This window comes from Manis pentadactyla, chromosome 4 (assembly GCF_030020395.1).
Source record: "Manis pentadactyla isolate mManPen7 chromosome 4, mManPen7.hap1, whole genome shotgun sequence".
NCBI classification, from domain to species: Eukaryota; Metazoa; Chordata; class Mammalia; order Pholidota; family Manidae; genus Manis; species Manis pentadactyla.
In genome coordinates this window covers 166,208,699-166,280,787 of record NC_080022.1, presented here as the reverse complement: position 1 = coordinate 166,280,787, position 72,089 = coordinate 166,208,699, and the positions used below count along the sequence as shown (strand labels likewise).

The window sequence follows — 72,089 nt, the reverse complement described above, 5'->3', positions numbered from 1 at the left end:
ACTCCTATTATCACTATTTTACAGATGAAGCAACTGAGGCACAGAGAAGTTAAGGGATTTGCCCAAGGTCACACAAAGTACTACAGGAATTTGACTAGCTCCAGAGTCTATGCTTTTAGTCTACATTGTATACAGGGAGCTCAATACCTTAATTTACTTTTTAAGAAAATGGAAGAAATGCAAAATACATCCATGTAGTGAAGAAATTCGATGTGATCTTGGTGAGGGTGAAGACTTTAGTATACTCAAATTTAATGAAGGAATTAGATAATAGTGTAGTGTGGACTCAAAGGAGTAAGTTTTGCTAACAACTATATAACTTCTGTATTTGCCTTAAAAATCTCACCACTTTAGCTAAGTAATGATAAAACCCAAGATTCAACCAAGTAGATTTGAAAATTGAATTGGCTTTTTCAAGCAATTAATGAATGGGGCAGCATCACCTCTAGCAAGTAGAGAAATGCTCTGAAGAGTTGTGCAAAATGAAAGAGTTCTATAGACAGGAAGAAGGGCAAAATGTTATTAGCAAAAGAAAGGTTTAGGGATTGTTTCAGGTAAAGTCACCCTCCCTTAGAAGGAAGAGCAGAGGGTCTTACACAGATGACCTCACTAGTGATCAAGAAATTCCAGATTGATTGGCTTAAAATCCTACTCCTGGGAGAGACTGAAAATGAAATTACGTTAGACATTAAGCCCCCCTTTGGTGACTTGGACTAGCGGGAGTGACCCCATGTTGGGCCTGTGTAAGAATTAATAACTGATCATTAAGTTTCGTGATGATCTGTGATCTTATTTAGGCAAGTGTTTCAAAACCTATTTTTGATGTTTTTGACAGATTCCCAGGATGGGATTCTAAATGAAGCTCTATTGATTTGAAACATTCCAAATACTTTGTTGAACTGATTAGGCTTCTTTGATATGTTAAATTACATGGGAAGCGTTGTGACATAAAAAATAATACTAAGCCATTGTATTTTATTTGTACAGGTATATGGGTGTTCTAGAAATTATGTAGAATTCCTAGAAATATATGTCCCGGTATAATGTTACATATAATTATTCTCTTACTTTCTGAGATTGCTGTCACTGAAACCCGATTATCAGAGAAATGCCCTAACTCACCTTTCATGCCAAGGAGGCAACAATAGAAGCTATAAAGATTATACCACATGAAAATGAAGTTCATTCTGCTTCTGCAAAAATGACCCCACATTGCTAGATCTTTAGCCATCCTGATGTCCTTATAACATGACAACAGTCTGGTCCTGAATCAGAGAAATTAAAATGGGTAAACAACGCTTATAAATTCAGTGAATAGTTAGGGCTATGGACAACACAAGCTGACTGCTTGGTTCTTCCCTCCTCCCTGACAAACTCCATTTTTGGTTTTTGCGCTCCTTCACCTACCTTACTTTATTTAAGAAAAACTATTTTGATTCCTAGAAGCCTCAGACTCTTCCCTTTGAACTTTTTGAACACCTGCAGCTGGAATTCATTTGACTGCCACTTAGTATGGGCTATCCATATGCTCTTGTTATTGCATGTATGTTTTCTGGATGGGTTGAATCCTTCCCCTGCCACAAGCTTGGTGCCCTCACAGTAGCAAAGAAACTGTTAGAAAATGTGTTTCCCATTTGAAATGTACCTTCTGTAATCTCCAGTGATCAAGGTACCCACTTTACTGGACAACTTGTCAAATTAACTGCAAAATTTGGCCAATCTTTCAACATTTTCACTGTGCCTACCATCCTCAATCCTCAGGTCTTGTAGAAAGGACTAATGGCATAATCAAAAATCAATTGGCAAAAATCTGTGCAGCATCTAACCTGTTATGGATAAAGGCTGTGCCCTTGGTGCTTCTTACTCTACATTCTTCCCCCAAAGGAAAACATAAATTGTTCACCCTTGGAATCATTACGGGTGCCCCATGCACCTCAACGAAGGACTTTATAAGATACTCTGATCCCTGGTTAGATGTCATTCCCTCCCTCCTTCCACAGAATGAAAGCTGATATCATCAAACATTGTTTGATATATTATGTGCGCCTGCAGGGTACAATTTTTCTTGGGCGTACACTGCACACCTTGGACTTTTGAATATTGAGGCAGCTGGACAATTACTAGCTAATGTCTTTTGGGTCACCTTATCTTTCCCCTCACCATCCTTGAAACCCATCTAACTCGTCACCTAAGGAAAAGAGCTATATGCATAATACAGAATCATCCAGACGAAAGCCCCTCTAATTATGAAGCCATTAACTGTGGGAATGCCCATGGATGCAACCTCCCTTTGGACCCTTCTGGCAATCTTGGCAATTATCTCCTTCAGAGGCTATTTTTCTGGTTAGGAGTTAGTACTTAACAACATGATACCATGCTACAAAATCTAACTAAAATGGTTAACAGAATCACAGGATCTACTGTCTGGGCCATGTGGACCCAGTGAAAGCCCTTGAACTCCTTGGTCTGGGTAGTCCTTGATAACAGGTTTGCATTAGACCACCTGATCCAAGCTCCAGGAGGCATATGTGCCATTGCTAATACCTCATGTTGCACCTTGATAAACATGTCACATCAGGTAGAACTGGAAACCACCAAACTCCTTAAACTAGTTGAGCCTCTAAAGGGCCACTTGAGTTTCACCCCAGGTGGTTTAACCTTGACCTCTCTGACCTCTTTAGCTGGATACCATCAGGAATTGTAGCCCTTCTATGATTGGGTTTACAGGTAATAATGGTGCTCCTTACATTGGGACTAAGCTTCTGGCTCCTTTTTAAAATCATTCTAGCCTGTTTTAACAGATGTCTGTGAGAGATCACCACCTCTATCCTGATCACACTGACCCAACACCAGAGGACTTTAAACTCACTCCAATAGGAAACCGGAACTAGCTTGACCCAAGAGGTTATGATCAGGATGTAACAGGTACCTGGGTGATCCTGCTATCATGCATGACCCAAGTTACTCAATTAACCCAAAGTCTCTAGCCTTGAAACCCTCCAGGAGACAGATGGGCCTGGAGCAGATGGCCAGGTCACTCCGGCCTCAATATGAGACATAACGTAATTGATCATTAACTTTCATCAGGGGGATCAGCAGGGGGAAGTGTAAAAACAAGACAAAACCACGTGGGTTCTGGGCCCTGCCTCCTATCTTCAATCCAGCTTGCCGGAAAACAGAATGAATTCCATCAGGTTATCTGAGGCCCAAACAAAAAAGAGTCAGTCATCTAGGCATTTTTGACAGGAGACCACACACATATTCTGTGCCTTCTGAGAAACCAGTTTATGTTGTGTTTCTGTAAATCAGTTCCTGCTGTTTCCACTGCTGCGGCAAAAAAAGACCAGAAAGATCACGGCTAGGAAGTTAACCAATCAGCTGCCACTTGTATCAACCCACAGAACTGACAAACTTGCATCCTTCATTTGCATAAACGGACCTGAGTGGGAACTTAGGCTGGAATTTTAGCTATGAAAATGACCCCACCTCCTTTTGTTTCCTTAGAGCAGACGTTATTTTCACTTTATAGCTAGGTTTGCAAATTGGTGTGTGTGTGTGTGTGTGTGTGTGCAAATTGGTGTGTGCAAATTGGTTGCTTGCGTTTCTTTTTTCCTCTCTTCTGCAGTAAAATTCTTCCCCATCAAATTTCCTGTTCTACAGAGAAATTTTTTGACAGTATGCTGACTGATCCAGTTGTGAAGGAGACTGCGTTAGTTATTCTTGTTCTTCCAGATGTCCTCTACCCTCTGCCTTGTTCTTTGCTCTAGGAAGTCATCTATAGTCTGTATGACTCTGCTCCCTTGTCCTTCTGCTTCCAATTGCATTCAGTCAGTAAGAGGAACAAGCAAGAGAATAGGGAATGGAGGAAGAAAGAGATCAGTATTCATGCCCCCAGCTCCTTCCCTGTGGTTTGGCAGTGGCTGTGGCTACTGAACCTAGGGCCATGACTCTTGGTGGACTGAGATACCTCTCTTCCCACCCTTTGCTTCTCTGTCTTCCTGCTGTTGATAATAACCCAGGGCTTCACCCTCCCCTGTTGCTTTCCTTAACCCTGCCCACATCTCTATATATTTCCTTATTTGAATTCCCATCAGCCAAGCCCTTGAGTCATCTGTTTTCACCTATGAAGTTGACATTGGCTGGTATTTATGATTGTTTAAGGAAGTTAAAAAACCAAAGTTTCTTTGAAATTTAGGGTAAAAATTTACAGGATTCATTGATAGAACTACATCTTAGTTGACTTTTTCCACAATAGCACTGTATAACAAACTTTTACGGGGTGAGTTTATTCTTGGTTCTTGTCCCCACTTGCAACAAAGAACTGAAAGGCAGAGACACAGTAGGAAGCAGAAAGAAAGTTTTATCTGAATACACTCCAAGGGAGGAGTGGGCCAGAGTCAAGGTAGACAAAGGCAGGCTGCTTACTGTGAGGCTTCTATTATGGGGTTTCTGGCAAAGAACTCCTTGACTGACATTCTTTGGCTCTCCTAGCGTGATCTGATAGGAGGATTGAAGACATGGCTGCACTCTGATGTTTTTATCTGGGGAATTTTGTCATCTGGGGAGTGCTTGTACTCTGAGGTTTCTTATCTGTGGAGTGTCTATGCCCTTCAAGTCACTGTCAGTCCCTGTGGCTTCATTTAATTAATCCTCTGAGTTATCTCTGGCTCTTTGGAATCCTCTGATTAACTCCCTGAGTTTCTGATGGGCTCCTCTCTATTTTTATCCTGCTGTATCTGTCTTTCTGCCTAATAAAACCACCCCAACAATGCTTGCAACAAAGATTTACTCCAAAGCTCTTGGGTTCAAAGATCCAACTGTGGTTCTGTTGGGGAAGAAATTCAGTTCAGAGATGCAGGGAAATCAGAGTGAAAATAACTCATTAAAGCAGGAATAGCAGGAAATGGCAACAGCCATGCAGGCAGCTGAGAGCATGGAAGAACAGAGGCAGGAAAGGGAAGCTCATTGAACTCCTGCTTGGCATTGGGCAACTCCCTTGCGAACTTTTAAAGCCAGGGTCACCTGGTGTCCAGTGTCCACTTGAATCTGTGTGGCATGATAACTAGGCCCCCACCACTCCAGGATTTGGGGGAACTGCAGAGCACTGGATGGCGTGAGATGTTCTGAGAACTTCCGAAAGGCAAAAAGAGGAGATTTTCAGGCAGGCAACTAAAGAACATGATAGTACAGCTGCAGTCCTGTCAGGGTCACCCAGGTGACAGGAACTTGCAAGCCCAAATCAGAGATCTTAGTATCCCCTCCCTACCTGTCTGGAACAGAACAGTGAGAGTGACACACTTGAAGAAAGAGGAGTATGGGCAACCTCAGAGAGGAGATGCGCTTAAAGGTTTAGGGTCTGGGGTTTTATAGGGTCTTTTGGGTAGGAGTCAGCACAAGCCATGATATATACAGGTGATTCTTAATTTCTTTGAAGTTTTGTCTTAAGAATAGGGTTATTTAGTTGACTGTGTTGGTCCAGATCTTGGCATTCTTTATCCACATAGGTTTATTTATGCTTTGGTGGTCTATCTCCTGTCCTGGTTATAAAGTTACTTAATTAAGGGGCTAGAAGAAGAGGAAGAGCAGCATATATATTAAGTTAGAGAATAAGCTGGGCCTTTTTTGGAGGCTAAGTAGATTTTACAATGGCATGACCCTTGTCCTATTTCCCTGCTCTACCTCATGGGGTCAGGTAGAGAAGTCCTTGACTGACTTTTCTTTATCTGGGGAATATCTGGACATTCTAAGTCACTCCTGGCCTTCCAAGCTTCAAGTAATTAATTAATTCTGTGAGCCCCTTCTGGCTCTCTGGTTTTATCTGGTTAGCTCACTGAGTCCCTTTTGATGGGCTCCATGAGCCTTATTCTCCTTCCACCCATCTCATGTCTGTTTTTCTGCCTAACAGTTCAGCAGATCTAGGCTGGGCTCAGCTGGGTGACTCTGCTTAGAGACTGCTGGTCAGCTGGGCTTGGCTTCCGGCCATTGGTTCAGTTTGGATCAGCTTCCAGGGTTTTCCTCTGGAGCCAAAGCTGACGTAGCAACAGCGTAGCGTACCTTGGGCATGTTCTTCTAATAGCAGATCATTGGGAGTCAGGGGAAAAAGACTATCTGCACAAACATATTTCAGCCTTTGTTAACAACCCTTCGGCTAAAGCACATGTTATGGCTAAGCCCAGGGTTGTAGGGTATGGCCCATTCTGAGGCCATGACAAGCATGTGATGTGTAGCCTTATTACAGGGGAAGGAAGCACTGGAAATGAATTCATTCCACCACAAATACTAAGATCTATTCATTGAATATAGAGCTTGCACTTATGATGTTGCTAAATTTAATATTAATTTAAACCCTAGTAATCACAAAGAGACTTCAGTGCACAAAAGTTGCCCTTCAAATAATAATTGTTAACATAATATTGGAAGTATTACTTCCTAGGCTCTTTTTGGAGCACTTTACAAGTATTAACTCACTTAATTCTTAACCTCGTAAGATAAGAGGTAGGTGCTATCATCGTCTTACCTTTTTACCAATGAAGATATTGAGACACTAAATAATTTGTCCAAGATCACACAGCAGGTAGAGGGCTGGAGTGAAGCCAGGCTCTGGGTTCACCTTTTAACCAGTACACTATGCTGCCCATACTGCCTCTTGAAGGCATCCAGGCAATTCAGAAGACAGCTGAGCAGCCTTTCAAGTCTGTGTTCCTTTTGCCTTGTCCACATCAATGCCACACTTCTTGACTGCCCAGGTCACACTGATGTCAGCAGGGCAGCATCCTCGACTTCTGTCTTTGTGTCACCATTCCAGACTCAGCCCTGGTCTTTCCTGACTTTTCCTGTCTCTGCTGCATCCTGCCCATGCTCACTGACCAGGGCCCTCCCCTACGCCCAGGCAGCAGGGCAGTTGAAGGGCTGTCCGGCTGGCACACCTAGCTCCACTTACTCAGTGTCCTCTCACAAGACTCTGGGTTCCACTTTTCTCAGGCGAGAATGAGATAAGTGCAACACTGAAAGCCTGACATTGTTCTGAGCATAAAATAGTATAATCCATCCATTCCTTTCTCCATCAGATAGGTTTTGAATATCAACTAAGAGCCAGCCCCTATGCTAGGGGTGTGATGGGGAGCAAAACAGAAGTGGTGCTGCTTTTCAGGGAATGTGGAAAAGGGCAGCACGCGCACACACACACACACACACACACACACACACACACACACGGATGTACAACTACAAACTCCCACCAGGTCTGTGACCAGAAAGTACTGGGTGCTATAAGAACACCAAAAGAGGAACCTGACCAGGTCTGGAAAAAGCCCCTTTGAGGAATTGACAACTAACCAGAGCTGAAAATAAAAGCCAAACAAAAGCAGCATGGGGTGTGGAAGGGTCTTTGGGAAGAGAGAGTAGCAGGGAGAGCTTGAACACCTTCATAGCTCATTGAGATCATAGCATGATCTGTTTAGGACCTTCCCCCCTTAAGCCCTATCCAAAACACCATAGCTTAATTCTTTTTCTCAAGCAAATGACACAAGTTCCTTTTCCCTTGATATAACGGCAAGCCAGGTGTTGCAGGAAGTCCTCAAGAGAACGTGACTGCTGGTTGATCCTGGAGCTGAACCTGGGCCTCCAGGGGCTCCTCACTCCTCCCCTGCCTTTGGAATGTGTGCTCTGCCCACCCTTCCCACAGTGAGACCTGTTCCAAGGTGTAGCACTGAGAGAGTAGAGTGGTGTGGAAACCATCTGGACCATGTATGTGACTGGACCTAGTTAAGGCCACTACATAAAATTCTGAGTCTGGCAGGTGGATGTGAAGATCTACTCATCTTGCGGCTGCTTGGGACAAACCTCCTAAGTAAGTTTCGTGCTTAAACCTGCCACCTACCATTCTGGAGTGGCCTGCCTCTTCTTCCATCTCTCCCTGCCCTCTGTGTATAGGGGCCAGTTTGCAAAGCAACACCAGGGTGTTTTGTCCCTGTTCTTCAGTCCTTTGAACAGCTGACTCCTATTTTTTCTCTTTCAATATATATTTACTGAACATCAGCAAGGAATGGATTTGAGGAGGAGGAAGGACTAGTGACTCAGGTTGAGAAAACCATCCCACCACTCGAGGCAGTCATCCACTCGTCCAGTCAATGAGCAGCACCTCTCTGAGTAGGCCTGTGCGAGCTCTGGGAGTAGGAAACTGAATGAGCACTTGGTCAAATTCCTCTGGAGCTAAGACATGGCTATCAGACACTTGCACTTAGATGGGATGTCACGAATCATTTGACTTCCTTCTTCCCTGAGCACCCTTCCTCTTTTTTTTAAAAATCTTTTATTAAGGTATGATTGATATACACTCTTATGAAGGTTTCACATGAAAAAACAATGTGGTTACTACATTTACCGATATCATCAAGTCCCCACTCATACCCCAATGCAGTCACTGTCCATCAGTGTAGTAAGATGCCAGAGATCCACTATGTCCCTTCTCGGTGATACACTGTTCTCCCTGTGATCCCCCACGCCATGTGTACTAAACATAATACCCCTCAGTCTCCTTCTCCCTCCCTCCCCACCCGCCCTCCCACACCCCTCCCCTTTGGTAACCACTAGTTCATTCTTGGAGTCTCTCAGTCTGCTGCCATTTTGTTCCTTCAGTTTTGCTTCGTTGTTAGACTCCACAAATGAGGGAAATCATTTGGCATTTGTCTTTCTCCACCTGGCTTATTTCACTGAGCATAATGTCCTCCAGCTCCGTCCATGTTGTTGCAAATGGTAGGATTTGTTTCTTTCTTATGGCTGAATAGTATTCCATTATAAATATGTACCATATCTTCTTTATCCATTCATCTGCAGATGGACACTTAGGTTGCTTCCATATCTTGGCTATTGTAAAAAGTGCTGCAATAAACATAGGGGTGCATATGTCTTTTTGAATCTGAGAAGTTGTATTCTTTGGGTAAATTCCTAGGAGTGGGATTCCGGGGTCAAATGGTATTTCTATTTTGAGTTTTTTGAGGAACCTCTATATTGCTTTCCACAATGGTTGAACTAGCTTACATTCCCACCAGCAGTGTAGGAGGGTTCCCCTTTCTCCACATCCTCGCCAGCATTTGTTGTTATTAGTCTTTTCGATGCTGGCCATCCTTACTGGTGTGAGGTGATATCTCATTGTGGTTTTAATTTGCATTTCCCTGATGATTAGTGATGTGGAGCATCTTTTCATGTGCCTGATGGCCATCTGAATTTCTTCTTTGGAGAACGGTCTCTTCATATCTTCTGCCCATTTGTTAATCGGGTTATTTGCTTTTTGGGTGTTGAGGTGAGCACCCTTCCTCTTGACTGAGAGCACTGTTTTAATTGTACCCAGATTTAAAGCTCTCTTAAATAGTTTCAAGAACACCTTCTAGAAGGTGCAGATAGGGCACCAGGACCTGCAGGAGGCAGTTGAGTTCCTTGCGGGTCACTCGAAGCTTCTCCCACAAGGAACAAGTAGACAAGAGCCCCGATGTCAAAGATAAAGAGTTTGGCCCTTGGCTTGGTGACACCAGTGCCAGAGGTGAGGGTACAAAGCACCAGGATTAGCTGGAATGACCAAGTACAGAGGACAATCAAATTACTTAAGAATTTACCCATCTGTCAAAGTGATAGCCAAAATTGGGCTCAGAGCCAGGGAGAAGTTGGGGTCTTGTGGTGGTAGTAGTAACCAGCCACAGTGAAAAAGCCTAAGGCCACCCACTAGGAGAGGCCCACCCACGGGTCCATACCATGCCTGGAATGAGATGTGCACAGGCTTGTCCACTATTAGGGCTTCTGGTAGTCTTAAGGGGCCATTTTCCCCCCACCCTTCAGGGCAGCCCTGAACTCTGCTTGGCTCTGGGTCCAGACACCCAGTGACCACAGCTTGGCTCTGCCATGGGCAACTGGTATTTGAGCTCCTGGCTGATCAAGCTGAAAAAGCATAAACACATCCTCACTTAGCTGACTTTCCCTTCCTGCCAATCATCCTCAGAGCAGGCAGAGACTCCCAATCCCACAGAATTTACCCTGGAACTGAAATCACCAGTCATAACATATCTGTGAGGCAGAAGCTATGGTTGCATTAATCCCATCCCCACTTCCAAGTCACAAGAAGAATTTTCCTGTTCAGAGCTGGTGAGGCTGGGATGTACAGCAAAGCTAGGCCTGACTGGCTGTAGTGATCAACTCCTGGGGGGCATGTCCTTGCTCTGTCGCTCACCACACAAGTTTGAACAAGTCATGAAATCTCTCCTAGGCTAGGTCCTCACATCGGTGAAGTGGCTCACAGCCTTATTACAAGGGCTGAATTAAGGAGAGTAATGTATGTGAAAGCCCTTTGTAAACAATGAGGTCTTTTTACTACATGCACATGGTAAGTGCACGTTTTCCTGATCAGTCTTGTCTAGCAAAGCATAACATTCCTTTTAGAGCTGTCCTAGAAAAGAGTTATCTGCAATTGCTACTTCAGGGCTTCCCTCCAGCAAGGTTTTCCTTTTCTGCTGGCTGCTCAGAAGCTGGGAAGCTGAGTATGGGACTCACCCTCACCAAGGCTGTAGATCCCTTCGGCATTTCCTTCTACTCCTTCCAGACTTATTTGATTTGATTGACTAGCTGTCTTTTTTCTCTTATTTATGAGATCTTGGATTGTATGTATCTGTCTTAAATCCTTTTGGGGACACTGCAGAGTATAATTACATACATGCTGTGCACACACAAAAATCCTGGTCATTTTGCATGCTATTGTTTTATTTACTTTAAGAAAAATCCCAGCTTTCCTTTTCCTGTCTTTCTCCAGAACGGTTTCGTTGGAGTGCGGGGTGAAGTGGAGGGTGGAGGCCGGGCAAAGTCCAAACTAGCGAACCCAAGAGTGCTCTGCGGGCGTGGCTGTGGGGCTCGTGGACGCGTGGACCCCTCTTCCCCGGGAAGGAAAGGTGGTAGGGAGACTAGAGGTGGGCGCGTTCTTTAAGGTAGAGAGAGACGTCCGATTACCCACCGAGAAGAAAAGGTCCCGGGTAGAAGCTGGGAATGCAGGGGGAAGCGCGGGAGCCGCACTGCAGCCCTGGGGCAGGACGCGCTCCAGTGCGAGCACTAGCTCCGGCAGCCCGGGGAGCGTGACCCCAGCGAGAGAAGGCAAGCGCGGGTGACGCTGGTCGGGGACAGGCACCTGCTCCTGTCCATTCTCTCCCAGCCCCTGGCTGTTCAGAGGTTTGGGCAAAACGCGGAATCCGCGCGGTCCACTGCAGAGAGGTCCCCTTCTGTCAATTCGGACCACCGACGCGGTGGAGTGTGGCTGGCCTGGGGACTACGCGTCCGAGCAAAGGAAAATGCTTGATTCGCCGGGGGCTTCCGAGTCACCCAGAAGCGATTCTAATCCCAGCTCCTCCACTTGCTTAGCAGATCGTCCCACTTTGCTTCAGTTTCGCTGTCTTAAAAGTGGGGCTAATAATTATACTCACCTCTCAAGGGCTGTTGTGAATAAATGACACAACGTAAATAAAGCGTTTAGCGCCGAGCCGGTACCCAGTATCGTAAACAGGGCTGTGGTCGATATTGTCACCTTTTTGAGTTCTCCAGGACGTGAGCCAGTTGTGGCTCTGTTGGCAGTGGAAACTGGTCGTCCCCGAAAAACCACAAAGATGCTTGGATGGACTGGCGCCAAGCTGGGCGCACTGACAGGCCCAGAAGGTGGGCGGGCGTGGTGGTGACGTGGGCAGGGACCCACCCAAGCTCCTACACCCGTCCTGGTCGCACAGAGCTTGCCGCGGCTGGGGCCAGGGCTGGGCAGTCTGCCAGACGGCCGCGGCGCTCCAGCAGCTCGCTGCGTGCCAGGCGACGGTATTTGGGATGACTTTAGCCAGGTGAGTGCCCCTGGAGCCCAGAGGAGAGGGAGGTCAGACTTGGCCCACCGGCGCGCGGTGGGCGAGCGGCCGGGTGCGGGGGCCGCTGGCTCCTGCGCGGAGGGACAGTGCAGTTAGTCTCTCAAGTCCCACCCGCCCCCACCGTAGGCGGTAGCAGCGGGGAAGGGGACGGCGCTAGGGGACGCGGTGGGGGGCCTGAATGCTGCGCCCCAGGGAACCCTGGCTTGCGGGTTGCAAACGTGGAAGAGGTCTCTGGTTCCCGGAAATGTGTGGGGTGGACGTCCCGAGGTTGCGAACCCACCTTCGCATCGCGGGTTTGGATCTCGAGAACTTGGAACCCGAGGCTCTGAGCAGCTCTGGGGCCGCGGGCTCAGGGCAGTCGGGGAGCCCTGGCGGCGTCCCCTCCGCAGCTTCGCAAACAGCCCGGAGAGTGTCAGGGATTTTGGAAAGCCAGTTTTCAGGTCTAGACGCACAGCCTTAAGGCAGAGTGCGCACCTGTTAGGTGGCTCCGGACACCCAAGAGCCTTTGAAGAGTAGCATAATAATCAAAGGAGAAAAAATAGACTTGGAGATCTACTTTGATTTTTACCTAAACCACAAAGAAGGATCATAAATACACTTTGTGCCTTTTTAACCCGAGTTTATTTTCTTCCTAATTTTCAAAACTGGAACAATTGTTTAACACCGCCAAGGAAGTCATCTCGTGAAAATGCAAAAATGTGTTCATGAGATGTTTCAAACGCATTAAAATGAAACACACATTATATAGGAGATGCGGTGGAACAAGGGGAAGCGAGGCAGCCTTTGCATCCATCGAATATTCCTGGCAAAATTTCAGCGTTCTTCTTGCCTAATCTTCCCCCACCCCACATTCCTTAATAAGTGACCCAGGAGTCTTGGCACCAGGCTTGAAACTGGTGCCAACGAATTTAAAGCCGGGAAGTCCTCGGTAAACTTGACTTTTCCTTCACAAAACCACAGCTGGAATCATGCAGAAAATGCCTGGGTTTTAACTGATGTATAAAGAGTATCTTTGCATCTCTAGGAGCCTAAGACTGCTGACCTGTGTGACTGAGGAGGAACTAATGTTTCTTCTTCAGAAGAAACTTCTTTTAAATTTTTCTTTGTCTTTTTAGTTTTTTTTAATTAAAAAATGCCCGATTTTGAAGTGGGTATTTCTGATTGTCCCTTTAAGATAGGTTAGTTCACCCCAACACATTCTATGAGCCCCCGAAATGATCATTAGAGTGTCAAGCACTAAACTCAGTAAATTGGGGTGTTCATTGCATTTCATATGCTGGGGAGAGCATTCATACATTTTATTATGTATAGACCCTGTTCTAGATTGTCTGGGCAGGGTCCCAGCATCCTTTGAAGAACATTCTTATTGTGTCCACTCTACACTCTTCAAAGAAATCGAGGAAGTAAGTTGCCCAATGAATACTCTGGAAGGAGCAGACTGGTATTCAGCTCCACTTGAGGCCAAAGCAGACATTTTATCCATAATATTTCAGTCAATAGATGATGTTTGGCAATTCTACTATGTGGTAAGCATCGTACTGGATGCGGGGAATGCAACTGTCCTGATCTCCTGGAGGAGTGGTGACAGTATCAGATCTGACATCAGCTGCTCATTTTTAACACTTCCTTCCTCTGTAAGACATAATTATTTTCAGTAATAATCATGTAATAATCACTAGTAATTATTACTTTCTTGATTTTCTTTCATTTGAACGCAATTAAAAATAAACTACGATTTTGAAAGATATTCAAACTGAATAAAATATTTTATGTGTGAATTAAAATTCACACTTACCCAAACAAAATATCACACTTGGCAGTTCACACTGTTTGCTGTTTTAAAATTTAAACACCGATGAAAAACTCTAAGTGGTCACTCATTATGACAGAACTGAAGTGACTGAAGTTTGGTTTCTTCACCTTTAAAATCACTGTGCTGTTAGTATTTATTTCATGCTACTGCTTAAATGGAGCAACAGGTAATAATACCACAAAGGTTAGAGACAAACTGTCCCCTATGCCTCCTTGAGCAATTCTGAGCATTATAAACTTACTCTGGTTGCAACTCCGGTTGCAAGTTTACTTTGGAACTTGCAGTTCTGTGTAACTGTGAGTTCTTCAGATTCATTTACATGCAGAATGTCACTTTCATAAAGGGTCAGTAATAAAATGTGCTAACATGAAGTTATCATGTATTCTTAACATGTAACAGTAACTGCAGCAAATGCTTAGACCTTAGACCAGCAGTTCTTTTTATTTTATTAAAGAATCATTAATATACAATCTTGTGTTGGTTTTAAATGTACCTCACAGTGGTTCAACAGTCCCTGAGACCTACCTATATTGTGATTGTGAATTATAGTGCCCCTTTCTCTCCCTCTCCCTCACCTCTCCTACACGCCCCAACCCCTCTACCTTGGTAACCACTAGTCTCTTCTCAGTGTCTTTGAGTCTGCTGATGTTTTGTTCCTTCTGTTTTGCTTGGTTTTTATATTCCACAAGTAAGTGAATTCATATGGTATTTGTCTTTTTCTACCTGGCTTTCGCTGAGCATAATACCCTCTAGACCCAACCATGTTGCTGCAAACGGGAGAATTTCTTTCTTTTTATGGATGAATAATATTCCATTGCCTATATGTACCACATCTTCTTTATCCACTCATCTATTGATGGACACTATTGATGGACATCTTGGCTATTGTAAATAATGTGGCGATAAACATGGGGGTATCTTTTCAAATTAGAGATTTTGTTTTCTTTGGGTAAATTCCTAGGAGTGGAATTACTGGGTCAAATGGTATTTCTATTTTTAGTTTTTTGAAGAAACTCCATACTGCTTTCCAGAGCTGTTGCACCAATTTACATTCCCACCAACAGGGTGGGAGGGTTCCCATTTCTCCACATCCTTGCCAACATTTGTTGTTAGACCAGCAGTTCTTGATCTCTTTGGTCTTGGGATCCTTTTCATACTCTTAGAAATTACTGAAGACTGCAAAGAACTTTTGTTTACATGAGCTGTACCTATTCCTATTACCATATTATAGATTAAAGCTGCAAAAACTGAAAAAGATATGAATTAAGTCATTAAAAAGTAACAATCACAAAGAATGTTAATATAACATGTTTTAATGAGAAATAACCAATCATTTGAAGGCTTCCTTGGAGCTGACCTATCTACTGTTTCTCCCACTCACGTGCTTATTGCCTAGAGGCTATGTTTCCTCTCCATGTGGCTCTCTGTGGACAACTGGCTTCCCCAGAGCTAATTATCCAAGCGAGAATGTGCCACCAAGACAGAAGCCACATGTCTTTTATTACCTAACTTCAGAAATGACCTGTACTGTTTGTGTGTCAGGACAGGCTGCTTCTGCTCTATACAGTTGGTCACACAGGCCAGTTGGGAAGGGGCTGCACAAAGGTAGGACTACCTAGAGGCAGAGATCATGAGGGCCACCCTGGAGACAGGCTGCTACAGAATTTTTGCATCTACTTTTATGAGTGAGATTGGCTGTGATTTTTCTTTTTTATCATATCCTTGTCAGGTTTGTTTATGCTGTTGCATAAAATAGGTTGGGGAGTGTTCCCTCATTTGCTGTTCTTGGGGAGAATAGGAAATGAAATGAAAACGAATAATAGGCACCATAAGGATTTTCCTGAATTTTCTTTTTGCTTGTGTTGGCTTTTGTACATTGTATTGTTTTCTAAGTGTTTGCTTCTTTCCACTACATTTTCCAGTTGGTGGGCACAAAATTTTAATTTACATCCTCTTATTACTACTTTAATGGCTGTAAGGTTCAGGCGATGCACCCAATGCTCCTGACAGTGCTGATTTGTGCCTACTCTTGTTTTTTCTTGATCCTTCCAATGAGTTTATTAATTTTACTAATTTTTAAAATAAAACAACTTTGATGTTTTTGATGATCCTTTGATCCTGTACAATGTGTATTTCCTATCTCATTAATTTGTGCTCTCATTGTAATGATTTCCTTCTACTTTGAGCCTAATTTGACAATCTTTTTCTAATTTCTGAGGTAGATATTTGCTTTCTGGCTCTCAGATTCTAATCTTTTCTAGTATAATTATTCAAAGCAATACATTTCTCTTTTTTTTCTTGCTGTTCCCAGAGATATCCAGTGCTAACAATTTGATACATTTACTGTTATTTTTACACAAATAGGATCCTACCATATATACCATTCTGTAACCTACTTTGTTTTTCTTTAGGACATATTTTCAATGTCCCACTGGGGAAAGCTAGATGGTAGGATTACTGTACTATTCTTGTAACTTCTCATGAGTCCCTAAATATTTCAGGATAAAACGTTTTTAAAAAACTTAAAAAAACTTTGCACTTTAGAAAGATTTCTTTTAATATTTATGTTAAATATTGTTTAATTTAAATTAATATTTTTATATTATAAATATGTAAATAATAAATAAATAACTTTAAAAAACAGAGCCACTTTGGTAACATGCCAATTTCCTCATTCTGTTGAATGGGTGCTAGTATTTTATTGTTAGCATATGATAGTTCTTTTAACCAGTCTCCCATTGATTGGCATTTAGGTTATTTTCCAGTTTTTCAGTGTTGCAGAAATGAGACAACGGACAAATGGTTGTACTTTTCCTCTGAGTTGTCGTATGGTTTAACAAGCCAAGCACCTCACCTGCTTTGATTGTTCTTCTATATGAGGCCTGTAGTTAAACTTTACCATCTCAGGTAATCGTGTCCAGGAAGGTTTTGTGTTGGCAGATTTGCATTGCTTTGTAAGAAACATTTAGTCATAGCAGACAAAAGTAAATTATTGAAACGTTTGTTTCTACTCCCTGAAGTTGCCTCTTCTTTTCCCATCATGATTTCTCCTTGTGGGGCACCGGTTCACCAGATCCTGCCCATGTGTTGGGAGGAGTCTTTAGGAGGCCTGCATGACTGTGCAGTCTTCAACCTTGACAAAAACAAATTAAACTGTTTGCAAGTTCAACAGAGAGGAGAGAAGGGGCTCCCCCAAGTTGGTTGAAAACATAAGCAAAAGAATAATGAGCTTCTAAAAACAATTGGTTACCACTGTGCAGTGGCGAGGCCTTCTGAGTTGGGCACTCTTCCTATTTGGCGACCAATGAAAGGAATCAAAGTTCAGTTCTTCAGCCCTATGATGTGCCATCATAACACATATCCATTTTGATATTTATTAATGCAACCAATTTAGGAGTCCCTGCTATATGCAAGGCACTGTGGCACAGGTGTTGGGATGCAAAGATAACTAAGACGCTCTCGGCACCCCTGACAGTCAGTCTTCCCAGCCCAGCATTTCTTAGCTGCTTTTGCAGCCACAGACCCGTTTGAGAATCTGATGAAAACTGTAGAACTAGGGAAAATGTGCATGTGCATATATATACCTAGAACTTCACAAATGACCTTAGCTATGATTAAGAGTCACAAATGACTCTTGGGAGTCAACCATTAACCCCTGGCCTCAGGTGAAGATCCCTTGGTCTACCGGAAGTGCAAGATGGAAAACTGAAAAACCTGGAGATCATCTGGCTGAAAGGTCCTCTAGTGAGGAGTGTAGTCATAACTGTAGTACTTTTCATTTGTAAGACTGCATTTTTCTCAAATGAGGTACTATGCTCAGAGAGATTTGAGTAGCCCAAAGCCACTCAACTACCAGCTGGAAGAACTCTGACCAAAATCCAGGTCCATGATATGTACTTTGTTTTCAGATGAAGTGCCATGAACAAGGTTTTAAAAAAATCCTAATGTCTATCATATAGAGCTGAAAAGTTCTGACCAGCCATTAGGGTTACCCTTTCTCACCCAGAACATATTTGTTCATCAGATTAGTTTGCCCTATTAAATTATGTAATCCTTGAAGAAAGGGACTGTGGTTGCTCAACTTCGACTTCCTCACTGCCTAGCAAGGTGTCTGGCATAGAGAGCACGCACTGTTGAGTGAATGAAAGTTCATTACAGGAAAAAAGAGATGAGAGAATAAGCTTCTATTAAATGTGTTCCTCAGCTCACATTCTGCCTTCAGAGATTATCTCTGGGATGTGAGAATTGTCATCGGTTCATTGACATATTACTTTGTTATTCCTGTGTTTTTTTTCTTCCTCCCCCTTTGTCTTATCTGTGACATTTGATAAGTAGAACCAAGCTGGGTTGAGTCTAGGTTTGATGTTTAACACCAAGGAGTTCTTTCACTTTAGACAATCAAAAATTTTCCATGTTACTGAAGAAACTGTAAGCACTAATTTAATTATTTAAATTAGTTGCAGGGTTTGGATAATTTTTAGCTGAAAGCATATTGGAAAAAAGGAAAAAGGAAAAAGCCATTCTAACTTACCATCCAGCCCAAGACAAAGGACAACTTTGGAAGCAATGTGGTTGCTAAAACCATAAATGAACGGTTTAACCCCCTTAAGTCTTGGAAATTATATCTACCCTTGCGAAAAAGGACTGAGGGAATAAGTCAGTATATCATTTAACCACACTGAACTCCTTGAGGGCCGGATCTATGCCTGATCTACCTTTGTATTCTAGAAAATTGGCACATAGTGAGTGCTCAGTACATTTTTACTAAATTAAATTGGATTTTCCCAAAATTTATATATATCTGCAATGAATTTTTATATGTGTGTACATTTTGTATAAATATCCTATTTGTGGATAAATATCCTAAAAGGGCAAGCTGTGCCCCATATCTTCTCACATACAAACTGTAAAGAGCCCATAATACTCACTTATGTGTGACTAAAACTGAAGTCAGTTGTGTTACAGAATTTCATCTCATATGTATATACTCTGGTTAAAGCTACTTTGTATAGTACCAATTCTTTATAATACTGTCTCTGAAACAGTATTTTCCTAAATAAAAAGGTAAAATGACCTGTTACAATATATACTTAATGTATACTTTTAAACTCTAGCCAGGACTGGAGATAGTACTACCCCACTTCATCCAATAAGCTTCCCTGTTCCACACAACCCACCCTCTCAGCCAACGGCGGCGCCGCCCCACCATCTCAAGCTCAGTATGGTTGTACTCTGTGTTACTCATAGGGCTTTCCTGACATTGCTGGGCAGTTCTGACCCACCATGACTGACAAAGGTGGGCAGAGAGTGGAGCCAGACTTGCAGCAAAAAAAGCAGAGGGAGGGTGTAACACGATGCTAAAATGCCAGGTTTATGAAGGTTCAATGTGTTTTTAAGGAAATGGTTGACAAAACAGAGGGTTAAGGGATTTATGGAAGCTGTGCAATAGTGAATTTCTCTCAAATAGTATATTTGCTTTTTAGCTTCTTCTAAAACCTTTAGGAGAGATTTTGGTATGTGGTCTTTCTATGATCAGATCAAACTGTTGTCTGGTTTCCATTGTGATGTCTTCTATTTTTGTTGTTCACTGCTAGCTTAATTGCGTGGGGGTCAAAAAATATGTTCTATATTATTTAAATTCTTTAAAACTTTGCACACGTGTTTTATGACCCAGCATTTATTCAATTTTTGTAATGTCCTGTGTATATCTGACAAGAATGTATATTCTGCGGTCATTACATGCAGTGTTCTATATGTGTCCATATCTATCAAGTTGCTGATCATTTGGTTCATGTCATCTAAATGCTTACTAATTTTTTGTATGCTTCCTCTGTCAGATAGGGAGGGTAGCATGTGAAAATTTCTCACCATGATTGTGAATTTGTCTATATCTTCTTTAATTCTTTCAGTATTTTGCTTTGATATATTTGAGGCTATGTTTTGAGAATAAGGAATCGTTCTCTCTTCCTGTGAACTGAGTATTTTATAACTTTGAAGTATTCCTCTTTATCTGTGGCTTGGCTTTTTGTCTTAAAGTCTACTTGGTTTGATATTAATATAGAGATATTAACTTTATCTGGGTTACGCTTGGTATATTTATCTTCCTTTTTACTCTCAACATTTCTATATCTTTATATTTTAGGTGTGTCTCTTGCAAACTGCATATAATTTGACTTTTCCCCCCGTCAAGTCTGTTTTTGTGTTTTGATTGGAGGATTTAATCTATTTACATGTATGTAATTATTGATATGATTAGTTTAAATCTAACTTCTCATTGAGCATTTTCTCTTTGTTCTACCTGATCTATGTTCTTCTTTCTTTTCTTGCACTTTTTTGTATTGATTGTTTTTATTATTCCATTTTACTGTCTATTAGCTTGAAAGTCATTCACTATTTAAACTATTTCCATAATAATTACATTATAAATTATAATACAGTCTTGACTTATCAAAATCTATAGTTATTTGGTTTTTCTAATCCTTTCTTAGACAATGCAAGGACCTTACAGCACTTTTAGTCTATTTACTTCCTTTCCTGACTTACATGCCATTATTTTACTGTCTTTTCTTTATCGTTCTACAGTATTTAAAACCAAACAAAACAGTATTATTGTTTTATGCAGTCAACAGTTATCTAGATTTACCCACTTATTTGCCATTTTAATTTTTTTTTAATTTAAGTATCATTGATATACAATCTTACATTGGTTTCAAATGTACAACACAGTGCTTCAACAGTTACCACTATTATTAAATCCTCACCCCCTCTCTGTGGTTACCATCTATCAATGTAGAAAGATGTTACAGAATCATTGACTATATTCTCCATGCTGTACTACCGTCATGACCAACTTATATTGTAATTATGCATTATTGTGCCCCTTTATCCCCCTCATTCTCCCTGCTGACCTGCACCAACCCCTCCCCCTTGTAACCGTTAGTCACTTTTCAGTGTCTATGGGTCCACTGTTGTTTTGTTCCTTCTGTTTTCTTTGTTTTTATACTCCACAAGTAAGTGAAATCTTATGGTATTTGTCTTTCTCCACCTGGCTTGTTTCGCTGAGCATAACACCCTCTAGATCCATCCATATTGTTGCCAAAGGCAGAATTTACTTTCTTTTCTTGGCTGAATAATATTTCATTGTGTGTATGTCCCACATCTTCTTTATCCATTCGTCTATTGATGGACACTTAGGTTGCTTCCATATCTTGGCTATTGTAAATAGTCCTGCAATAAACAAAGGAGTGCATATGTCTTTTTGAATCAGGGATTTTGTTTTCTTTGGGTAAATTCCTGGAAGTGGAATTCCTGGGTCAGATGGTATTTCTATTTTTAGTTTTTTGAGGAAACTCCATACTGCTTTCCACAGTGGCTGCACCAATGTATAGTCCCACCAAGAGTGTAGGAGGGTTCCTATTTCTCTGTACCCTCACCAGCATTTGTTGTTTCTTGTCTTTTGGGTAATGGCCATTCTAATTGGTGTGAGGTTATATCTCATTGTGGTTTTAATTTGCATTTCCCTGATGATTAATGATGTGGAGCATCTTTTTATGTTCATGTTGGCCATTTGTATTTCTTTTTTGGAGAAGTGTCTGTTCAGGTCCTCTGCCCATTTTTTGATCAGGTTGTTTTTTGGGTGTTGAGGTGTAACATTTTGGATGTTAACCCCTTATCAGATGAGCCATTTACAAATATATTTTCCTATACTGTAGGATGGCTTTTTGTTCTGCTGATGGTATCCTTTGCTATACAGATTTTAGTTTGATGTAGTCCTACTTGTTCATTTTTTATTTTGTTTCCCTTGCCCAAGGAGATGTGTTCAGGAAAAAGTTGCTCATGTTTATATTCAAGAGATTTTTGCCTATGTTCTCTTTTATGGTTTCATGACTTAAATTCAGATCTTTAATCCATTTCTAGTTTACTTTTGTGTATGGAGTTAGACAATAATCCAGTTTCATTCTCTTACATGTAGCTGTCCAGTTTTCCCAACCCCAGTTGTTTAAGAGGCTGTCTTTTCACCACTATATATTCATGGATACTTTATTTTATATTAATTGGCCATATATGTGTAGGTTTATATCTGGGCTCTCTGTTCTGTTCCATTGATCTATGGGTCTGTTCTTGTGCCAGCACCAGACTGTTTTGATTTCTGTGGCTTTGTAGCAGAGCTACAACTCTAAGTTAGGGAGCATAATCCACCCCCCCACCAGCTTTGTTCTTCTTTCTCAGGTTTGCTTTGGCTATTCAGGGTCTTTGTGATTCCATATGAATTTTAGAACTATTTGTTCTAGTTCATTGATAAAGGCTATTGATATTTTAATAGGGATTGCATTGAATTGGAATCTGTAAATTGTTTTAGGTAGGATGGCCATTTTGACAATATGAATTCTTCCTATCCATGAGCATGGGATAGATTTCCACTTGTTGGTGTTTTCTTTAATTTCCCTCATGGTGTCTTTCATGAGTATAGGTCTTTCACCTCCTTGGTTAGGTTTATTCCTAGGTATTTTATTCTTTTTGATGCAATTGTAACTGAAGTTGTTTTCCTGTTTTCTCTTTCTGCTAGTTCATTGTTAGTATATAGGAATGTAACAGATTTCTGTGTATTAATTTTGTATCCTGCAACTTTGCTGAATTCCGTTATTAGTGTTAATAGTTTTTTTAGTGGAGTCTATAGGGTTTTCTATGTATACTATAATGTCATCTGTAAATAGTGGCAGTTAACTTCTTCCTTACCAATTTGGATGCCTTTTATCTCTTTGTTTTGTCTGATTGCTGTGCTAGGACCTTATGTACTATGTTAAAAAAAGTGGTGAGAGTGTGCATCCTGGTTTTGTTTCCAATCTTAGAGGAAAAGCTTTCAGCTTTTTGTTGTTGAATATGATGTTAGCTGAGGGTTTGTCATTTATGGCCTTTTATAAGGGTGAGGTATGTATCCTCTAAACCGATTTTGTTGAGAGTTTTTATCACGAATGGATGTAGAATTTTGTCAAGTGCTTTTTCAGCATCTATTGAGATGATCATATGGTTTTTATCCTTTTTGTTAATGTGGTGTATGATATTGATTGATTTACAAATGTTGTATTATCCTTGCATCCCTGGAATAAATCCCACTTGGTCATGATGGATGATCTTTTGGGATTCAGTTTGCTAATATTTTATTGAGTATTTTTGCATCTATGTTCATCAGGAATATTGGTCTATAATTTTCTTTTTAGGTGGTGTCTTTGTCTGGTTTTGGAATGAGTTTGGAAGTGTTCCCTCCTCTTCTACTTTTTGGAATACTTTGAGAAGAATGGGTATTAGCTCTTTAAATGTTTCATAGAATTCATCTGTGAAGCCATCTGGTCCTGGAGTTTTGTTTTTTGGGAGTTTTTTTGGTTACCAATTCAATTTCAGTGCTGGTAATTGATCTGTTCAGATTTTCTGTTTCTTCTGGGGTCATCTTGGAAGGTTGTATTTCTCTAGGAAGTTGTCCATTCTAGGTTGTCCAATTTATTGGCATATAATTTTTTTTTTTTACATTTTTTTTTTTTTTTGTGAGGGCATCTCTCATATTTATCGATCAAATGGTTGTTAACGACAATAAAATTCTGTATAGGGGAGTCAATGCTCAATGCACAATCATTAATACACCCCAAGCCTAATTTTCGTCAGTCTCCAATCTTCTGAGGCATAACAAACAAGTTCTTACATGTAGAACAAATTCTTACATAATGAATAAGTTACATAGTGAACAGTACAAGGGCAGTCATCACAGAAACTTTCGGTTTTGCTCATGCATTATGAACTATAAACAGTCAGTTCAAATATGAATACTCATTTGATTCTTATACTTGATTTATATGTGGATACCACATTTCTCTCTTTATTATTATTATTTTTAATAAAATGCTGAAGTGGTAGGTAGATACAAGATAAAGGTAGAAAACAGAGTTTAGTGTTGTAAGAGAGCAAATGTAGATGATCAGGTGTGTGCCTGTAGACTATGTGTTAATCCAAGCTAGACCAGGGCAATAAAACATCCACGTATGCAGAAGATTTCTCTCAGAACAGGGGGGGTGAGGTTCTAAGCCTCACCTCTGTTGATCCCCAATTTCTCACCTGATGGCCCCCCTGCGACTGTGCCTGTCTTAGGTTGTTCCTCCCTTGAGGAATCTTACCCGTCTCTGGCTAACCAGTCATCTTCCGGGGCCATACAGGGAAATGTAAAGTTGGTAAGTGAGAGAGAAGCCTTACTGTTTGAAAAGGTTAGCTTTTTACTTCTTTGCATATTTATGCCCTGTGGCTTCTATGCCCAGCAATTGTCTTGAGGTGTCTTTACCACTTGGAAGAATTATGATACTCAGTAAATTTGATATGAGGCACAGATTCTATTTAAGGGCTGTAATTAGGAAGGAAGAAGAAAAGCTATAGAAGTAGCAGGCGGAAGAAAACATGGGAAGATTGATTATTTCTTTGACATATCTTCTTGTAGAGTAACTTCAGCATATATAGGTTTTAAGCTACTACTTAAATTGCGCACACACATTAACATAATAGGAGTATAGTTACATAACCAAAGCATATCTGTAATTACCAGCCATCTCCAGTGAAACCAAGAAAACCAGTTAGGCACCTTAGGCATTTGTGAAAACTTATCTATGATATGGTGGATATTGTCCAACTGAACTTGAACAGTCTGAGAGAAATCAGACAAATTAAAACAACCCATTCCTGGGGAATGTTCACATCCCTTATGTTCTTTTAACAGTAAATAGTCTGTAGTTGTAAGATTTTGGAGCGCTACAATTTGCACTTCTCCTAATTCTTGGTTGAGTTCCAACAGTATAGATCCAGTCAAAGTTGTTGTTTTACTGTATGCACAGGCCAGCTTAGATATCTCCTTCATTCCCATGGCAAGTCCAGGAGCTGGTGGGATGAGTGCATCTACAGCTGTAGCAGTGCGTGGATCGTTGTTGGGGTTTTTTGATGATCATCTTCTGGCATGAGTCTTCCAGAGAGTGCTGATGTTGGAAGTTCTCTTTCATATCGTATCTTAGTTCATTTTCGGGGTAGCCCAATTAGGCTTTGATCTTCTGTATAAACGCAAACAGACCCTTTGCCTACACTTTTATATGCCCTTTATACCCTTGTGTAGAACTCATTGGAGGTTACCACACAGGAACTGCCCCTTTTTTTTTTTTGTATCACTAATCTACACTTACATGACGAATATTATGTTTACTAGGCTCTCCCCTATACCAGGTCTCCCCTATAAACCCCTTTACAGTCACTGTCCATCAGCATAGCAAAATGTTGTATAATCACTACTTGCCTTCTCTGTGTTGTACAGCCCTCCCTTTTCTCCTACCGCCCCATGCATGTTAATCTTAATACCCCCCTACTTCTCCCCCCCTTATCCCTCCCTACCCACCCATCCTCCCCAGTCCCTTCCCCTTTGGTACCTGTTAGTCCATTCTTGAGTTCTGTGATTCTGGTGCTGTTTTGTTCCTTCAGTTTTTCCTTTGTTCTTATATTCCACAGATAAGTGAAATCATTTGGTATTTCTCTTTCTCCGCTTGGCTTGTTTCACTGAGCATAATACCCTCCAGCTCCATCCATGTTGCTGCAAATGATTGGATTTGCCCTTTTCTTATGGCTGAGTAGTATTCCATTGTGTATATGTACCACATCTTCTTTATCCATTCATCTATCGATGGACATTTAGGTTGCTTCCAATTCTTGGCTATTGTAAATAGTGCTGCGATAAACATAGGGGTGCATCTGTCTTTCTCATACTTGATTGCTGCATTCTGAGGGTAAATTCCTAGGAGTGCAATTCCTGGGTCAAATGGTAAGTCTGTTTTGAGCATTTGGATGTGCCTCCATACTGCTTTCCACAATGGTTGAACTAACTTACATTCCCACCAGCAGTGTAGGAGGGTTCCCCTTTCTCCACAGCCTCGCCAACATTTGTTGTTGTTTGTCTTTTGGATGGCAGCCATCCTTACTGGTGTGAGGTGATACCTCATTGTAGTTTTAATTTGCATTTCTCTGATAATTAGCGATGTGGAGCATCTTTTCATGTGTCTGTTGGCCATCTGTATTTCTTTTTTGGAGAACTGTCTGTTCAGTTCCTCTGCCCATTTTTTAATTGGGTTATTTGTTTTTTGTTTGTTGAGGCGTGTGAGCTCTTTATATATTCTGGATGTCAAGCCTTTATCGGATGTGTCATTTTCAAATATATTCTCCCATACTGTAGGGATCCTTTTTGTTCTATTGATGGTGTCTTTTTCTGTACAGAAGCTTTTCAGCTTAATATAGTCCCACTTACTCATTTTTGCTGTTGTTTTCCTTGCCCAGGGAGATATGTTCAAGAAGAGGTCACTCATGTTTATGTCTAAGAGGTTTTTGCCTATGTTTTCTTCCATGAGTTTAATGGTTTCATGGCTTACATTCAAGTCTTTGATCCATTTTGAGTTTACTTTTGTATATGGGGTTAGACAATGGTCCAGTTTCATTCTCCTACATGTAGCTGTCCAGTTTTGCCAGCACCATCTGTTGAAGAGACTGTCATTTCCCCATTGTATGTCCATGGCTCCTTTATCAAATATTAATTGACCATATATGTCTGGGTTAATGTCTGGATTCTCTAGTCTGTTCCATTGGTCTGTGGCTCTGCTCTTGTGCCAGTACCAAATTGTCTTGATTACTATGGCTTTATAGTAGAGCTTGAAGTTGGGGAGTGAGATCCCCCCTACTTTATTCTTCTTTCTCAGGATTGCTTTGGCTATTCGGGGTCTTTGGTGTTTCCATATGAATTTTTGAATTATTTGTTCCAGTTCATTGAAGAATGTTGCTGGTAGTTTCATAGGGATTGCATCAAATCTGTATATTGCTTTGGGCAGGATGGCCATTTTGACGATATTAATTCTTCCTAGCCACGAGCATGGGATGAGTTTCCATCTGTTAGTATCCCCTTTAATTTCTCTTAAGAGTGACTTGTAGTTTTCAGAGTATAAGTCTTTCACTTCTTTGGTTAGGTTTATTCCTAGGTATTTTATTTTTTTTGGTGCAATTGTGAATGGAGTTGTTTTCCTGATTTCTCTTTCTGTTGGTTCATTGTTAGTATATAGGAAAGCCACAGATTTCTGTGTGTTAATTTTGTATCCTGCAACTTTGCTGTATTCCGATATCAGTCCTAGTAGTTTTGGGGTGGAGTCTTTAGGGTTTTTTATGTACAGTATCATGTCATCTGCAAATAGTGACAGTTTAACTTCTTCTTTACCAATCTGGATTCCTTGTATTTCTTTATTTTGTCTGATTGCCGTGGCTAGGACCTCCAGTACTATGTTAAATAACAGTGGAGAGAGTGGGCATCCCTGTCTAGTTCCCGATCTCAGAGGAAATGCTTTCAGCTTCTCGCTGTTCAATATAATGTTGGCTGTGGGTTTATCATAGATGGCCTTTATTATGTTGAGGTACTTGCCCTCTATTCCCATTTTGCTGAGAGTTTTTAACATGAATGGATGTTGAACTTTGTCAAATGCTTTCTCAGCATCTATGGAGATGATCATGTGGTTTTTGTCTTTCTTTTTGTTGATGTGGTGGATGATGTTGATGGACTTTCGAATGTTGTACCATCCTTGCATCCCTGGGATGAATCCCACTTGGTCATGGTGTATGATCCTTTTGATGTATTTTTTAATTCGGTTTGCTAATATTTTGTTGAGTATTTTTGCATCTACGTTCATCAGGGATATTGGTCTGTAGTTTTCTTTTTTGGTGGGGTCTTTGCCTGGTTTTGGTATTAGGGTGATGTTAGCTTCATAGAATGAGTTTGGGAGTATCCCCTCCTCCTCTATTTTTTGGAAAACTTTAAGGAGAATGGGTATTATGTCTTCCCTGTATGTCTGATAAAATTCCGAGGTAAATCCATCTGGCCCGGAGGTTTTGTTCTTTGGTAGTTTTTTGATTACCGCTTCAATTTCGTTGCTGGTAATTGGTCTGTTTAGATTTTCTGTTTCTTCCTGGGTCAATCTTGGAAGGTTGTATTTTTCTAGGAAGTTGTCCATTTCTCCTAGGTTTCCCAGCTTGTTAGCATATAGGTTTTCATAGTATTCTCTAATAATTCTTTGTATTTCTGTGGGGTCCGTCGTGATTTTTCCTTTCTCATTTCTGGTACTGTTGATTTGTGTTGACTCTCTTTTCTTCTTAATAATTCTGGCTAGAGGCTTATCTATTTTGTTTATTTTCTCGAAGAACCAGCTCTTGGTTTCATTGATTTTTGCTATTGTCTTATTCTTCTCAATTTTATTTATTTCTTCTCTGATCTTTATTATGTCCCTCCTTCTGCTGACCTTAGGCCTCATCTGTTCTTCTTTTTCCAATTTCGATAATTGTGACATTAGACCATTCATTTGGGATTGCTCTTCCTTTTTTAAATATGCTTGGATTGCTATGTACTTTCCTCTTAAGACTGCTTTTGCTGTGTCCCACAGAAGTTGGGGCTTAGTGTTGTTGTTGTCATTTGTTTCCATATATTGCTGGATCTCCATTTTGATTTGGTCATTGATCCATTGATTATTTAGGAGCGTGTTGTTAAGCCTCCATGTGTTTGTGAGCCTCTTTGCTTTCTTTGTACAGTTTATTTCTAGTTTTATGCCTTTGTGGTCTGAAAAGTTGGTTGGTAGGATTTCAATCTTTTGGAATTTTCTGAGGCTCTTTTTGTGGCCTAGTATGTGGTCTATTCTGGAGAATGTTCCATGTGCACTTGAGAAGAATGTATATCCTGTTGCTTTTGGATGTAGAGTTCTGTAGATGTCTATTAGGTCCATCTGTTCTAGTGTGTTGTTCAGTGCCTCTGTGTCCTTACTTATTTTCTGCCCAGTGGATCTATCCTTTGGGGTGAGTGGTGTGTTGAAGTCTCCTAGAATGAATGCATTGCAGTCTATATCCCCCTTTAGTTCTGTTAGTATTTGTTTCACATATGCTGGTGCTCCTGTGTTGGGTGCATATATATTTAGAATGGTTATATCCTCTTGTTTGACTGAGCCCTTTATCATTATGTAGTGTCCTTCTTTATCTCTTGTTACTTTCTTTGTTTTGAAGTCTATTTTGTCTGATATTAGTACTGCAACCCCTGCTTTCTTCTCACTGTTGTTTGCTTGAAATATGTTTTTCCATCCCTAGACTTTTAGTCTGTACATGTCTTTGGGTTTGAGGTGAGTTTCTTGTAAGCAGCATATAGATGGGTCTTGCTTTTTTATCCATTCTGTTACTCTGTGTCTTTTGATTGGTGCATTCAACCCATTAACATTTAGGGTGACTATTGAAAGATATGTACTTATTGCCATTGCAGGCTTTAAATTCGTGGTTACCAAAGGTTCAAGGTTAGCCTCTTTAGTATCTTACTGCCTAACTTAGCTCACTTATTGAGCTGTTATATACACTGTCTAGAGATTCTTTTCTTCTCTCCCTTCTTGTTCCTCCTCCTCGATTCTTCATATGTTGGGTGTTTTGTGCTGTGCTCTTTCTAGGAGTGCTCCCATCTAGAGCAGTCCCTGTAAGATGTTCTGTAGAGGTGGTTTGTGGAAAGCAAATTCCCTCAGCTTTTGTTTGTCTGGGAATTGTTTAATCCCACCATCATATTTGAATGATAGTCGTGCTGGATACAGTATCCTTGGTTCAAGGCCCTTCTGTTTCATTGTATTAAATATATCATGCCATTCTCTTCTGGCCTGTAGGGTTTCTGCTGAGAAATCTGACGTTAGCCTGATGGGTTTCCCTTTATAGGTGACCTTTTTCTCTCTAGCTGCCTTTAACACTCTTTCCTTGTCCTTGATCTTTGCCATTTTAATTATTATGTGTCTTGGTGTTGTCCTCCTTGGATCCTTTCTGTTGGGGGTTCTGTGTATTTCCGAGGTCTGTTCGATTACTTCCTCCCCCAGTGTGGGGAAGTTTTCAGCAATTATTTCTTCTAAGATACTTTCCATCTCTTTTCCTCTCTCTTCTTCTGGGACCCCTATAATACGGATATTGTTCCTTTTAGATTGGTCACACAGTTCTCTTAATATTGTTTCATTCCTGGAGATCCTTTTGTCTCTCTCTATGTCAGCTTCTATGCGTTCCTGTTCTCTGATTTCAATTCCATCAATGGCCTCTGGCATTCTATCCATTCTGCTTATAAACCCTTCCAGAGTTTGTTTCATTTCTGTGATCTCCTTTCTGGCATCTGTGATCTCCCTCCGGACTTCATCCCATTTCTCTTGCGTATTTCTCTGCATCTCTGTCAGCATGTTTATGATTCTTATTTTGAATTCTTTTTCAGGAAGACTGGTTAGGTCTGTCTCCTTCTCTGGTGTTGTCTCTGTGATCTTTGTCTGCCTGTAGCTTTGCCTTTTCATGGTGATAGGAATAGTCTGCAGAACTGGGACGAGTGATGGCTGGAAGGACTTCCTTTCTTGTTGGTTTGTGGCCCTCCTCTCCTGGGAGAACAGCGACCTCTAGTGGCTTCTGCTGCGCAGCTGCACGCAGACAGGGTTTCTGCTTCCTGCCCAGTTGCTATGGAGTTAATCTCCGCTGTTGCTGTGGGCGTGGCCTGGCTCGGGCAGCTCCTCCAAAATGGTGGAGTCGCGTTGGAGCAGGAGCTGCTGGGAGGCTATTTATCTCCGTAAGGGGCCTCCCTGCTCCCTGCAGCCCAGGGGTTAGGGTGCCCAGAGATCCCCGGATTCCCTACCTCTGGATTAAGTGACCCGCCCTGCCCCTTTAAGTCTTCCCAAAAGCACCCGCCAAAACAAAACAACGACCACCAAAAAAAAAAAAAGAAAAAAACTTTTAAATTAAAAAAAGAAAAAAAAGTTTTTAATTAAAAAAAAAAAAGGTGGTCGTTCGTTTTTCTTTATTCTCCGGTGCCAGCCTCAGGCCTCTGCTCACCGGTCTCTCTGCCCTCTTTCCCTAGTATTGGGGTCCCTATCCCTTTAAGACTTCCAAAAAGCGCTCGCCAAAACAAAACAGCAAAAAAGCAAAAAAAAAAAAATGGTCGCGCACTTTTCTTATGTCCTCTGTCGCCCAGCCTCCAGTGCCTGCTCACTGTTCTTGCTGCCCTGTTTTCCCAGTATCGAGGGCCCTGCACTCTGGCCCGGATGGCGGGGGCTGGGTGTTCGGCAGCCCTGGGCTCCGTCTCCCTCCCGCTCTGCCTGCTCTTCTCCCGCCGGGAGCTGGGGGGAGGGGCGCTCGGCTCCCGCGGGGCCGGGGCTTGTATCTTACCCCCTTCGCGAGGCGCTGGGTTCTCTCAGGTGCGGATGTGGTCTGGATATTGTCCTGTGTCCTCTGGTCTTTATTCTAGGAAGGGTTGTCTTTGTTATATTTTCATAGATATATGTTGTTTTGGGAGGAGATTTCCGCTGCTCTACTCACGCCGCCATCTTCCGCCCCCCCCGGCATATAATTTTTCATAGTATTCTCTAATAATTCTTTGTATTTCTGTGGTATCTGTTGTGATTATTCCTTCTTCATTTCTGATTTTGTTTATGTGTGTACTCTTTTTTTCTTAATAAGTCTGGCTAAGGGTTTATCTATTTTGTTTATTTTCTCGAAGAAACAGCTCTTGGTTTCATTAATTTTTTTCTATTGTTTTATTCTACTCAACTTTATTTATTTCTGTTCTGATCTTTATTATATCTCTCCTTCTAGTAACTTTGGGATTCATTAGTTCTTCTTTTTCTAGTTTCTTTAATTGTGAATTTAGACTACTTTTTAGGGGATTGTTCTTGTTTCTTGAGGTAGTCCTGTATTGCTATGTACTTTCCTCTTAGAACTGACTTCACAGTGCCCCACAGATTTTGGGCTATTGAGTTTTTGTTTTTATTTGTCTCCATGTATTGCTTGATTTCTGTTTTAATTTGTTTATTGATCCATTGATTATTTAGAAGCATGTTGTTTAGCCTTCATGTGTTCATAGGCTTTTTAATTTTCTTTGTGTAATTTACTTTTAGTTTCATATCATTGTGGTCTAAGAAGCTGCTTGATATAATTTCAATCTCTTTGAATCTACTGAAGCTTATTTTGTGGCCTAGTATGTGATCTATTCTGGAGAATGTTCCATGTACACTTGAGAAAAATGTGTGTGCTGCTGCTTTTGGGTGGAATGTTCTGTAGATATCTGTTAAGTCCATCTGATCTAATGCATTGTTCAGTGCCTCTGTTTCCTTATTTATTTTCTGTCTGGTTAATCTGTCTATTGATTCTATTGAAGTGGTGTGTGTGGTGTGTTAAAGTCTCCTAAAATGAATAGGTTGCAATCTATTTCCTCCTTTAATTCTGTTAGTATTTGTTTTAGATATTTAGGTGCTCCATGTTGGGTGCACAGATATTTATAATGGTTATATCCCCTTGTTGGACTGACCCCTTTATCATTATGTAATGTCCTTCTTTGTCTCTTGTTACTTTCTTTGTTTTGAAATCTATTTTGTCTGATATAAGTACTGCTGCTCCTGCTTTTTTCTCCCTATTATTTGCATGAAATATCTTTTTCCATCCCTCCACTTTAGTCTGTGTATGCCTTTGGTCTGAAATCAGTCTCTTGTAGACAGCATATAGATGGGTCTTGTTTCTTTATCCATTCTGCCACCCTATGTCTTTTGATTGGTTTATTAATTGTTTTCTGGTTGATTTATAGCTCCTCTCTGTTCCTTTCTTCCTCTCTTACACTCTTCTCTTGTTATTTGATGGTTTTCTATTGTATTGTGAATAGGTTTGTCTTTTTAAATTTTTTTGTGTATCTAATGTAGGCTTCGGCTTTGTGGTTACCAAAAGTTCAAAGATAGCTTCCTTATTATAACAATCCATAGTAAGTTGCTGGTTACTCTATTTCAAACACCATCTAAATGTACTTTTTTCCCCTTCTTTTTCCTCCTCCACACTTTATGTATTAGATGTCATAATCTGCCCTTTTTGTGTATCCCTTGCCTGATTCTGTATATAGTTGATTTTGCTTCTTTTGGTTTGGTTTAATTTTGTACCTGCTTGGTAATTAATTGGTCTACTACCCTTACTGTGGGTTTATTTTCACTGGTGAAAGCTATTTATCTTTAGGAACATTTCCATCTATAGCCTCTCTCTAATGTATCCTGTAAGGCTGGCTTAGTCCTGGGGAATTCCTTCAACTTCTGTTTATCTGGAAATCCTGCTTTAAATTTAAATGATAATCTTGCCAGGTATAGGATTCCTTCTGTTTTAGTACATTAAGCATTTCATGCCACTCCCTTCTGACATGTAAAGTTTCTACTGAGAAGTCTGCTGATAGCCTGATGGGGTTTCCTTTACAAGTAATCTTTTTTTATCTCTCTGGCTGCTTTCAATACTCTTTTCTTATCATTGAACTTTGGCATTTTAATTATTATATGTCTTGGTGTTGTCTTCCTGGGTTTCTTTTGCTAGGGGCTCTCTGTATTTCCATGACTTGAGTGTCTATCTCATTCCCCAGATTGGGGACGTTTTCAACAATTATTTCCTCAAAGAGACTTTCTATCTCTTTGTCTCTCTCTTCTCCTTCTGGTACTCCTATTCAAATATTGTTTTGTTTGGATTGGCCACACAACTCTCTTGTCGTTCTTTCGTGCCTAGAGATCCTTTTTTTCTTACTGTTCCTCAGCTTGTTGTGCTCCTGTTCTCTAATTTCCGTCTCCTCGACTATCTCCTCTACTTGCAGTAAGCTACTCTTCAATCCCTCCATTGTGTATTTCATTCTGTTACTATATTCTTCAGCTCCGAGTGGCTCTCTTCTTCAGCTCTTCTCTTTGTTGAAGTCCTCCATGAGTTCTTCAATATTTTTCTGCAAATCAGTGGGCATGTTCATGACTTTTACTTTGAAATCTTTATCAAGAAGACTGGTGATCTCTATTTCATTTTGTCCTCTTTCTGATGTCTTGTCCAGTAGTTTTGTTTGGAACATATTCTTCTGCCTCCTCATTTTGTCAGGGTGTCTGTGTTTCTTCCTTTGTATTAGATGGATCTGTATGCTTCCTGGCCCTTTTCTGTGTGGTCCTCTCTTCTTCCCCAGGTGTAGGTGGCCTGTTCTGCAGTCTTCAGGTCATTTTCAGGTATTTGCTGTATTTTCTTCTTTTATGTGTTTTTGAGAGGAGGCTTCCGCCTTGCCTTCCTACCCGTGAAGGCCTGTGTTTTTAATGACCTTACTTGCCTCATTTTTAAAATGTTAAATCCACATGTGCCAAATACTGACTTTACAAAAGTTTGTGGAAATACTCTGAGATCAAGGTTTCCTCTAATGACGATTTAGGTTTGGTTCTGCTAGGCACTGGGAGCACTAACAATGTGGAATTACCTCAATTCAATTTCAAGAAATGATGGGAAGCCTAGTGGTCATGCCTGGGGGTGCCTGTGTGATTCAGCTTCCCCTTTTCTGAGGAAGCCCATTGGAGTTTCAACTAAAGCAAAGGGGATTCACCAGGAACCCACACTGCCACCTCCACTTGTGTTGATCTTGAACTCTAATATCTATTCCTTTACACCAAAAGACTGAGAAAAGCATGCTCAGCCTCTCAGCCATCCCTGGAGGAATCAGCAAACACATGCAGGGGAAAGGTAGCCTCATTCCTTAGCCTCCATTATTCCTAGAATTCTGACCTAGTAATTCATTACCTTGGTAGCCATCAGATCCCTTCAAACAGATTTTTTTGCAGGGGTCCGGCTTCTCTAGTTGTCATCAGTGGAAAAGGTGGTCTGAATTGCCCCATCCACTATTACTGGAGGCAGAAGTCCGTTCGCCCCTAAGGCTCTTTGGTGAGCCAGTTAGAAGAGGTAGAAGCTCTATGAGGCTGTTTTCGGACTTTCCACCAGTCACAGTGAGGGTGGCCAATTTTAACTCAGCTCAAGAAAATAAAAGGAGGTGATATTATTTGTACTCTTAGTATTGTGAAACAATCCATAGTTATTATGTACCTATATAATAATTCATAGTTATCATATATATCGTTTTACTGGGTTTCGCATCCTCACAACCAAAATTCCTGTCTAAAATATGCAAGAGCAGTATGCTCTCATCCACATTTTTTCACCAGATCTCTTTGGTTGTTAACTTAATAGGCCCAAAATGCTACTTCAAGTTGTTTTTAATTTACAAATGAGGACAAATATTTTCCTATGAGTTTTCTTACTAAATATATTCTTGAGTCAGTCCTTTCTTCATATCTATGCCCATTTATTAATTGGTGTCTTGATGTTTTTCTCGTAAATGAATTAAGATTAAACTTCTGCTTTCATATTTGTTAGGAACCATTTCAATAGTTCAGTATTACTGCTTTTATTTCTGTGTTGTTTTTCACTGTACAGACACTTTGAAAAGTCTGTTGCAGATTTAAGTAATTCAGTCTTTCCCCTTGTAGGTGTTTCTAATGCTGTCCAAGTGTCATGATTCCTCAAGGGTCTAGTGTAATAAAGCACACGGAAATCCTGAGATTACTTTATTAGGCAATAGGAAAATCTTGGCCAACTGATTCCCACTGTCTGTAGGACCAGCTTGTCATCAGCACCACCTCTGCTAGGGAACAAGAGCCCCTGTGTTGGGGCTGGGGACGGTGAGGGCCTCCACTTTGCAGGTTATGACTCAGACTGCCCCACCAGGTTCTGCCTGGTTCCAAGGCTCTCTTTCTGAAATATGAGAATGGCTCGGCAGGATTAAACAGCTTCAGTTGGCTTGAAGGGACAAGTTGCCATCCCCTGGCTTATTTCCTTATTTCTCACTGACTTTATAAATTGTATTTTGGCCCTTCCTTGACAGTTTCTTAAATATGGTACAACCTGAATAGCAGACCCATGCAATTATAATTTTAACCAATTCCCACTTAAGCACATAAACAGTGTAATTTTAACCTTATAGGACATTTGTAGTTATTTGACAAAAATTCAGTTGTTGAATATTTTATTGGTAATCTACCAAAAAAATCCTATTAATGACTGCATCGCTAAATAGCTGGAATCAGGCTTGGTGAATCAGAACTCCAGGCTGAGAGAGGCCTGATCAGATGGTTGAACTTAGTTAAGAGGAAATAGAGGCTACTTTTTGCCAGTGTTTCTATGACTTGATTAGTTTTAGATTTACCTATCTTTTTTGAATGCCATTTCAGGAAATTCAGGTGTTACAGAAGTATATAACAAAGTAGTGAAAATTCCACATAAAATATTTATATATACTTAAGTATTTCTGGACTTTGGTTTATTCCATTCACTTATTACTTTTTCCTGAATCAGTATCATGACTTTAATAACTATAAATTTTTTTCTTCAGTAGTACAGCCTTTTCTCTTATAGTATTTCCTTGTTATTTTCATGCGTTACTTCCAATTAGAATCACTTTGACAAAAAAATTCCTGTTGAAGATTCATTTACGTGATTTTTGTATTGAATTCACAGATTAATATAGGGTGAATTTCATCTGTACAATGTGGAGTTATCCTATTCAACAACTTATCTCCATTTATTCTATGAATTCCAGTGTATTCTCTGATATACTGGCTGTTTTCTCAATTACCAATTTTTTATTTGTTCAATGGCAAAATTAATATTTAATTATTGCAAAAAAGAAAAGAATATAGGATTATGTTGATATAAGAATATATTGATTCTTAGCATTGACTGTAATTAACAACTTGATGTGTGTCATTTCAGATATTTTTCTATAACTATACAGTTTAAACATACATGCAGTGTAGTAGACAATCTAATAAAGTTGTAGTTTTTGTCAGGGCTTATACTATATATTCAGCAATTTTCTTTTTTTTCAATTAAGGTATTATTGATGCACACTCTTTTGAAGGTTTCACATGAAAAAACAATGTGGTTACTACATTCACCCATATTACCATGTCCCCCCCATACCCCATTGCAGTCATTGTCCATCAGTGTAGTAAGATGCCACAGAGTCACTATTTGTCTTTTCTGTGCTGCACTGTCTTCCCTGTGACCCCCCGACACCACGTGTACCAATCATAATACCCCTCAATCGCCTTCTCCCTCCCTCCCCACCCTCCCTTTGGTAACCGCTAGTCCCTTCTTGGAGTCTGTGAGTCTGTTGCTGTTTTGTTCCTTCGGTTTTGCTTTGTTGTTATACTCCACAAATAAGGGAAATCATTTGGTACTTGTCTTTCTCTGCCTGACTTATTTCACTGAGCATAATGTCCTCCAGCTCCATCCATGTTGTTGTAAATGGTAGGATTTTTTTCTTTCTTATGGCTGAATAGTATTCCATTGTGTATATGTACCACATCTTCTTTTTCCATTCATCTACTGATGGACACTTAGGTTGCTTCCATATCTTGGCTATTGTAAATAGTACTGCAATAAACATAGGGGTGCATATGTCTTTTTGAATCTGAGAAATTACATTCTTTGGGTAAATTCCTAGGAGTGGAATCCCTGGGTCAAATGGTATTTCTATTTTGAGTTTTTTGAGGAACCTCTATATTGCTTTCCACAATGGTTAAACTAGCTTACATTCCCACCAGTAGTGTCAGCAATTTTCTTTTTTAACAAATTTTTTAATTCATTTCAATATTTTTTTAGGTATTTAAGCTCTAACACTAGGGTTTTACAAGCTGGTGAACACTTGACAAATTATTTCTCTCCGAGAACTATAATCACACTTCCCAGACAGCATAAATACATGTTTGAACTAATATGATTATATATCACTGTTTTATCAATTACATAATAAAACAGTCAAGTATCCAACTATTAGGTTACACAACTCAAAAAGTATGTACACCTTTTTGAAAGTGTATGTCCACACCACTAAAAGAACTACATTAGTACCCACTTTTACTAACTGAAAGAAATTAGAAGAGGATTTCCACTTTTAGGAAAAAAGGTGAAGAACGAAAATAGCCTTCAGCATTTGTCTTGCAACCAGCCAGGATAGAGAGAAGCAGCGAGAGCGGTGCCGCCAAGTTCCTTCCCCGGGAACCACACTCAGCATCTCTGTGTCAAGCCGTGAGCGCTCTGAGCTGTGTCTGCTAGCATCTGTGCTTTATCTCAATCTGTTTTGTTTGTTGTTAGCCATGTGTGCCCTAAGGAATGAGGAAAGTCTAAGAGAGATTACTTTTTGGGTCTTGGAATGTTAAAAAAATTTCTTTGTAAACTAATGGTAATTACTTCTTTGCTTTAAGCCATTTTGGCTTATGCAAAATTTCATGGGACTACTCTGCTTTCAGATAGCAGGGGGAACCTGTAATGTATTAGCCATCTACTCACTTCATTACCAGAAACCCATTACTTTTTCTTTTTTGAAAAGAGATTGGAAAGAAAAGAAAAAATAATCACATTTCAAAAAAAATAATAATAGTGGAAAACAACTTCCAATAGGTATTTTTAAAAATTACAAGACATTCAGGAATTTTATGATTAAAATTAGTTTTTAATTTTAAAGTTGATTTTAGTATTAGATATCTAACTATTAAATTTTATTTATTTAAATACTTTATTCAATGTGTTATAGTTGATTATAGCCATGGTTCTTGTTGATTCTTTAACATCCCAAATCTGGCTGGTTACAAAACCCTTTAAACTGGCTCCTCTTTCTTTGGACATGACTGTGGTCCCCTTAGGTAGCTCCCCTCCTTACTGGTACCATGGGAAATCCCAGACTCACTTTGCATTCTTCTTACCCCAATTCTAGAGCTCTAGTGCCTTTGATTGTCTTTATATTCTTGTTCTGATGTCCTTGATTCAAGAGTTGCTTTGGAAAGCTTTATAAACATTTCCATGTTGTTCAGGGAAAAGGGGCTTGTTAGTAGGATACATTGTGATTATCCTGTCAGAGTATCTGATCTGAACTATTTCTACTTTATTACAGTTTCCTTCATGTCCAAACATGCAGCCAGTTTTTGTAATGTTCTAAAAGCTATTAACAGAATGTGAATTCAACCATTGAGTTGCTCTACTGCTTTGTGTGTTTTTGAGACTTGATTTGTTAAGGACTGAGATGTTAGATGTTCAAATATGACTATCTTTGGGTCTGTAATCCTTCTCCTTTCATATCCTGCCATTCTTTGCTAGGGGTACTTAAATCCTATCTGGCAGTGGCTAAAGATCATGATCACTACGGCTGCTCTGTGGATACTGCATTTGATCATTATAGGGGGGTTTTCTTCCTTTTCTCTTGGACCCACACCTTCAGGACAGGGAATAGAGAGCCTCTGCTTTACCTGACAGCTCTTGGGTTTTAGTTAATACTTACTTTTTTTTTTTGCCTTGAATGCAACTACACTGACATTAATACTGCAAACCTTGCAGTCTTTTTTTCCCTTTGGGATATTTTTGCCTTCCCTTTTGCTTGTGATTTTTCAGAGTCTCCTGGTTGCAACCTAATTCTTTACTCTTCTATTTATCAAAAAATAATTTTGGTAAATAGTAAATGATGTAGGTTTAACTTACATATCTCAAGTTACTATTCCCCCCTCATACTACACAGTCAAATCATTTATTAAGTAATCAAGAAAAAGATTTGAATGGAATTTGCTCTTTTGTGTCCCAACAGCTCTAGATTTCTGTGGCTTCTCAAGACCTCAGCCCTCATCTTAGGACTTGGCATTGTTTTGTCCGTCTTCAGAAATGTGTCCCTCCGTGTACTGTACAGCAGCCTCAGACCGGAGCCCGCTCGCCCCACTCTGGCTGTCCAGATGCCAAAGCTTCTCCCTGAGGAACATCTCAGGAACCTCTTTACTTATGATGGAATCTGGTGAGATGTCAGGTTACTCCCCGTTGGTAGGATACCTCCCTTGCTCCTCCTGTGGTTTGCTATGTTCTGTTGAGCCCATTTTACAGCCAGCTCCCTACCTTCCTGAACCTGTTCTGCTTGCTACAGTGATTCTACCCGGTGGGAGCAGGAAAGGGCTTGATCTGCAGGGCACAGTCTCTTTTCTCTATAGCACCCAGCAAAGTCCCTTAAAATTTATTTGACCAAAGCTACAGGAAGGTCGCTGCCTTTCCATCCTGCTGGTCTCCTCTCCCAGTGGGGCTCAGATACCACTGACTTTCACGCGGCTCAAGTTTAAGGAAGTTTGGTGTGGAGGCTAATTCAAGAAAGGGACCTTCTTTCCCTGAACCATCCCCTCCTCTCCCAGTGTCTCTGGGAGGGACCACTGCTGGGGTTCCAGGGTCTCACCCCAACTAGGACAGGCCAGAATGGGAAAGGAAATTCTCGGGCTGGGCAACCAGTGCATTGGAGCTCAGGGTCCCTCTCACCCACCTGCCCATCCACCCACTCCGTGTTCATGGTCCTCTTCTTGTTTTAGGCTGTTCCCGAAAAACCAGTGCAAGTGTGACACCCTCAAATGGAAGGAAAGCTATAACTTTCAGAATGCCTATAGCCAGACTGAGCTTCCTGCCGTGAAAGCAAGAAGACAGGCAGAGTTTGAACACTTTCAGAGGAGGTAACGCAGACCATGAGGGCTCTTGGGGCCTGAGGTAAAGCAGAACTCAGTCTATGTCCCACAGGCGTGTGTCCAGAGAGAAAAGGAAGGACTCCCTCTCTTGCAGGCATCCCTGGGAGGGACTATTACGAGTAAGCCAAGGACTGAAGAAGGAGTCCTTAAATGAGGATTTCTAAAACTTGGCATGTCTAAAACATTTCACAGTAAAAAAAGAGCAAAGGAATGAATATCATTTGGCACGTCAGTGTGGTGCTGGTGACACAGTCTTCACACACCTGGGCTACCGTGGCAGGTGACTGTGTAGGCTCACCAAGTCGCACCACCTAAATGTTGAGAACATACTGTCCCTCTGCTATGTGCAAGGCCAAACATTAAACACTTGGGGTGTTATGGAACAGGATTGATGGTTGAGAAGATCAGGAATTGATCCTGGCTAGCTTATATTGAAAGAGAATTTGTGGGAAGGATGTTGAGACCTCCCCAATCCACAGGTGTTAGGATGACCAAGACATGAAGGCTAAGGAATGAAGAACCAAGGAAGCATGAAAGGCCTTGCAGGCCCAGCCCCCATTTTATCTTCTTTTTTTTTTTTTTTGGCTATCATGTATGAGTTAAGTGGAAGGCATGCTATAATAAAGAAAACAATAGCATCAAAATTAAGGACTTAGGTTTTGGAACAGGCTGGAGTGCTTTAGTATTTTCATACTGACTTTGTAATATAAGTATTTCCTTTAGGCTTATTGTAAGGTGCGTTGTGTCAACATAGAAGGAACTAGTAACTCATAAAGGTTCTGTCATAGAAGCGCTATGAAGCAAAAATATCACCTGCTGTTATTGTTGTGTTCTATTCATGTCCTTATAGTTCTGCACAGGCAATACATAATACATCAAGAAATACATAAATCACCCAAATATTAAATCATTATAAGTGCTATATGGAGATACAAATTAAAATATTGTGGTATAATACTAGCTGACAGCATAAAATTTAACAGGATGCTGAAAGAAAGTGCTCTTGGACTCTGGTTTGTATGCCAAGCAGGAGTCCCCCCATCTCCCATAGAACAGCGCCTCAGAAGGAAGAGTCAGTGCAAAGCCCAAGGTTAGGGCGGGATCGTCATGGTGGCAGAAGGACAAGAGAGCAGGCCATGGCTTTTGAAGCCTAGTAAGTCAGGGGAAGCCTGGTGGTATACGACCCCAGAGAGAGGCCGCTCATGATGGCCATTGTAAGCCAGGAGGAGGAGTGTGCGTTTGGCTTTCTGGGTAATGCAAAGAATTGAACTGTTTTAAAAAGTGGCAAGTTATGATCTGAGATACTTCTCTAAAAGGTCACCCTCGCTTTTTGGGGAGAATCCACAGAGGGAAGGTATAGGCAAGGCAGGGAGACCCGTGAGCAGTGGGTGGGAGGGACGTGCTTCTGTGGCCGAAACACTTGTCTGAGCCTCTGCGATGAGCAGTCCCCGGGTCCCTGCCATGGGGCTCAGATGACTGGGCCTAAGTCATGAATCAAGGGAGGGGAAGGGTGACTCGGGCCCCTCCAGGTGGGATCTCGGGAATTAGCCGCTATCCCCCAAACTACATACCAGTGGGAGACTCACCGGAAGAGAGATGGGCTGCCACAGGAGGGAGCACAGAAAGACAGAGCTGCGGTGCAATATGCAGGGCATTCTGGCATCACTTTGACCCTGGCCCACCATGCTGGGTGAGCAGCCGTCAGGCTCAGTAGTTACCAGTGCTGCCAAGGGAGGCTGGCTGACTGCTCTGAAGTCCTGCACCCTCCGAGTCCAGCTAGGTGACCTGGGCCAGCTGCTTACTCTTCTCTGTAAAACAGGGAAAATAGGAGTTACATAGTTGTGACATTTAATGAGTTGATGCATAGAGGGGCTTAAAACTGTATTAGGTTTTAAGCATCCATGAGATTATGGGGTAGTAGAGGAGGTAAGAAAAGCATATGAATATCTGGTGGGACCAGCTCCACACCAAGCAGAACCTGTGCCCTGGCTTTGCGCTCCTGTGACACTACTGCCAGGGCCGACCCCACAGTTTGACTCCCGGTCTCTCTTTGCCACTTGCTATGGGAAGAGGGCTTCCGTGTCTGTCCTGGGCAGGATAGGGCCCCTGAGGGAAAGAAAAGAGGGCTGTTTCCAGCAGGGGTGCAAACTTCAGGAAGTGCAGGGTGCAGGGCGGGGGGAGGACAGGGGAGAAGCTTTAAGGAGGTTGGAGAGATGTGATGGGGGCCCAGGGGGTGACAAGAGGACCTGAGCTGGGTGCCTCCTGGGAGGAGGTACTGGCCTGGAGGAAGCTTGGAGGAGGAAATATAAGAAGGAACTAATTCCAGACAAGGAAGGCCAAGGAGGCCATTCTTCTCATCTACCCGCCGCTGCTTGTGGAAACACCCAGCTCTCTCAGGATTATACCTGGTCACACAGGTATGAACAGAGTCAAGCAGCGCACACACCATAACTGATGTGAACTGGGTCTCATGCCAAGAAGGATGTAGCGAGGCAGGGGGAAGCTTTGCCAGGGCCTCAGATCTTTCTCAATTAGCTGATAAAACACACCGATGCCTGCTTTGAGCAAGGGGCTGAGTTAGGTACAAAGATAAATTTGATCTAGATCTGTTGTCAGTGAACTTCCAGTGTGAGAGAGAGGCTCCCGTCAGCACACCCTCTCCTGGGGTCATGTCCATTCTCCACCTCACAGTCCCCAAGAGCTGCCATCATCCTAGGGAGCGCTGAACTTGGTGCTGAGCGAGTATGGGCAGACTGTGGCTTGTAGAATGGGTTCAGCAAATTGTGTGTAATTCAAGAGTTCAGTCCAAAGCTTAACATTACACTAGCAGTCAGAGGGAGTGATGTGGTAGATTTTAGGAGGGAGAGCAGCTTGCAGCTCTAAGTCCAGGAGGAATGTTCAAGAAAAAGGTGACATTCAGAGCAGGCCTTACCTGTTCCCTGAACGGATGACGTAGGATTCTACTTGTTCGCGTTTTAGTCTTGGTTCTCCCCATTCCAGAAATGGAACTTTATTGCTCTCTTTGTCCCATTTGGCTCAGTTTAGGCCTGGCAGTCAACAAATGACTGAATATTGGGGCACAAAATGATGAGTGACTCTGGGCAGAGTTCCGGGTGTGGCTCACTTTCTGAGGGAAGAGAATTTCTGAGAACAAAGCTTTAGGTGTGAAAAGAATGGAGCAGATCTTGACACACTGATGGGGAAAGAGCTCTGTTATTCATTAAGTCAGAAAAACACAGTACAGGAAATTTGTACAGTATAGGACCATTTGTGTGTTTAAAAGTGGAGTGGGTATCTGTGTGCGCATATGGGTGTGTTTATGTACATGGGTGGAGAGGTAGGAACAGTGGTGGTAAATGTTTAACAAACAGCTTTTGAGGCTTTTGAAAGTGGCTTGCAGTGTCTGCCAGTTTCCACGGTTTAATAATCACCCTGTGGCTGGTTTCAAGCTACCAACTTGACATCACTGGATGGGGAGTTGGGAAAAGATACACCTTCAGTGTATCTCTCCACCATGCAGATATAGCAGATGTGAGTAATCTAAGAGCGGGGATAATGGTAATGTAGTCAGGTAATTAGAAAGTGATGGTTTTGAGTGTTTATTAGCTCTCTTTTCATTACATTATATTTCATTTTAAGGGTTTATTTAAAGTTTATTTTTTAAAGTATAATTTAATTTTTATTAATGGCTGTTTAATAAATGGCTTGCAAAATTCCTAGAAATTCAACAATGGGCTCTCCCATGCCATCAAAAGTCAGCTCCAGCTCACCACTATATCTCTCTCTATCTGTCTGGATAAATATATCAAGGGTTATGTGTCCTTTGATGGGGGCAAGTGGGCAAGAATTTGCCTTACATGCTTCTGTCACCCAAAATGCCCAAGCTCACAGTGGACGGTGGGCTAGGTCAAGTCATCGAGGCACCAAATGCTCAACGGCTGACATGCTGGCACCTGATTCAGCGGTGTGCCAGAGGCCCCAGCTCCAGGAAAGTTTTCTACTATTCAGTCCCCCGAGCTCAGGAAGGAAGATCTGACCTAGAGCTAATGGTGTCTTTCTCCTCATACCAACTGTCCAAGTGCTCAAGATCTTCACATTTTCCCATCCAGTCTTAGGGACCCTGTCACACACCAGCTGTGATTACACCCTGGATAAATTACACTCAGATGCAGAAACCCCATCTGCTGACCACCCTGCTCCTATGCACATGGCTTCTTGCTGGGATAAGACAGATCTGGAGCTTGTAGGATGGATAGGACACAGACCTGGGTCTTGGCCTGGCCATACGGGTGTAAGCCAAGCTATCTATCACAGCCCAGGCATTGCATCCCTAAAAAATATTGGCTGAGAGGGACGGGCTGGCTTTCAGGCCAGGAGGCTGGACGCCACCACTCAGCAGCTAACCATGGGCCCTGCCCCAGATCCTCCCAGACCTGTTCTTAGAAAACCCCCAGTCAACAAGGATTGTTTTACCTTCTCTGTCCCACATACTCTCTTCCTCTGATCTTCATTTGGCATCTTCAGGCTGGAAATCCACCTCTCTCAGCTCGGCAACTACAGACTTGATATGGATCAGTGGTTCCCAAAAGCCTTTCTGTCCTGGCACACCTGGGAGAATGGGGCACTCTACAGCTTCTCGGTGCCAGCAAGTAGTGAGTCTTTGGGACTGTGTAGTTTGCGAAAACCCTTCCAGAATCTGGTGCTGCCGTCCCTCCCACCCCATTCCACCAGGCTGACATCTACTGCTTTGTATTAATTTCCAGAACTTGTTGCTCTGTAGGGATTCCGAAAGTAGCGAGCTAAGCCATGTGTTTTGCTGCTCCCGTCTAGGTGGCTCCGTGACAGCTACACTGCCCTCCATCAGATGGGGAGGTGCATGCCCACGGGGACTCTGTCTCCCCCCTTCGGTTAGGGATTCCCTGAAGGCTGTGTGTATATACATATTCATATAAGCATGCTTTCCTTATTTCATAAGGTGTGTATAAGGCTCTTAGCAGGATGTCTCCAGCCAAAGAGATCACTTATAAGTAACCTGGGATCTTTGGCCTCTGGTGAATGTCACGTAAGTTCTACCATTTTCTGGGGGTATAAAATGGAGACTATTCAAAGTCACATGCTTCCTACTGTGTGAGGGAATCCAGCGAAATCTTGCCTGGAGATCATGCTGTTATCCTGTGCCAGAGAGCATGCGTCTGATATGGGAAGGTGTGACCAGGGATCTACCCAGGATGCCCAAGACCTCTGCGTACTCTGTCTGTGCCTCTTAATTGTTTGTATCTTTGAAATTATTAATGGAGCTTGCAATTGCATCAGATCTTTGATTCACTTTTGTCTGATTGATCAAGCTGATCCTTTGTATTGTCTCCCTATTATGATTCAATTCAAGAGGAGTACATGGCTAATGCTCCTTACAAAAAAACCCATGTGAACTAACTCTCTCACTCCCATTTGCCTCTTTATTTGATATGCCCCCTTGCAAACCCAGCTGAGGAATCTGCCATTGTGAGTTTGGTATATATTATTCCACTATTTTTTATGCTGTTACACACACAGATGAAAACATATGATCACACATATTTATGTGTGTGTGTGTATATATGTGTGTATATATGTATATTCATATAAACATATACTATTGGATTTTTGTGTGTCTATTTTTAATGTAATTGGTATCATAAGAATAAAGCACTCTAAAATTTGCTTTTTTCATCCAATGATATGTTTTTTTTTGGTTTTTTTTGGTTTTTTTTTAGATAATTTTTTTTATTGAAGGGTAGTTGACACACAGTATTACATTACATTAGTTTCAAGTGTACAACACAGTGATAAAACATTTATATACATAATTCTAGATTCCAGCTATCACCCTACCAAGCTGTTACAATATCTTGACTATATTCCTTATGCTATACATTACATCCCGGTTACTTATTTATTTTACCATTGGAAGTCTGTCCTTTTTTTTTTTGTTGTGAGGGCATCTCTCATATTTATTGATCAAATGGTTGTTAACGACAATAAAATTCTGTATAGGGGAGTCAATGCTCAATGCACAATCATTAATCCACCCCAAGCCTAATTTTCGTCAGTCTCCAATCTTCTGAGGCATAACAAACAAGTTCTTACATGGAGAACAAATTCTTACATAGTGAATAAGTTACATAGTGAACAGTACAAGGGCAGTCATCACAGAAACTTTCGGTTTTGCTCATGCATTATGAACTATAAACAGTCAGTTCAAATATGAATACTCATTTGGTTTTTATACTTGATTTATATGTGGATACCACATTTCTCTCTTTACTATTATTATTTTTAATAAAATGCTGGAGTGGTAGGTAGATACAAGATAAAGGTAGAAAACATAGTTTAGTGTTGTAAGAGAGCAAATGTAGATGATCAGGTGTGTGCCTGTAGACTATGTGTTAATCCAAGCTAGACAAGGGCAATAAAACATCCACGTATGCAGAAGCTTTCTCTCAGAACGGGGGGGTGAGGTTCTAAGCATCACCTCTGTTGATCCCCAATTTCTCACCTGATGACCCCCCTGCGACTGTGCCTGTCTTAGGTTGTTCCTCCCTTGAGGAATCTTACCCGTCTCTGGCTAACCAGTCATCTTCCGGGGCCATACAGGGAGATGTAAAGTTGGTAAGTGAGAGAGAAGCCTTATTGTTTGAAATGGTTAGCTTTTTATTTCTTTGCATATTTATGCCCTGTAGCTTCTATGCCCAGCATTTGTCTTGAGGTATCTTTACCACTTGGAAGAATTATGATACTCGGTAAATTTGATATGAGGCACGAATTCTATTTAAGGGTTGTAATTAGGAAGGAAGAAGAAAAGCTATAGAAGTAGCAGGTGGAAGAAAACATGGGAAGATTGATTATTTCTTTGACATATCTTCTTGTAGAGTAACTTCAGCATGTATAGGTTTTAAGCTACTACTTAAATTGCGCACACACATTAACATAATAGGAGTATAGTTACATAACCAAAGCATATCTGTAATTACCAGCCATCTCCAGTGAAACCAAGAAAACCAGCTAGGCACCTTAGGCATTTGTGAAAACTTATCTATGATATGGTGGATATTGTCCAACTGAACTTGAACAGTCTGAGAGAAATCAGACAAATTAAAACAACCCATTCCTGGGGAATGTTCACATCCCTTATGTTCTTTTAACAGTAAATAGTTTGTAGTTGTAAGATTTTGGAGTGCTACAATTTGCACTTCTCCTAATTCTTGGTTGAGTTCCAACAGTATAGATCCAGTCAAAGTTGTTGTTTTATTGTATGCACAGGCCAGCTTAGATATCTCCTTCATTCCCATGGCAAGTCCAGGAGCTGGTGGGATGAGTGCATCTACAGCTGTAGCAGTGCGTGGATCTTTGTTGGGGTTTTTTGATGATCATCTTCTGGCATGAGTCTTCCAGAGAGTGCAGATGTTGGAAGTTCTCTTTCATATCATATCTTAGTTCATTTTCGGGGTAGCCCAATTAGGCTTTGATCTTCTGCATAAACGCAAACAGACCCTTTGCCTACACTTTTATATGCCCTTTATACCCTTGTGTAGAAATCATTGGAGGTTACCACACAGGAACTGCCCTTTTTTTTTGTTTGTTTTGTTTTGTTTTTGGTATCACTAATCTACACTTACATGATGAATATTATGTTTACTAGGCTCTCCCCTATACCAGGTCTCCCCTATAAACCCCTTTACAGTCACTGTCCATCAGCATAGCAAAATGCTGTAGAATCACTACTTGCCTTCTCTGTGTTGTACAGCCCTCCCTTTTCTCCTACACCCCCATGCATGTTAATCTTAATACCCCCTACTTCTCCCCCCCCTTATCCCTCCCTACCCACCCATCCTCCCCAGTCCCTTCCCCCTTTGGTACCTGTTAGTCCATTCTTGAGTTCTGTGATTCCGGTGCTGTTTTGTTCCTTCAGTTTTTCCTTTGTTCTTATATTCCACAGATAAGTGAGATCATTTGGTATTTCTCTTTCTCCGCTTGGCTTGTTTCACTGAGCATAATACCCTCCAGCTCCATCCATGTTGCTGCAAATGATTGGATTTGCCCTTTTCTTATGGCTGAGTAGTATTCCATTGTGTATATGTACCACATCTTCTTTATCCATTCATCTATCGATGGACATTTAGGTTGCTTCCAATTCTTGGCTATTGTAAATAGTGCTGCGATAAACACAGGGGTGCACTGATCTTTCTCATACTTGATTGCTGCATTCTGAGGGTAAATTCCTAGGAGTGCAATTCCTGGGTCAAATGGTAAGTCTGTTTTGAGCATTTTGATGTACCTCCATACTGCCTTCCACAATGGTTGAACTAACTTACATTCCCACCAGCAGTGTAGGAGGATTCCCCTTTCTCCACAGCCTCGCCAACATTTGTTGTTGTTTGTCTTTTGGATGGCAGCCATCCTTACTGGTGTGAGGTGATACCTCATTGTAGTTTTAATTTGCATTTCTCTGATAATTAGCGATGTGGAGCATCTTTTCATGTGTCTGTTGGCCATCTGTATTTCTTTTTTGGAGAACTGTCTGTTCAGTTCCTCTGCCCATTTTTTAATTGGGTTATTTGTTTTTTGTTTGTTGAGGCGTGTGAGCTCTTTATATATTCTGGACGTCAAGCCTTTATCGGATGTGTCATTTTCAAATATATTCTCCCATACTGTGGGGATCCTTTTTGTTCTATTGATGGTGTCTTTTTCTGTACAGAAGCTTTTCAGCTTAATATAGTCCCACTTACTCATTTTTGCTGTTGTTTTCCTTGCCCGGGGAGATATGTTCAAGAAGAGGTCACTCATGTTTATGTCTAAGAGGTTTTTGCCTATGTTTTCTTCCAAGAGTTTAATGGTTTCATGACCTACATTCAGGTCTTTGATCCATTTTGAGTTTACTTTTGTATATGGGGTTAGACAATGGTCCAGTTTCATTCTCCTACATGTAGCTGTCCAGTTTTGCCAGCACCACCTGTTGAAGAGACTGTCATTTGCCATTGTATGTCCATGGCTCCTTTATCAAATATTAATTGACCATATATGTCTGGGTTAATGTCTGGATTCTCTAGTCTGTTCCATTGGTCTGTGGCTCTGCTCTTGTGCCAGTACCAAATTGTCTTGATTACTATGGCTTTATAGTAGAGCTTGAAGTTGGGGAGTGAGATCCCCCCTACTTTATTCTTCTTTCTCAGGATTGCTTTGGCTATTCGGGGTCTTTGGTGTTTCCATATGAATTTTTGAATTATTTGTTCCAGTTCATTGAAGAATGTTGCTGGTAGTTTCATAGGGATTGCATCAAATCTGTATATTGCTTTGGGCAGGATAGCCATTTTGATGATATTAATTCTTCCTAGCCACGAGCATGGGATGAGTTTCCATCTGTTAGTGTCCCCTTTAATTTCTCTTAAGAGTGACTTGTAGTTTTCAGAGTATAAGTCTTTCACTTCTTTGGTTAGGTTTATTCCTAGGTATTTTATTTTTTTTGATGCAATTGTGAATGGAGTTGTTTTCCTGATTTCTCTTTCTGTTGGTTCATTGTTAGTATATAGGAAAGCCACAGATTTCTGTGTGTTGATTTTGTATCCTGCAACTTTGCTGTATTCCGATATCAGTTCTAGTAGTTTTGGGGTGGAGTCTTTAGGGTTTTTTATGTACAGTATCATGTCATCTGCAAATAGTGACAGTTTAACTTCTTCTTTACCAATCTGGATTCCTTGTATTTCTTTGTTTTGTCTGATTGCCTTGGCTAGGACCTCCAGTACTATGTTAAATAACAGTGGAGAGAGTGGGCATCCCTGTCTAGTTCCCGATCTCAGAGGAAATGCTTTCAGCTTCTCGCTGTTCAATATAATGTTGGCTGTGGGTTTATTATAGATGGCCTTTATTATGTTGAGGTACTTGCCCTCTATTCCCATTTTGCTGAGAGTTTTTATCATGAATGGATGTTGAACTTTGTAAAATGCTTTCTCAGCATCTATGGAGATGATCATGTGGTTTTTGTCTTTCTTTTTGTTGATGTGGTGGATGATGTTGATGGACTTTCAAATGTTGTACCATCCTTGCATCCCTGGGATGAATCCCACTTGGTCATGGTGTATGATCCTTTTGATGTATTTTTGAATTCGGTTTGCTAATATTTTGTTGAGTATTTTTGCATCTATGTTCATCAGGGATATTGGTCTGTAGTTTTCTTTTTTGGTGGGGTCTTTGCCTGGTTTTGGTATTAGGGTGATGTTAGCTTCATAGAATGAGTTTGGGAGTATCCCCTCCTCCTCTATTTTTTGGAAAACTTTAAGGAGAATGGGTATTATGTCTTCCCTGTATGTCTCATAAAATTCCGAGGTAAATCCATCTGGTCCGGGGGTTTTGTTCTTTGGTAGTTTTTTGATTACCGCTTCAATTTCGTTGCTGGTAATTGGTCTGTTTAGATTTTCTGTTTCTTCCTGGGTCAATCTTGGAAGGTTGTATTTTTCTAGGAAGTTGTCCATTTCCCCTAGGTTTCCCAGCTTGTTAGCATATAGGTTTTCATAGTATTCTCTAATAATTCTTTGTATTTCTGTGGGGTCTGTCATGATTTTTCCTTTCTCATTTCTGATACTGTTGATTTGTGTTGACTCTCTTTTCTTCTTAATAAGTCTGGCTAGAGGCTTATCTATTTTGTTTATTTTCTCGAAGAACCAGCTCTTGGTTTCATTGATTTTTGCTATTGTCTTATTCTTCTCAATTTTATTTATTTCTTCTCTGATCTTTATTATGTCCCTCCTTCTGCTGACCTTAGGCCTCATCTGTTCTTCTTTTTCCAATTTCGATAATTGTGACATTAGACCATTCATTTGGGATTGCTCTTCCTTTTTTAAATATGCTTGGATTGCTATATACTTTCCTCTTAAGACTGCTTTTGCTGTGTCCCACAGAAGTTGGGGCTTAGTGTTGTTGATGTCATTTGTTTCCATATATTGCTGGATCTCCATTTTGATTTGGTCATTGATCCATTGATTATTTAGGAGCGTGTTGTTAAGCCTCCATGTGTTTGTGAGCCTCTTTGCTTTCTTTGTACAGTTTATTTCTAGTTTTATGCCTTTGTGGTCTGAAAAGTTGGTTGGTAGGATTTCAATCTTTTGGAATTTTCTGAGGCTCTTTTTGTGGCCTAGTATGTGGTCTATTCTGGAGAATGTTCCATGTGCACTTGAGAAGAATGTATATCCTGTTGCTTTTGGATGTAGAGTTCTGTAGATGTCTATTAGGTCCATCTGTTCTAGTGTGTTGTTCAGTGCCTCTGTGTCCTTACTTATTTTCTGCCCAGTGGATCTATCCTTTGGGGTGAGTGGTGTGTTGAAGTCTCCTAGAATGAATGCATTGCAGTCTATATCCCCCTTTAGTTCTGTTAGTATTTGTTTCACATATGCTGGTGCTCCTGTGTTGGGTGCATATATATTTAGAATGGTTATATCCTCTTGTTTGACTGAGCCCTTTATCATTATGTAGTGTCCTTCTTTATCTCTTGTTACTTTCTTTGTTTTGAAGTCTATTTTGTCTGATATTAGTATTGCAATCCCTGCTTTCTTCTCACTGTTGTTTGCTTGAAATACGTTTTTCCATCCCTTGACTTTTAGTCTGTACATGTCTTTGGGTTTGAGGTGAGTTTCTTGTAAGCAGCATATAGATGGGTCTTACTTTTTTATCCATTCTGTTACTCTGTGTCTTTTGATTGGTGCATTCAACCCATTAACATTTAGGGTGACTATTGAAAGATATGTACTTATTGCCATTGCAGGCTTTAAATTCGTGGTTACCAAAGGTTCAAGGTTAGCCTCTTTAGTATCTTACTGCCTAACTTAGCTCGCTTATTGAGCTGTTATATACACTGTCTGGAGATTCTTTTCTTCTCTCCCTTCTTGTTCCTCCTCCTCAATTCTTCATATGTTGGGTGTTTTGTGCTGTGCTCTTTCTAGGAGTGCTCCCATCTAGAGCAGTCCCTGTAAGATGTTCTGTAGAGGTGGTTTGTGGAAAGCAAATTCCCTCAGCTTTTGTTTGTCTGGGAATTGTTTAATCCCACCGTCATATTTGAATGATAGTCGTGCTGGATACAGTATCCTTGGTTCAAGGCCCTTCTGTTTCATTGTATTAAATATACCATGCCATTCTCTTCTGGCCTGTAGGGTTTCTGTTGAAAAATCTGATGTTAGCCTGATGGGTTTCCCTTTATAGGTGACCTTTATCTCTCTAGCTGCCTTTAAAACTCTTTCCTTGTCCTTGATCTTTGCCATTTTAATTATTATGTGTCTTGGTGTTGTCCTTCTTGGATCCTTTCTGTTGGGGGTTCTGTGTATTTCCGTGGTCTGTTCGATTATTTCCTCCCCCAGTTTGGTGAAGTTTTCAGCAATTATTTCTTCTAAGATACTTTCCATCTCTTTTCCTCTCTCTTCTTCTTCTGGGACCCCTATAATACGGATATTGTTCCTTTTGGATTGGTCACACAGTTCTCTTAATATTGTTTCATTCCTGGAGATCCTTTTGTCTCTCTCTATGTCAGCTTCTATGCGTTCCTGTTCTCTGATTTCAATTCCATCAATGGCCTCTTGCATTCTATCCATTCTGCTTATAAACCCTTCCAGAGTTTGTTTCATTTCTGTGATCTCCTTTCTGGCATCTGTGATCTCCCTCCCAACTTCATCCCATTTCTCTTGCGTATTTCTCTGCATCTCTGTCAGCATGTTTATGATTCTTATTTTGAATTCTTTGTCAGGAAGACTGGTTAGGTCTGTCTCCTTCTCTGGTGTTGTCTCTGTGATCTTTGTCTGCCTGTAGCTTTGCCTTTTCATGGTGATAGGAATAGTTTGCAGAGCTGGGACGAGTGACGGCTGGAAGAACTTCCCTTCTTGTTGGTTTGTGGCCCTCCTCTCCTGGGAGAACAGCGACCTCTAGTGGCTTGTGCTGCGCAGCTGCGCGCAGACAGGGTTTCTGCTTCCTGCCCGGCTGCTATGGAGTTAATCTCCGCTGTTGCTGTGGGCGTGGCCTGGCTCGGGCAGCTCCTCCAAAATGGTGGAGTCGCGTTGGAGCGGGAGCTGCTGGGAGGCTATTTATCTCCGTAAGGGGCCTCCCTGCTCCCTGCAGCCCAGGGGTTAGGGTGCCCAGAGATCCCCGGATTCCCTACCTCTGGATTAAGTGTCCCGCCCTGCCCCTTTAAGACTTCCAAAAAGCACCCGCCAAAACAAAACAACGACCACCAAAAAAAAAAAAGAAAAAAAATTTTAAATTAAAAAAAAATTTTTTTTAATTAAAAAAAAAAGGTGGTCGCTCGTTTTTCTTTATTCTCCGGTGCCAGCCTCAGGCCTCTGCTCACCGGTCTTGCTGCCCTGTTTCCCTAGTATTGAGGTCCCTATCCCTTTAAGACTTCCAAAAAGCGCTCGCCAAAACAAAAGAGCAAAAAAAAAAAAAGAAAAAGTGGTCGCGCGCTTTTCTTATGTCCTCTGTCGCCCAGCCTCCGGTGCCCCCTCACTGTTCTTGCTGCCCTGTTTTCCTAGTATCAAGGGCCCTGCACTCTGGCCCGGATGGCTGGGGCTGGGTGTTCGGCAGCCCTGGGCTCCGTCTCCCTCCCGCTCTGCCTGCTCTTCTCCCGCCGGGAGCTGGGGGGAGGGGCGCTCGGCTCCCGCGGGGCCGGGGCTTGTATCTTACCCCCTTCGCGAGGCGCTGGGTTCTCTCAGGTGTGGATGTGGTCTGGATATTGTCCTGTGTCCTCTGGTCTTTATTCTAGGAAGGGTTGTCTTTGTTATATTTTCATAGATATATGTTGTTTTGGGAGGAGATTTCCGCTGCTCTACTCACGCCGCCATCTTCCGCCCCTGGGCCCAATGATATGTTTTTAAGAGCTATCTATATATCTAGTTCTTTCTTTTTCATCGAAATCCAGTTATGAATAGGAATACACTGATTTCTACTAAACCAGTCCCCTCTTGAAAGATGCTCAGATTTTTGGAAAATTCACTATTACTTTTATACAATTTATAAAAATAATATTACATTATATTTGCATGCTTTCCTTATTTCATAAGGTGTGTATAAGGCTGTTCATTTCAAACAATGCTGAAACGAACCCCTTATGCATGTCTTATTGTTTACCCATGCAAGTGTTTCTCCCCTTACCCAGCTTCTGAATTGCTCAGAGGATATGCTTACTTCTACTTTTAATAAGTACTGCCAAGTTGCCCTCAAGTTGCCCTATGTTAATTTACATTTTCATGAAGAGTGGCTAAGTGTACTACCTTCCAGCCCCCACACACCTAACCAACACTATCATCAAATTTTAAAACTTTAATGAAAAAGGTATTTCATTTATTTTGAAGTTGCATCTCCCTGATTCATATGGAAGCTGAGCATGTTTCATAAATTTATGAGCCATTTGTATTTCTTCTTCTGTTAATTGCCTGTTATGTCCTTCCTCATTTTAAAGTTTTGTCTCTCTCATATTCCCATAGATATTCACTACAGTAGTATAATCTTTTCTTCCAGGTAATCTACATGATGTTCTTGGTTAAACTGCATCCCTGAAGGCTGCATTTCAACCATATCACCTTAGTCCCTCAAAGAATCAATCTCACTAGCTTGTGTTATGCACTTGCCCTTGACTGAAGGTTGCTACTACAAAACCATACAAAAATTGTCACTGTGTTTACTTAAATAATATCGAGACAGCAACCACTGCCATATAAAGTTTCTTGTGATATATCTTATTTTTTAGTTCAGTGCCAGGAAAAGTTTCAATTCCCTTCAGAAGCAGGTCTGCTTTGTCCTTTGAATAAGACCGTACTGACTGGCCAGTGACGTCATAGCTCTGGCTGTCAGGAAGTTCAGAGGTGACTTTGGCATTCAGCTACCACAGCCGTGTTGGCCCTTAGAGTCTGATTATTTTGTTTCTTCTTTTTTTGCTGGGTTTCAATTTTTTATGTGCTTTGTTGTAAACTGCCTTGATTTCTTTGTGAAATTAGAGGCCCAGGGGAAGGGTGGGAATAAAGGAAGGGGAGAGAATGGAGAAGAGAGAGGGACAGTCTACTTCAGATTTCCCCAACTGGCAGCACAAAGGTCTGGGCACACGCACCCCTTTCAGGACAAAGAGGATGGGCATCAGGGCAGCTGCTAATGGCTCCATTTCCCTACAGAGAAGGGCTGCCCCGCCCACCACCCCTGCTGGCTCAGCCCAACCTCCCCTTTGGGTACCCGGTCTATGGGGTGGAGGTGATGCCCCTGCACACAGTTCCCATCCCAGGTAGGTACTTTGTCACATGGAGAAGACCCAGGTAACTTTCTTATTTGTTCTTAAGTGAAAGGAGGGAGCAGAAGGGAACAGTCATTCTTTGAGTACATACTGTGTACAATTCAAGAAGCTTGACATGATTTCATTTAATGTTAGTCTCCTTGGTTCCACCACTGGGAATAGCCCTTCAGAGCTGCGGCCTCCCTGGGGATCTATAGTAACATAGACAAAGACGGTCTGCGTGCCTCAAGGAATCTGAAGACATAACCGGCTTTTTGGTGTCCTCTGGCGTCATGGGAGTAGGCAAATCATGAGCCCATCCCCAGGGAGCAAATTCAGAAAAGAATACTTCTGTCGGTTACAACTCCCCTCCACCAGGGACTTCTACACACTCCTCTAGTTCAGCAACACATCCCTGTGAGGTCAATATTATTTACCAATTTCACAGATGAATTTAGGACACAATATATTTGAATTGGAAATTGAATTAGTCATATAAAAACAGAGATTCTCAAGTAAATACATTTGGGATGAATTGCTAGTGTTTTTGAATAGTCATTTATTAATTATTTGCTATTTTGGATGATTCCTTTTTTCATTATGGTAAAATATACCTAACGTAAAATCTGCCATTTTAGCCATTTTTAAGCGTACAGTTCTGGCATTAAGTACATTCACATTGTTCTGCAATTTCACCACCATGCATCTCTAGAACTTTTTCTTCTTCCCAGTTGAAACTCTGAATCCATTAAACATTAACTCCCCACCCCCCGCTGCCCCTGGCAACCACCATTTTACTTCCGGTCTAGGAATCTGATTAGTCTAGGAACCTCATAAGGACGATGCATTATTTACCCATTGCTTCCTTCCCTTCAGTCACAGAGACACCTGGAAGAGACAGGATTAATTCACAGCACCTGTCCAAAGCTGAGGGTGGGCATCAGAGGCTTTAGAATCTCTGGAGCTTGGGGACGCGGACACCATCTCACAGAACTCTGGGGAGAAGGGAATGGTCAACCTTCTGAATAGAAGGTGTCACTCAAAGGCACCGTGGAACGATGTGTAGGAGTCACTGGGAAGTTTTGAGCATCAGGGAGCCCTCTGCTTCCTCTCAAATGGTGTTTTGTGTCTTTTTTCCTGTGTCCTCTAGGTCTCCGGTATGAAGGACCAGATGTCCCCATCTATGAGGCAAGAGTCCCCTTCCCAGCCCCCGTTCGCACTTGGCATCCTGTCCTTTGCTCATTGTCTGTGCCTTCTTCCTCCCCGGGTGGCAGGACTCAGGTTTGGGCAGAGCCCCTGTCCAGATTAAATATCAGACCCCAAGTCCAAGGTTGGGAGAGGCGAGGGGCGCCTGGAGAAGGCAGGATTTTTCCAGCCCTAGGAATTCGCTGGAGTTCCAGGGAGGACTTCCAGAGAATGGCCCCAGCGCGGACGTGGCTGATTCTGCCTGAAGGGGAAGCCACCGCCACAGCTACAGCTCCTGCTCCGGTGTTGCGCGGCCTCTGTCAGGGTTAGCGCCAGCAAGCTGGCTCCGTGCAGCGTGCCCTTCTTCCCCACTAACACAGCTCCAAATCAAGGCCTTGTGCAAGCATTTCTGAGGTGTGGGGTGTAAACCATATCCAGAACCCTACCTAAAAAGGAGCCTGGAAACTGTAGTTTTCATTTTCCACCTCTGCCTGCGAGAGAGAGCTTGGAGCAGGTGATGAGGGAGCAAACTGGCAGAGCAGCTCCACCTGCAGAGGCTTTTCTGCCCTCCCGAGGAAAGCCCCCACCTCAGGCCTGGCTGGGTACTCCGTGTGTCTTCCTCATGGCGCTTACCTGTACCTGAATTGCTTCTACACGTCAAGATATGCTTATTGCCATTCTTTCCCACTAGAATATAAGCTTCTGGAAGGTAGGGAATCTGTCTTATTCATCACTATTTTCCCAGTGCCTGTAACTGGCATTTCAGAAAATACCTGCCAACTGACTGAAGCGTTTTCAGCAGGAATGACATAATCCAGCTTTCTTTTCACAAAGATCACTGGCTGGTGCAGAAGACAAGAAGGCAGAAGAGGGTAGCATTAGGGAGCAGAATCCGGATGGAGAGAAGTGGACCAAAATGCCAGCTCCATATGGAAGGCACAAGAGACAGGCTGTAGGTGTGAGGGAAACACCCCACTTGGAGACTTGAACAATTGAGTGGATGAAGGTGCCATTCATGAGGCAGGGAGAACCAGGGAGAGGCTAGAAAACAGATTTACAGAGAAAAACTAACAGTTCACTTCTGAAGATAACAGTTTGAGCTGCCTGTGAATCTTCCTCACAGAACAACCAACCAGGCGGTCAGATCTCAGAAAGATAGGAGCTGGAGACTTAAATTTTAAGACCATCAGCATACGAATAGTGTGTAAAGCTGCCTGCCCTAGCAAGAAGGTATAGAATAGGAAGGGAAGATGACGCAGAAGCAAACCCTGAAAAATTCCCTTTGGAGGTCAGACAGAGGAGGAAGAAGAGCTGGCAAACGAAGTCAAAAGGACCAGCCAGCAGGAGAAAGAATGAATCCAGAAGAATGGAATCCTGCAAGCCAAGAAATCAGAATGTTTTGAGAAGTGGCCCTTGAACCACAGGGCCCAGGGCTTGATTTTCCTTCCATGCAGCTAGAGCAGCAACTCCCAGCCGAGCCAGACCGCCGCTCTCACGGGCTTCTCCTCTCCCCTTTAGTGCTGCCCCCTGCTGGCCATCCTGGGTACGTGCCTTTACTTGCATTTACCGTCTTCCTTTCTCACCCCTTAGGTCACCCTGACAGCTTTTCTGGGGACACTCAACACTCTCGCGGACATTCCAGACAGGGTGGTGCAGGGCAGAGGCCAGAAGCAGCTGACCATTTCAACCAGTAGCCGGAAGCTTTTGAATTTCGTCCTCCAGCATATGACATATACCAGCACGGTGTACCAGCTCCGTAGGGTGGATGTGGGTGAGAGCCTGTCCTTAGGTAGCAAAATGCTTAGGGAGTTGGAGAGCACCACCAGGCCCGCTCAAAGTCTCCCTCCCACAGGAAATCTTCCTGCATTTCAGACTCTTCCCTTGCCCCTGTTTCTAACCCAAGGCACCAGCTTCCCAGTCACTGTACTCGGTATTATCCTTATGTTGTCATTGACCACATAGAGTGACTTGAAGGGGAGAACAGGCATCTCTCTATGAGGTCAGGTGGTTCATGCTGTGCACGTGGAAACCATCCACTTCTGGTCCCCAAAGCTCCCAAAGCTGAAGACTTGAGCTACGGCAGAGGAGAGAGCCAGGCTGTGCACCAGCATCTTGCCTTGGGCACCAACAGGGAAGAGGGATGTGGCAGAACTCTGAGTCCCTAGGGCAGGGGCTCTGTCTGCATCCTCTCATCCCAACCCCCCTGTCCCCCAACCCAGGGATTCCCAGGGGCACAATTCCTGTCACTCTCAGGGCAGCCTCCGTCACTTCCTGGGTGAATTAAAGGCACCCTTTCCTCTTGACTAGATACACAGGGTGCATTCCCAGGACACCAACAGAGAAAATGAACCTTGGGACGCAGTTCCCATGACCACAAACTAAAGGAATTCTCTTTGCTGTTAGCTTTTCAAACATTTCCTCTCACAAAATGACCCTGTGAGGTAATATAGGGCAGGGAGTATTATCCTGGTTTTTGTAGCTGGAGGAGATTTAAGTGATTGACCGCAGGTATTTCATATAATAAATTGTGTAGTCTAGTCACACTTAATCAGACTCTCTGATTCCAAGCCCACCCCGCCCCACCAGATTCTCACCAGGGAAGAAACAGGAATTTAGAAGACATTCAGCAGGTTGCCCCAGCAAGTCTGGGGCCAGAATGCCACAGACTCAATGGGGTCCTCACTCTCACCCTAGTCAGGGTACCCTCTCCAGAACCTTCACTCCCCCACCATCTCGGCTTCCCAGGGGGACTGTGGAGAGTGACCCAGACATGGTACCGCCCATCCTGACCTTGTTTCTCCCTCCAGTGAGTTTGGAGTCCAAGTTCTCAGTGGCCAAGTTTCCAGTGACCATCTACCATCCTGTCATACCCAAGTTATATGACCCTGGACCAGGTAAGGCCCTTGTCCCTGGGGCTCCATGTGGAATCCTATAGAGCTACTGGTGAAATTCAGAAGGGATCCTCTCTGGCACGGAGGCAAATTGATGAAAATAACAGCTCCAGTATGATTCCTGACAACAAGCTTTGTTTGGAGGAAAAAAATTTAAGCAATACTCTCCTAATATTGCTTAATTATGTTTGATTTATTTTATGGTTGTGTTTATTTTGAAAAAAAAATCCTAACAAAGTATAACATTTTGATAAGTAATTGTAACAAAAACTGAGTGGTACTGGAGCATGACTAAATATGTCAGTAGAATCAGCTTGGAAATGCAGAAATAGGCATGTTGGAGTTTTAGCATGTTATAAAAGTAGACTTTCAAATTAAAAGAGAAAAGGTGGATTATTTAAGAAGTCATGTGGGATATCCATGTAGCTATGGAAGATAAAAAGTTAGCATTTATCTTACAGCTCATACCAAGATAAGTTGCAAATAGATCAAATATCTAAATTTTTTTAAGAACTAGAAAAAATAAATAAAACCATGGAGTTGTAAAAATAACCTTAGAGGATAAGATTTTTCTAAAAGTGACACAAAGCCCAGAAACCATAAGGGAAAGACTAAAAACATAAAATAAATTTAAAAATTTAATGTTTTTATAGCAGAAACCCCCCCATAAGCAAAATCAAATGGCAAAGGACATACTGGGAAAAAATATTGTCAACATTCAAGTCAAAGGCCTTGAGAGAGTTTGTATGAATCAGTAAGAACACCCAATAAGCCAATGGGAAAATGCACAATTCACAAAAAAATAAGTTCAACAGTACTTCAAGCCATTAAAATATATGCTCAGTATTACACTAAGAAAAGTACAAGTGAAAACTAATTCATATCACAAAGTACTGGATGAGAAGTGGGGGAAACAGGCATTCTTACAAATGGCTGGTGGGATCTTAAACTGGTACAAACTTGCTGGAGGCAGTTTGGCACTATCTATCAATATTTTAAATGCGTATACTCTTTAGGCCAATAATTTCACTTCTAGAAGTTGTCCTACAGATCCTTGCATCTGTGTGAAATGACCTTTCTTCAAGGCTACTTAAGTGGGAGGCACTGTTCAATCCAGGGTGGGTCCATAATGTGTAATGAAATGCCATGCAGCGGTGTGCAGCAGGAGGGAGGGAAAGCAGAGGCGGAGGAGCTTTTATATGGATACAAGATGCTTTCCAAGATGTATGCAAGGTACAGGAGAGAATGAAGAGTAAGTTATTATTTCTGTAAAAAAAGAAAAAAGAAGAAAGAGGGAACAAAGAATGTAGGTACATAGTTGATTGTGGAAAAATGAACAAGAAATCAGTAATACTGGTTGCTTCCTAGAAAGAGACCAAGTAATCTGGGACAGGGATGGGAAGAAGTGTTTTCATGGTATAACTTCGGAGATATATATGTATATTTGTTACCTAGAGATTCAAAATAAAATCTATTCTATCCAAATAGATTCTATTCAAAATATAAATTATTATTTGAAAGCAATAGCATTGCATACCTAGTGAGGGTTTAAAATATTTGCTTAACACAATAACTATCTCAAAAATAAAATAAACAAACAAAAGGAAATTCACAGAAAACCTTTTTTTTTTTGCTCCAGATTTGTTTTAAAGATAAAATCTTACAGATAAAATGGAAATCCCCACACTTATTCCCCTCTGTTCCTACAGCGACCATGATCATATGTATCTTTCTTTTCCTGTTTTTGTACCTTTAATATGTAGATTTCTATTCACACACACACAAACACACACACACACAGCATACAGTGTGGTCTATGGGTTTTTGAACTCTTCATAAAGGTTATCACACTGTAGGTCTGAAGTTCTAGATGCTGACATTTTAAGAGACGTCTGTAGCTTGCTTTTTGAGTTTGTTTCTTGGGTCTTTTGTTATATAAACACTTTATCCTTTAATGTAGCAAAATTGATGCATTGTTTTCTTTCCAGCTTTTGGTTTTTATGCTTTGCTCAAGAGATTCTTTCCTACATTAAAGCCATAAGGATATTCTCCTGTATTTTTTCCCAAAGTTGCACATTCGCTTTTCACATTTAGATATTTGATCCATACAGAAGTTACTTTTCTGTGTGGCATATGATGGGGATCTAATTTCTTGTATGTTAATAGCATATTGTCCCTTCCCCTCCTCCCAGCTTGTATTGCTGCTCTGTCACACGCCACCTTCCATGTATGCAGGGATCTGAATCTGGGCTTTGTTAGGTTGCACTGACTTGTTTGTCCTTGGGGAAATTTCATAACGTTTCAATACAGTCTATGATAGTTTTTATATCCAGTGGCCTTAAGTCTGTACTTCAGGATGACTGTATTACATCTGCTAGATTGTCTTAACTCTTTTTTGGTCTTTTACTTTTTCATTAAAATTTTAGGATCAGCTCATCAAGATCCTCTAAAATCCCTTGAGATTTTGATTAGACTATCACAGAATTTTTAGATTAATTAGAGATTAATTGACAGCTTTAGAAAGTTAAATAGTCCCACCCATGAATCTGTATACCTCTCCATGTTATAGTTCCCATGTTACAGTCTCTACACAGGTTCCTTAATAATTTATTTTGTAATTTTATTCGTAAAGGAATTGTACATATTTTATTGGATTTAATCTTAGGTACTTTACAGTTTTTATTGTTATTGTGAATTGGGTTTTTTTCCTACTATGTTTTGCTCGAGTTGTTGCTGGTATACAAGATCTTAGTGATTTTTGAATGTTGAACTTATAAACAACATTCATGTTGCATTCTGATTAGCAATGATTTTTTAACATATAGAGTCTCTTAGACAAATAATGATGATTTTTGTTTCTTCTTTCTGATTCTTATGATTTGTTGCTTTATCTTAATGCCTTTGGCTAAAACTTTCAGGGCAATATTTAATGGCAGTAGTGGTAGCATGTAGTTTTTCTTGTTCCTGAATATTCTAATGTTACACCATCAATATTTGCTGTGTGGTAGACATATCAGGGCATGAAGGTTTCTTTGTTATCATCTATTTCTAATGCTAAGAGTTTTGCTGTTTCTACTTTCTATTTTCTAAGAGTTTTTCTTATGAATGGGTATTGAATTTTGTCAAATAATTTGTCTGCATCCTATGAAACAATTTTTCTCCTTTAATTGGGCTCCTGCAGTGATTTACATTGATTTTCTGCTGTTGAAATATCCTGGCACTTCTGGAATAAATCCATCTTAATTGCAATGCATTATTTGATTAAATGCTGGATCGAATTTGCTGCTATTTTATTGAGGATTCTTGAATTTGTATTTAAAACTGAGATTGTCTTTTCCTGGAATGTCCTTGCCCAGTTTTGTTATCAATATTCTATAAATCTCATAAAATGAGTTGGGTAGCTTTTCTTTTTTAAACTGTTTTCTGAAATGAACTGTACTAAAATAGGAATTATATGTCCCTTGGAGCTTTGTTAAAACTTACCTAGTCCTTGGGCTTGTTTTGTTTTTTTGTTTTTGTCTAAGTTGGTGGGGAGGTGGCTAGGGGTTAGAGGTGGGGATGTGAATAGGAAGGAGTGAGAGAAAAGGGAGAAATTTTAGAATATCAATTCTGTGTCTTCAGTGGTTTTAAATGTTTCTATGAAATTATCCACTTGATGTGCAATCACAAATTTTTTGTCATAAGTTTGTTTATGACATTATTTTATGCTTTCTAAAACACTTTAATACATCTGAAATCCCATCCATCTTTTGGTTCTTAACATTTATCTTTGTTAACTTGTTATTTTCATACCCAAATATTCTCTTTCCATTTATGCCTTTGTTTCATATTTTCTTTTCATATGTGTGATCCTGTTATCTACCACTGTAAACATTTGAAACATTTTCATTTCAAATCATTTTAAGATTTCTCTGTGACTTTCAGGTTACCTGGAGTATGCTCATCTGTGCTCGGTAGATTTGTGGCTGTTGTTCTTCATACTAATTTTCTTCAAGTGTTTTGTAATTGTTGTTTAGCTCACGTTGAGGAGGAGGCTTTAGCTTGCTTCTCTGTTTTGTTTTCTCCTCTCTCCCTCTCTCTTTCCGGACTCCTTCCAGCTCATGGCTTTAGAGGTACTTCTGCTCCCAGGACCCTGGATTCTGGGAGTCCTTTCTTGCTGGAGTCTTGAGGTTCCTGTCCCATGGCGATACTGGCGTTACTGAAGAGCCGGCTGCTGGGCCTGAGGGTGGCTGGGCACAGGTCCTGGCGGAGGGGTGGCCTCATCTCTGTTTGCACCCAGAGGCATGTGCAGGGATGATGGCTGGGTTGGGCTCCTTGCCGAGCAGGTAGCTGGCAGTGAGGGACGGAGAGTCTGTGACCTAGCTCCAGCATATGGCTTCCAGCAAGAAGCTACAAGAGCCTTTTACCCGTTAGCCCTCAGTATTGGCCTCCCCGCCTCCTCTGCTGCTTCTGATCCCTGGTGCAGCAGGCCCCAGCTCCAGCTCTGCTCGCTGCTTTTTATTTCTGTTTCTGGGAAGAAATGTTATCTATTTTTGAGCATGGCTGTATCTTTGCATTTTTCTTTATCATTGCTATGTGTTTGGAAAAATAAGAAATCACAAAGCAGAAAACCACACCACCAACCTGGACAGGAGTCCTTGCTTCAACCACATCCTGTGGGGAGTCACGCCTCTGGTTCTCTTTATTGTAACAAAAGAACCAAACTTGTCCTGTGGCCTAAGACAAGAAAAGGGAGGAGAGGATTCATTTGACATGCTCTTGAACATGATTCCCGCACTCCCTCAGACCCAGGGGAGCTGGGGAAATGGTGCAGCTTGGATTAAGAAGGGGGTTCTGGAATGACTTCCAACTTTGTCCCTCTGAGAGAGCAGCTCTGCAGCGGAGCTGTGGGACACTCACCCGCAAACAGTAGGTAGGGCCGCGGCCGTTAGCATGCCCTCTGCGAGCTCGGTCAGCTGGTGCTGCTCCGCATGTGGTGGCTCCACCCCCAGAACACACCAGCCGTCCCAGTTCTGCCATCATGAGGTCTTTCCCACAGAAAAACTGTCCCTTCTCCAACCTTATTTATATATATATATATATACCACACGCCTTACTGGTCCAGGTTTTCCAACGTCCAAGTAGACCTATCTCCACTCATGTCTCCCTGTGGGTACAAACCAACTAGTTTTCTCTCTGAGAGGGCAGCTGATGACAAGGGCAGGTCTCAAGTCCCTTGGGTCTTTTCTCCTCTTCCTGGGCCCTGGGGCCCACCATCTTCAACCTCTTGATGGACAGCGCTGGGTCTATCTAAACCCTTGGTATCAACGTGAAGGCCGGGTGCAAGCAAAGGGTTGACAGGCATAAAATGAAGCATCCACATAGACAAGAGGAAATGGTGTAGGGGAACCAATGGAACCAGGAAAAGAAACTCGGGAATAGAAGACAGATAAAATCTCAACAAACTGGGTATGTTTTAAATATACTTATTTTCCAATCCAACTAATAAACTCCTGTTAAGCACTGACATGAGCAAGAAGCACGGGGCCCACAAATATTGAGAGGTCATGGCATAGAGAAAGCACCAGAACAGTGCAAGCCGACACAGTGAGGCACCTCCAAACACAGAGCTCTGACCCCATCCTTTCTTGCCCAGAGAGGAAGCTCAGAAACCTGGTGACGGTCGCTACCAAAACTTTCCTCCGTCCCCACAAGCTCATGATCATGCTCCGGAGTCTTCGTGTGTATTACCCAGATCTGACCGTGATTGTAGCTGATGACAGCAAGGAGCCCATGAAAATCAATGACAGCCACGTCGAGTATTATACCATGCCCTTTGGGAAGGTATGTCCCTCCAAGACGGGAGACAGCTGCGTCCCAAGATAAGAGAGCCTCAGGGTTTTAGGTGTACGCTGAATGGGCCTTCTTGGGTGGCTTTCCCAAGGAAGCAGGATCTTGGAGCAGAGGGGGTAGGGCTTTCCTCTGAGTCCCCTTGCTGACTTCAAATTCACAGAGAATGAGTAGAAAATGTTCTACATAAACAGGCTGGTCAATCCACTTTTCCTCACATTTGGTGTGGAAATTGATTGACGCCCTTCTAAGGAACCCGAGGTGTCCAAAGTCTTAAGGATTCCAACCACAGAGAAGCCCCTCATCCCTACAATTCCCCACAAGCTGGAGTGTCCCTTTCTATCTGTCTGTCCACCACACACACACCTTCCTTCAAAGGCACACCGAAAGAAATGGATCTCATACTTACCAGAGCGCCCCACCCTCCAACATCTTCCAGGCACCATAAGGGGAAATGGAAAGAGAGCCACAGAGACGTTGTCAGGTGGAAAAGGACTTCAGTCAATCCATACTGGCCACAGGGTCCAGGGAGGGCCGTCTAGTCCTTCTCTGTCTCAGTCTTTGACCCAAGAGCCCCTGTCCCTCTTCCATGTCTCTGAGGCAGGGACTCCCTTTCACCCAGGGGTTCTCAACTACTGTTTGGGGTGCACCCTGGCTCTTGGGAAATTAGAAGCCTCCCCCATGCTTCTAATTTGTAGCCAGGCCTAGCAACCACTGATCCAGCCCTATGCCACCTACAGGGCTGGTTTGCTGGTAGGAACCTGGCCGTATCTCAGGTCACCACCAAATACGTTCTCTGGGTGGATGATGACTTTCTCTTCAATGAAAAGACCAAGATTGAAGTGCTGGTGGATGTCCTGGAGAACAGCGAGCTGGATGTGGTAAGGGAGGGGTGCCAGTTTTACCCCCTGTAGATACAGCCCAGAGAGGCAAAGGGAGGGAGAAGAGAGGAGAGAGCGTGAGAGAAGAGGAGGGAGCGAGCCGGGGAGTGCGCGGGGCCGGTGCAGGAGAGGACTGAGCGGCAGAGGGCCTCCCCCGGGAGTCAGGAGATGCGCTGGTCCTCTCCGCCTCCATACTGACTTTTCTCTGAACAGACTACACCAGCTGCAGCCGCCCCCACCCACCATTGTTCCATCTTTAAAATGGTGACTTCACGAATCACTTCTAACTTCTCCCCAGGCTGGTGTGAGATGAGAGGGCAATGCTCTGGTTTGGTGACACAACATTTCAAAAAATGGAAACGGTACAAAGCTTTAAAATAAGCACATAGCTCTAATGACCTTTTTTAAAACAGAAAACAATGCGAATATTGGGGAGGAAGAATTTTCTTCTACCCTTCAAGTTTCTTCTAGCTGGTCCAAGAATACATGACACAGATTAACAGGAGGAAAAAAAACAGTTTAATCACATAAGCACAGAGGCCCAATAAAGGAGGAAATTGAGACCCCAAGAAATGATGAAGACAGGCAGTTTCTATACATTTTAGACATAGAGACAATAAATATGTGAAGAACTGACAGGACAAAGAAAATTTAGGTTTGGCTGCTTCGATTAGTAAGGACTTCTAAACGGCATTTGGGCTGAGGTAGTAAATGAGTAAAAAAATAACAAGATTTGTTTATGCAATGTTCTTGGCTCCAAATTCCCTCTCTGTGAATAAGGATGTCTCTTTACCTCCAAGTGCAGGGAGGGCACCCCTCACATGGGAGATTTATTTCCTGGTTTCAGGGGGACACAGAGGAGGGTCAGAGTATTCTTCTCGTACCAGCTGTTTCTCCAGTTGCTTTAATTCAAAGTCATCAAAATGCCAAAGTGGCACATTTTGGGAGCAGCCTAGCCCTGGTCCCTATCAAAACACCAAACGTTAATTGATACACAGAAAAGAGAAACAAAATGTGATGCTAATTAATAGTATTGTGTTGTATTCTTGAAATTTGCAGAGAGGATAGACTTTAAATATCACCACATGCACACATAGAATGGTAACTGTAGAAGTAATGGATATGTTAATTAGCTTATCATGATCTTTTCACTATATATATGTATATATATATATCAAAACATCAAGCTGTGTACCTTAAATTATACCATTTTAAGGTGTCAAAGATATCTCAATAAAGCTGTTAAAAAAGAAAGAAAATGAGTTCATACAGTAAGTGGCATTGTGACCACAGTTAAATCTTACTCCAGGTAGACAGTCCCCAAAGCAGCTGGACTGACTGAAATATCTCTTGACTGATCTTCTAGGGACCAGATCACAACAGGATTGATGAGGTAGAAGAGGTAGTTCCCTCTGGTTAAAAATCCAAGCCGGCACTTGACTGCTTCCAGGGTCACCCAGGACCAACTTTCTTTCCTGGTTGCTCTGCCATCCTGTGGCTCTTGCGTGCTTGGCCAGAAGAAAACAGGGGAGCAGAAGTGGAGTACAAACGATTTTCTTTTAAGAAAGTGATCTAGAAGTTGCAGACATCCTTTTAAATCATATCCCTTCAGTCAGGACTTAAACACATGGTCAAACCTTGCCAGGGAGGGGGGAAGTCTCACACACTCTCCTCTCTTTAGTGGCGTAGTGGTTATATCTTAATTAAGACCACTTAACACTCAGTTCATTTACTAAAAGGACAGGACAGAACAGGTGATGTGGGACAGTTAGCAGACTTTACTGTGCCTAGGTGACTGTGACAGTTCAAGAATAGATGCATTGCTTGTCCTGTTTTGCTCAGACTCACACATGGAAATGCACATATCTCCCATGTGGCATGGACAGGGCAGCTCAGGGGAGTCAGCCAGGAGCAGATTGTGGGAAGAAGAAAGCTTGAGACCTGGCCCTCTGCAAGGAGTCCCACAGCAGACACTCCGTGTACAGGCAACTGTACCTGCAGGCTGCGTCGTCCTGCACCCAAAGACAGGAGTGAGTCACCTTCCTCTGGAAAGAGTGAGCTTGCTGTAGGGTAAGCAGAGAGAGAAGTTGTCTGCCCTTTGGATTTGGTGTGAGTGCTTTCTGCTCCCTCCAAGGAGATTTTCTGGGGTAATAGGAAAGGACAGATCAAAGGACCCAGCAGTAATATGCAAAGGCTGTGGCCACAACAGCAAAGAGAGTAACTGAGGAGTAGTATGAAGGGTAGATAGAGAACAGTCATGATTTTTGTTGTAACTGGTGTTCAATCCAGTAAGGCTTCCTGGCAGAGGCACCATGGATATTGATGTATATTCTCTAACATGGTGTTCTTTGTCCACTGGCCAGGTAGGCGGCAGTGTGCTGGGAAACGTGTTCCAGCTTAAGCTGTTGCTGGAGCAGAGTGAGAGTGGGGACTGTCTTCACCGGAGGCCAGGATCTTTCCGGCCCCTGGACGGCTTCCCCAGCTGCGTGGTGACCAGTGGTGTTGTCAACTTCTTCCTGGCCCACACAGAGCAACTCCAAAGAGTTGGCTTCGATCCCCGCCTGCAAAGAGTGGCTCACTCAGGTGAGGAGGCTGGAGAGTGAGAGGGGGAGCTGGGCTGTGACCTGACCTCAGAACTTTGTTTTTTCCAAAGGCTGTGTGCCACTGACTGGGTCACTGGCCTGGCAACAGAGGGTCCTGCTGCTTTCCCCCAAGGTCAGATCTCATGGCCTTTCTTGCCTCCCACCTTCTCCTCCCGTTGACTTCTTATCTCCATTGGCTGCTCCTGCCTTTCTAACACCCTTCCCCTTCCTGTCCCTGCAGCTCTGTCCCTTCCCTCTTTCCTTACCTTGCCTCTTATTCTCAGTTTCCAGAAACCCTTTTCTACTTAACTATGACTGGTTAACTGCACTCTCACCTTATCCCCTCAGTCCTGGAGTCCACACAACCTGGAGGTTGTGTCCAGCTGGAGAGCTAATCCATGTCCCTCTGTCTTTCTGCCATCTCTGAGAAACAAGCTTATTTGCTTCCTTCCAACTCAGCCTTGGCAAGTGGCTTCACATGGCACCAAACCTCCGCACAGGTATAAACTGTGTCCCTTCCCCCAGCTCTCTTTCCAGACCCAGAATGACCCTGGCTTTCTGGCTGAGACGCATATTCCCTCTTACGTGCTCTCCCTGTCTTGGCAGAGTTCTTTATCGATGGGCTCGGGAGCTTGCTCGTGGGGTCATGCCCAGAAGTGATCATAGGTCACCAGCCCCGTTCTTCAGTGGTGGACCCAGATCTGGCTGCCCTGGAGAAGTCCTACAGTGCATACCGGGCCAACACCAATGCCCAGATCCAGTTCAAGCTGGCTCTCCACTACTTTAAGAACCATCTCCAATGCTCCACATAAAGATGCCGGGGCATCAGAAAAACACGAGGCTGACGGACTGTGGGCATCTAGAACAGTGGAACTGGTGGTTGGGCTACCAAACTGTAGACTCCTGATAAGACCAACGTTGTGATGCACTAGCTAGTGGGTGGGGCAAATGGGTGGGGCTCAGTTACTGGAAATACCAATCAAAGGCTAAGGGTCATTAGAAATGGACCAATCACTGGTCAGAGCAATGGAGATCTATCAATAACAATCATTTGTTGGTTTGAAGACTTACCATTTATGAAGCACTTACACATGTAGTACCTCACATCATTCAGTCTCACGTGAAAGAGTATATTATGGGTTGGTATCCTTGGTCAAATGAATGGCTGCTGGGTCCTTGAGGGTTATTTGGTGAAAATTATGTCACAGTCAGAAGCATCATCTCTGGCATCACTGTCATTCACGAATTTTTATTTCATCCTACCCTGGTGCCTCAAATAATGTGAATAATGCAGAGTCCTTGCCTTGAGGAGGTTGCAGCCTGGTTCAGGTCAGTGCACTGGTCGAATTGGGCAGCCTGGGTCAGAGGATCCGCAGAGGGGGTAGTGACCAGGGCCCCAGAGCTGAGGAAGGCTCTGTGGAGTGAGCTCTCTGGAGCCTGGAAGGATTTAGGCAGTTGGAGGGTGCACTGGGGTCGTCCACTGGCTGCCCGAATAAAGAATTCTCTGGCATCAGACTCACTACCACGATGACACATTCCAGATGCCAGGGATTGAACTTGGACCCTGTACTAAGGTGCCATGACAGCAGTGTAAATGCAGCAGCAAGCCATTGAATTCCTGGAATTTGAGGCTGTTGCTCACCACTTAAGACCCATGTCATCTAGAGAGTGGAGCCATCTATAGATGTTGAGGAAGAGTCTTTCATCTTGGGAATCAGCAGATTCTACAACTACTACCCTAGCCCTGCCTTTAGGGTTTCCACTCCGTCCTACTGGAGATGGCCTAAGGCAGCTCAGGATCTCTGAAAATGTGTCTGTGAGATATTAATAAAATTTTGTGAAAAATGTTTTGGTTGTCAAATAATTTTGAAAAATACTGCATGTTGTATCTCCCTCTTGGAAAGTTGCAATTCACATTTGTTTATTAAAGGCTCTGAAAAGTCCTGCAGTAAAGAAATATGTTTAACTTTACTTAATTCAGCATTTCTCAGATATGGATATAGACTGGCAATCAATTTTTATTCTCTCAAACCAGAATTGAACACACATCTTATTCCATTGTGTATGTCACAGAGAGTTGATCGGAAAGTCTTTTACAGCTTTAACTAACACGCACAGTCATTTCGTGGAGAAGTACACACAGTATAGCTATATGGGAAGACAATATGAGACTGTCCCATACAGTACTTCCCTTAGAACCAGGCAGAAGGGCTCCTACCTGGGTCTTGTACTTTAGAGCACCCTGCATGCTTACTGATGAACACCTGGGCATCTCTGTCACTCAGGATCCAGTTTTCAGGGCTAGGACAGTATAACCTGTTTCCCTAAATATCCACTCTGGGGACTCACACTGCTCCCCCTCAGGGCATGTTTTGAGTAACATTACTTTATTTTATTAATTTTTTAAATAGCAACAGTTATTTTGAAAAAAAATTGCAGTAAAATATGCAACATAAAATTTACTGTCCTCACCATTTTAAGTGTACAGCTCCGTGACACTGCGCACATTCACACTGCTGTGCAGCCATCACCACCAACCATCTGCAGACCTTTTTCATCCCAAACTAGAACTCTGTACTCATTAAACACTAACTCTCCTCTCTCCTCTTCCCCCAGTCCCTAGAAATCACCATTCTGCTTTCTGTCTCTATGAATTTGATGACTCTAGGTACCTCATATGAATGGAATCATACAGTATTTGTCCTTTCATATCTGGCTTATTTTACTGAGCATAATGTCCTCAGGTTCATCCCTGTTTTACCATGTACCAGAATTTCCTTCTTTTTAAAGGATGAATAGTATTCCATTGTGTGCACAGACCACATTTGCTCCTCTCTCCATCCACCAGTGGGCTTTGGGTTGCTACTACCTTTTGGTTATTGTGATAACGCCGCTATGAACACGGTTGTACATATGTATCATTGAGACCTTGCTTCCAATTCTTTTGGATATATACCCAGAATTGGAATTGATGGATCATGTCATAATTTTATTTTTAATGTTTGGAGTAACTGCCATACTGTTTTCCATATGCACCTGCAAGATTTTACATTCCCATCAACAGCGCACACGGGTTCCAGTTTCTCCACATCCTCATTCACACATTTTTTAATAGTTGCCATCCCAGTGATCGTGAAGTGTATCACACTGTGTTTTTTTAACCTCTTTTTATTGACTTCTTTTTTAAAATTGAAATATAGTATATATACAATTTATATTGGTTTCAGGTGAACAACTTAGTGATTCATCATTTATATACATTTTATACATAAAATGCTCACTGTGTTAAATATAGTTACCATCTGTCTGAGTAGCATCAC

At 42.0% G+C, this 72,089-nt stretch overlaps 1 protein-coding gene across 1 annotated transcript; it reads left to right on the top strand.

Annotated features, from left to right (window-relative positions):
- Positions 1-11,747: 11,747 nt before the first annotated feature.
- On the top strand, positions 11,748-70,098 carry B4GALNT2 (beta-1,4-N-acetyl-galactosaminyltransferase 2). The gene is made up of 11 exons (XM_036879839.2): positions 11,748-11,858; positions 39,227-39,427; positions 39,984-40,121; positions 55,307-55,413; positions 56,552-56,589; positions 58,177-58,357; positions 59,394-59,480; positions 65,113-65,300; positions 66,047-66,187; positions 68,551-68,770; positions 69,376-70,098. Exons 1-11 carry the CDS (start codon positions 11,845-11,847, stop codon positions 69,579-69,581), a joined length of 1,521 nt encoding a protein of 506 aa, XP_036735734.2. The 5' UTR covers positions 11,748-11,844; the 3' UTR covers positions 69,582-70,098.
- The last annotated feature ends 1,991 nt before the right edge of the window (positions 70,099-72,089 follow it).

Excerpts from the sequence above, each read along its gene's own strand:
- B4GALNT2 (XM_036879839.2), top strand. Across the intron at positions 39,428-39,983 it reads TTTACTTATGATGGAATCTG|GCTGTTCCCGAAAAACCAGT; the intron begins GTGAGATGTCAG and ends TTCTTGTTTTAG. Across the intron at positions 55,414-56,551 it reads GCACACAGTTCCCATCCCAG|GTCTCCGGTATGAAGGACCA; the intron begins GTAGGTACTTTG and ends TGTGTCCTCTAG.